Source organism: Phascolarctos cinereus, unplaced genomic scaffold, assembly GCF_003287225.1.
Source record: "Phascolarctos cinereus isolate Bilbo 61053 unplaced genomic scaffold, phaCin_HiC Scaffold_726;HRSCAF=1367, whole genome shotgun sequence".
NCBI classification, from domain to species: Eukaryota; Metazoa; Chordata; class Mammalia; order Diprotodontia; family Phascolarctidae; genus Phascolarctos; species Phascolarctos cinereus.
In genome coordinates this window covers 353,118,908-353,179,855 of record NW_027556098.1, presented here as the reverse complement: position 1 = coordinate 353,179,855, position 60,948 = coordinate 353,118,908, and the positions used below count along the sequence as shown (strand labels likewise).

The following is a 60,948-nucleotide window of genomic DNA, read 5'->3' as shown; positions in this document are numbered from 1 at the left end:
CTTCCAGGTTCCTATGCAATACTGATGTTTACAGAATTGGATCTTCCTTTCATACCCAGTTGATTTCACAGCTGAGCTTCCTTTCAGCTTTGGCCCAGCTGCTTCATTAGCACTGCAGCTACTTGTATTTGTCCTTCACTCTTCCTCAGTAGCATACTAAACACCTTTGACCTGAGCGGCTCATCTTCTGATATCATCTCTTTTATTATTTTACTATTTTTCCAAGGGTTTTTCTTGGCAAAGAAACTAGAATGCTATGCCATTTCCTTCTCCAGGGGATCACCTTTTGTCAGAACTCTCCCCTCTGACCTATCTATCTTAGGTAACATTGCAAGGAAAAGCTCATAGTTTCATTGAAATTCCCTTTACTACAGAAATGCAGTGCTCTGGTCGGGGTGGAGGTGGGTGGGTGGGTCTTCACACAGAATTAGTGCCTTTCTATTATTTGTCACCTATTCCTGGAATGTGCTGTCTTCTCACTTTGGTTTATTAGAATTTCTGGTTTCCTTCAAGGATCAATTCAATTGTCACCTTCCTCACAAAGTCTGATTTTCCCCAGCTATTAGTGCATTCCATCCCCCCAAAATCTCATTTTCATTCTGAATATATTATGTGTGTGTACTGGTGTATGTACATGCTGTCCACCTTATTAGAATGTAAGCTCATTGAGGGCAGGGATTGTTCTCACTTCTATCTTTCCAGTGACAGTATAGGTACCTAATGTTCACTGGTTGATTGTTCAGTCAGTGAGAAATCAGTGGCCTGACATTCTTGTAACTGACCAATGGCCTGACATCATAATTAAGTACATAGAGGATATGTTGAAGTGTAACCCACATAAATTCTGGGAATTCCAATGTGCTTAATGTATCCAAAGCTCATGAAATTGAGGAGAATGTTCATCAAAATGAGCAATAAATATGTGATGGGTCCAAAATGTGTGTTTCTGAGGAGCATGCAGATCCATAGGTAAAAGTTGTCTACTAGTTAGGACTTCAGGGCTTTTTTTGGTAATTTTTCAATGGGAACATATTATTAAAATTATAATGAAGGTCAATGGGCAAAATTCATATAGAAATATTTATTTTATGAATAACAGAGAACTGGCCAATGAAAACCCAATCATAGGAGCATGTGGATGATTGCTAAGCCCACTTCTGGAATTTGTAATATATATACAAAAATCACACACATATTACATTCCTAGTGCTTAGAACAGTGCCTGGCAAATAAGAGGTGCTTAACAAGTACTTTTTGAATTAAGTCGATATGTTCATTGATGCATCAATTACCACAAGTGTAGTCTACTTGTATTAATTTATATGAGCATTTTTCTGCTCCAGAAAGGTCACTCAGATATATCTACCACAATCTTGTCTCCGTTAGGAAAAAAGTCCACCTGAGGTTCAATGACTGTTGCATTCTTCAGAGAAAACTTTAAGTTCTTCCGTTCTTATTTCCTTTGTAATGGTCTCTGGTTTAAGCCCTTGGCCCTTTCATCACAGGAAACAATTTGTGTATGTGTGTTAAGGAGTTAGAAGCCCTTGAGAAAAGGGATGCCCCAAATGACTCTGCTTCCTAAGATTCTCAAGAGTGGCGAATTCAGGTTCATAAATGGCTTTGTATAACCCTATCCACCAGCCAGAGCCTAAGGAGCTGATGCAAAGCTAGATAGTCACTGTAGTTGACCAGGACAACATTTTTGTGAGTGTGTATGTGTGTGTATGTGTGATGGGGAAACTTCCTTGCCTAGGACTGTGGGAGACTGAGGATGGGACTTGGGCTATAATAGTGAGAGTTCACCTACTTATTACAGAGAATGATTTCTTCTTCACTAATATGATTCATGTGGCCCCACACATTTCACAGAGGCTGATAATAATGTCATCAGTAGATGGTATTATTATTGTTGTTGCTGCTGTTATGGTTTCTTTCTAGAACTGGTTACATGGTTAACCAGTGTATAGTCATGTCTCTTTGCAAGCATTGTATATGCAGTGCTTGATGGACTAAATGGCTTCGAATAGAGGAAAGACTTTCTGTTCTGATTGGGAGAGGGAATTAAAATGGAGATGCCAATGGGTATCAGGAAGGCAAAGACAAATGACAAAAAAAATCTTAGCCCTTGCCCATATGCCTGAAGGATTTGCTTTGGAGAGATTTGGCTCTCTGTACAGAAGTTAGACATTTCCCTGAAGCATCACCCAATTCATCTCTGATAAAAAAGTGTAGGTTAGTATGTGGGCACACTGAGGTAGTTATTTCTCAGTTTAATGAATGGATAGAAGATGAAGTCATCTACATGACCCCATGTACAACCTTTTGAGGAAAGGTGAAGAGTGGGATGAAAAGACTTTTAGACTTCAAACAAGAGCATGATTTAATGGAAAAGGCCCTGGAATTTAAATCCTGACTTTTTTTAGTAACTTGGAAGTCACTTAGCCTCTCTGCATTTCATCTTTTGCATAATGGAGGTAATGATTCCTGACCTGCTTCCCCCATAGACTGTTATAGAGGCCAGGTGGGATAATGTATGAGAAGGCACTTAAAATATTTTAAATTATTTTTTTTTAATTATTGGGCATTTGTTTTCTTTCCCTCCCACAGATCCTCTCCCTGGAAAAAAAAAAAAAGAAGCCTTTCAACAAATATTCACAGACAGGCAAAACAAATATCCATATTGTCAATGTCTAAAAATGTGTCTCACTTTGTAAATTTAGTTTATAACCTCTCTCTGTCAGGAGGAGAGTAGCACTCTTACTCATCAGTCCTCAGCAATTGTGTTTGATCATTGCATTGATCAGAATTCTTATGTCTTTCAAAATTGTTCATTTTACAGTGTTCCTACCATTGTATGAATTGTTCTCTTGGCTCTCCTCATTTTCCAGTAGGTTCATACCAGTATTTTCAGCTTTTTCTGAAACTGTGAGAAAGTATTTTTATGAATTTCTATACACATTATTATTATTGTGGTGGTTGTTATCTTCTTACATTTTGATTATCATTGTTCTTACTATTATACAAAGGAAGAGCTTTAAAATGAATCAAGGCACTCTCAAAAAAATCTAGGAATTAGAACTTGAGAAGAACAAGGCTAAGAAATTTAAAGCAGTTGGCGAAGCTGAAAAAGGTAGTCCTGACTTGAAAAGACATATATTTGTAGATATGTCCCATTTGTTATGTAAAATGATTGAGGAACTATCATGTCATCAAGTCTCAAGATGGGGCATCCACAAAGAGAAGAAGCCACTCAAAGTTTTCCTTTCTAAGTAGGATCCTGGAAGGCCAGACTCTGTGGTGTATAATGAAGTGACTAATGTCCCAGTAATTGAATTGGGCATCCTTACAGACAGGGACCTTGCCTTGGGTGTCCATAGCAACTAGAACAGCAGGGAATTGCTCTCTGTCTCAAAGGGAGAGGATTGTGTTATGAAGTAAGCATCGCCCAAGTAATAGCGATGTTATCGTTACAAATGGGACCAGCTGGTAAGAAAACCTTTGAAATGTACAAAAGTTACCATCATTTTAATATTGAGGTGAAGCATCTACAAAGACATTGAATCATTCTGCATATCCTTGTCTAAAGGATGCTTGGAGTACCATCCCAGTAATGGATATACTGCATCAGGCAACACTGAGGCACTGGAACCTGGGCAGAAATAGGTAAGGAAAGTGGCAATTCCTAGTCTTTCCCTAGCTAACCTTTACCTGGTCCTCAAAGTGAGTCGATCTTCAACCCACATGATTGGCTTATGGCTAATGACCAGTCTCACTTTGGCTTCTCCCCCTATGTACGCTGGGTCTCCTCCATTAGTCTTTGGTGTACCCAGGTCTCTCTTAAGGGCTCTCGTGGATCAAGGGTTGTGTGGGCAGTTCTCTATGTGTAATCCCATCCTTTGCTTGAAAGTGGAAGAGGGGTAATGTAACTATGCTGCTCCTTAGGGTCTGAAATTATCCTACTCCATAAGATCCCAGCATTATAGAATTGGAGGTAGAAGAAACCATAGAGACCATCAAATCTGACCCTCCTCATTTTATAGAAGAACTTGATAGTGAAAGACAATAAATAACTCCTCCAGAGTCATACAACTAGTAAGTGTCTGAGAAAAGATCCAAAGTCAGGCCTTTGTGATCCTAAGCCCAGCACTATCCACTGTCTTACCTGCCTTTAAAGAAAGACTGAAAAGGCCTGGTGGGGTTGGGACTGGGAAGAGCAAATCATCCTTACACTTCTCACTCTCAACATAGATTACCTTGACTTCAGACACTGGAGATCAGTCTCTTTTGGGGAGAACAATTGGCATGCACCCATCATGTGAGGGCATGTGGGAGAAAGGGCCTCTTGACCAAACTTATTTGACTGCCACCCTCCTGAGTCTGTCCCACTCAGGATCTTAGAGACAGCATCTCAGAACCAGAGAGGGATAAGGTTGTGGCAGAATCCCTAGGAAGAATGAGAGTAGTGGATGTTGGAGGTGGAAATGTCTTCATCTTGTTGTGTAATAATTTGCTACCTGGCTCCCTTAGTCTTTTCTCCTGCCATGGAGTTAGATAATCTTCCCTTTACTCTCATCCTCTTCTGGTTGTTCTAATCCCAACATGAAAACTCACTTATTGTCTTATCCTTGATATGTGTAATGTTCTCCTTTTCCTTCCTCTTAGAAAGAGCTGGTTTCATACCTGTTGCTATGCTGTGATTCTAGGAAGTACTGGGAAAAGTAGAGTGGTGATAGGATACTTTATTCCTTCTTGCTTCTTCTAATCAAGGACTGTTACATAAAATTCCATCCTTGAAGCAACTTCCCTCAAGATCAGGTATTCTTAAACATTTTCTGTGTCATGGATGCCTTGGGCAGTCTGATGAAATCTGTGTATCCCATCTCAGAATAATATTTTTAAATGAATGAAGGAAATGCTAACTTTTAGTCAGAGCTGAACAAAAACCAATATGTGATTCCCTCCCCTGCCCCATTCAAGTTCACAGACCCATTGAAAACCCTGTTCCAGCTCATCCCTTATAAAAGTCTACATCATTTATATAAGACATGCTTGGTACATCACCAGTCCTTGATTCCTTAATCAGCACGAAGAATCTGAGAGCAATTTGGATGAGGAGCAACAAAGTCTAGAGGGCACTGGACAATTAAGAGTGGGCATATGGGGGTTTATGGGGGAATGAGGAGGCTAGCAGCACCAATATTAACTCCACAACATTTCTGGGTCTGAACTCACTAGACTGTTTATCCAGATGACTCTTTTGTCCCTTTGATAGAATTAATTACCTGCTTAACACCAGTCTTCAAACAGGATATCATGGGAGAACTGGAATAGGTCTCAGATCCTCTAGAGAGGGTATGGGTGGATTGTATATTGTGTTGGGCAGGCCTCATAGTGCTCTTTATATGCCATGGTTTTTTTTTTTCCTGTCTATATTCATTAATTGCCTCTACTTTCTTTTCCTCAACCTTGTGTTAATCTGATTTCTGAACTTACCCTTCCACAAAGCAGAAACTGCTCTCAGCAGACTTACCAATAATCTCCTGTAGTAATTGCCAACTATAAAGACTATTTCTCAGTTCTTATCCTTCTTGATCTCTCTACAAGCATTTGACAAGATAGACCACTCTCTCCTGGATAGTCATTCCTCCCTGATTCATGATACTACTTTCTTTTGCTTCTTTTCTTATTTGTCTGACTATTTCTTCTCAAAACCTTTGCTGGATCACCACTTATATTCTGATTTTTGTCTTTGGATGCTCCAAACCTTTGACTTTCCTGGACCCTTTTCTGTCCTGTCCCTATACATTCTTACTCATTAGAGAGAGTATAAAAGGAGAGGAACAAAGAAAGAGTTATAGGAATCTCTGAAGAATCACAAAATCTAAGATGGGAAGGGTTCCACCCTTGTAATCTATACCTAAATAGGCAATCCCTCTGAAAAATCATTGTGGAGACCCTGCTTGAAGAGCCCTAGTGATAGAAAACTCACTTAAGGCAGTGCATTACTCTGTATGATAGCTCTAATTGTTACCAATTTTCCTTATGCTGAGCTGAAGAAAGGAAAGAAGAAATAGGATTTGTGTGCCTGTTTACACTCAAGGAGTAGCAACAAGAGAAGGGGAATAAGCATTTATATAACCCCTACTAAGTGCCAGACACTATGCTAAACATTTTACAGGTAGCATTTCATTTAATCCTCATGACAACCCTGTGAGGTAGGTATGTAATTATCTCCATTTTTCAGTTGAGGCAACTGAGGCAAACAGAGGTTGAGTGATTTGCCCCGGGTTACACTGCTAATAAAGTTTAAACTCAGATCTTCCTCACTCCAGGCCCAGTGCTCTATCTATTGCTTCTCTTAGCTGCCTAGGAAGCCAAAGACTGAATTAATTACCTTTCTCTTTCAGCCAGGTGCCAACCCACCCACCAGCCATGGCCTTATCAATCAACATCTCTTCAACCCAGGTGACTGAGTTTCTGATGATCTGCTTCCCAGGGATGCAGGACACACAGCACTGGCTGTCAATACCACTGACTCCCCTGCTAGTGTTGGCCCTGGGGGCCAATGTGGTGCTGTTGCTGGCTATCCAGAGAGAGACTTCTCTGCATGAGCTGATGTATTACCTGTTGGCCATCCTCTCCCTCTTGGATGTCATCCTCTGCCTAACTGTCATCCCTAAGGTAAGGCTCTTGATTTGTCAGCTATCACACATGTCACTATCTTACTGACATGCCTGGCTTTACCTGCTTAATCACTGTCATCCCCAAAGCCATTTGTCACCATAAATCTCAAGATCCTGCAATATTACCAAAATCTCGAAGGTCATTCAGTCACCATTCTCCCCAAAGTCATTTAGTTGTTCTCTTCCCTATGATTACTCATTCTTTCATGCCTAATCCATTACTGTAATTCTACCACTGATAGTGTCACCATTATCCCCAGGGTCAGTCAGTCAGGGTTATATCTAATCATTCACATGGTCATTACCAATCCCAAAGTCATCAACTCAACATCATTTCTAACTTCTTTACAGTATCTCCAAGTCCAGATACTTATTCAGTATGTAACCACTGTTATTTCTCAAAATAAGTTTCTTGACATGTTGTTTTTTATATCATCATAGTTTTCTCTGCTGTCCCTTCCCCTCTTCCTCACAGAGAGCCTTCCCATAGAAGAAATAGTACTTTTAAAAGGTGTAGGATAAAGAAAAAAGGAGGAAAAAATTAGATTCAATTAGATATTAGTTCTTGGATTTTTAAAGGTACTTTTTGGGCTCTTCGTATCTCAGATCAACGGTGTCAAACTCAAACAGAAGTGAGTGACCACTACATGTTATATAAGTGTCCCTACAGGCATATATTGCCTTAGAAAGCCACATATTATTTATGTTTATAATATTTTAATTATTTCATGAAATATTTCTTAATTACATTTTAATTTAGTTTGAGCTTTACTAAGGAATGTTACAAGTGGCTGTGTATTTGACACCTCTATCTTAGACCGTTCAGAGAGCTGACGTTGCTATATCTTTACTGCATAATTTATGTTTTGAAGAGGTCTGAAAGGTTGTGAAGATTAGAGAAAATGTCTAGTGCTCTATCTGGATGGCCATATGACCCAGAGTTCTCACCACTGCTTACACAGCCTAATTCTCCTTAAAGAACAGGACCAAAAACAAAGTTATTGTCCTAAGAAGCTGGAAGAATAAATCTTGAGACTCAAAGAATCAGAGAATTTGAGAGTTGGAAGGGACTTTAATGTTTATCTAGTTCATTGCATATGAAATATTGAAAAGATTTCAGTTTTTTAAATTTAATTTCAAAAATATTGAAAAATATTTTCCCTATTGCACATGAAAAAAATCTCCTTTATGACATGCTTGATAAATGGTCATTTTCTTTTTGATTGAACACCTACACTAATGTGGAATCTCTGACCCCCACCCCAAACCAATCCACTACATTTTGGTATAGCTCTAGTTGCCAGTATCTTTTCCCCCCACTACAAGTAGAAATTTGCCTCTTTTAAACTTTTATTTCTGCCCTCTATGGCCAAAGAAATGTCTTTCCCCCCAGGAATAGCCATTCCAATGTTTAAAGATATCTGTTGTACCTTTACCCTCCTTCCTTCCCCCCGCCCAGGGTCATTCCCTACTCTCAATTTACCCTTTTCTAAGAGAGCGGTAGAGAAGAGTAATATGAGCAAGCTGATGATATTATTACACTATTAACAATAATGTTAGGAAGATAGGGTAGTGTAGAGGGAAGAGCACTCTATCTGGAATCAGTACACCTGGGATCAGATCTTTACAGCCCCTTCACTGCAACATATAATCTCAAAGAGTTTCCTAGAACACTTAGAGGTTAGGACTTGCTATGTTCATACAGCTAATATGTGTCAGAGATGGGAACCTTGTCAGACTTTGAGGTCAGCTATATGTCCACTATCCCATGCTGCCTCTCATACTACCCTAACACTTCTCATAATGTCATTATGTCCTTGAGTAAGTCACCTAGCTTGCCAGTTTCTTCAGTGGTAAAATATTGGGGTTGGAGTTGGACTAGATAATCTTGAAAGTTTCTTGCAGCCTCCAATATTATGATACCATGAATATAGCTCAATCCAAGGTCACAAAGACTAGAAAGGTACAGGGCAATGGAGATGTTCAGATTTGGAAAGCTTCCCAGTACAGATAAATGTATAGTTGAGTTTTAAAAGAGGTGATGGTTATAGATAGGAAGAGGAAAGAAGGGAGGGAATAGTGGAGGGACAAAGACTAAATCCTGAGGGATGGGAATTAGCAAGTCAGATGAAAGGGAGAGAGAGAAGACTGGACTGGGTGGGGTTGAGGAGACATTTCAAGGGAAAAGGTGAAGTAAAATTAGAATGTATTGAAGTGCAATGTTGGTTTAATCTAATGGACAAGAGGGAGCTACTGTGGCTTTCTGACCTGTTGTTGGTGCCAAAATATAAGAACAGTACTTGAGGGTGATGATTCTGGCAGGTCCTGCTCATCTTCTGGTTCAACATGAAGCCCATTAGCTTCACAGGCTGCTTTCTACAGATGTTTGTCATGAATACCTTCCTGCCCATGGAGTCATCCACATTTCTGATCATGGCTTATGACCGCTACATTGCTATCTGTCATCCCCTGCACTACCCATCCGTCATTACTGAGCAGTTTGTGGTCAAGGCTGCCATATTCATTATCTTACGCAACCTACTGGCCACATTGCCCACTCCAATCTTGGCTGCCCAGTTGGACTACTGTGCAGGGAATGTAATAGAAAACTGCATCTGTGCCAACATCTCTGTGGCTCGACTCTCCTGTGGGGATATCTATCTTAACAAACTCTACCAGTTTGTGAGTGTCTGGTGCCTACTGGGTTCTGACTTAGTGCTCATTTTGCTTTCTTACTGCTTCATCTTGAGGGCTGTGCTGAGATTACAGTCTGGAGGAGCAGCCACAAAGGCTCTTAGTACCTGTGGTTCCCACCTGATCCTCATCCTCTTCTTCTATACACTTTTGCTGGTCTTCATCTTTACCAATAAAGCTGGCAAGAAGGTGCCTGCTGAAGTGCCCATCCTTCTCAATGTCCTGCACCACCTCATTCCACCACCTCAACCCTATTGTCTATGGAGTTCGCACTCAAGAAATCAAGCATGGCATCTTGAAATTGTTGAAGTACCGAAAGTGAAGTGCCAGGCTAAAGTTCATGCTTCTTAGGGCTCAGGGAGATCTTGGAATAGTTGGAGATAGTCTAATCTGCAGACTCTAATCCCCTATGCTCGTCTCACTGTGGCTCTTCCACCCCACTTCCACTCTGACTTTTATCATTATTGTCAAACTGACTCCTCACCTGTCCTGACCCCTTTCCATTCTCAGTTATCTACTCAACTAGTATTGATAATGACCATATGCATGGCCATATGCTAAGACCGCAATTCAAACCCGCACAAGTCCTGTGATAATTGTCTTTGTCTTACTGACTACTTTTATCCTGGGCATTTTGTGAAGAAGAGGTTTGTATTTAATTTAGATATGTGTAAATATTCATTGATATTGGGGAAACTGGCAGGCAGAAAACTAAAAGGAAGCTAAAGAGGTTGAAAGATAAGTTCAAACCAGTGCTTTCAGCTTCTACCTTCATTGAAATTCTTTGCTTTTCTGCTAGTGAAGAGTGGGTGTTGTCATTCTATTTCAACTTAGAGAATAAGTAATAAATGAGAGAAAGATTGGAAGACATGGAGGAAAATGGTTTGATGTTGATGTGGACTGGCAGCATATGCCAGAGTAGAGAGCACTTGTTTTGGAGTAAGATCACCTGGCTTCAAATGCTGTGTTACCACTTCCTTGGCGACCAGCAAATCTTAAGAAGAGAGTTCTAAACAGCAGCACAAAGACGAAAGGAGATTTTATGGCCTGAGGGATGCTGAGTGAGAAAGGTCTGGGAAGGACTATTTAGAGTCAAGAACTCTCCAATTAAGACACATACTGAGGCAGAAAAAAGCTGGATTCTGTAAGCACAGTTTGTACTGGTAATTTGCTAACCTGTAACATAATTTGTTCTGAAATTCCTTACACTATTGTAACATAGTTTCTTGCATATTCAAGTCTAGTACATTAAGCATTTCTCAAATACCTACTATGTGCAGGACACCTTTCTAGAAGCACAGGAATTCAGAAATAAATGGAAAAATACCCCCCCTCCCAGATTTTATTTTATATAATTGAGTATAAAGCCAATATTGATTTATGACAGGGGAATCCTCAATTCATAGGAGAAATAGGGGGCAAATACTGTGGCCTTCAGTTTGTAGTTCTGGAAGTAAAAAGCTCAAGGGTTTGGTAGTGGCTGAGAACCTCTTTGTTTTTCTTTAATTTCAGGAGTCAGATTTTAGGGAAACAATGCATTGTAGCTATCTTTTCATTTAAACAAAACAAACATGGGTTTTAAAGAATATACGTAACTTTCTCTCTCTTCCTCCTCTTATTCCCTTCATTTATTATAAGCAATTATAACATCCAGAATTATAAGCACATTTTAGGAGATGCTGTGAACACAGTGCCCCATATGCCAGGATATTCTCTTAATCTCTTATTCAGGAATATGTGGAACATTCCCCTGCAATTTCTGAAGCTTTCACAACATGAGGGATGGCAAGAATGCAATTCAATTCAATTTAGGTCAACAAAATTCAAGCACAGCACACCAGCGGAAGAAGTAGAGGATTAAATTTTCTTTCTAAGATCTCCCACAGGGCTGAATCAGAGGGACTGGAAAGTCTTTAGAAATCATAATCAGAACATTCTGGGGTCAAGGAGGTGGAAAGAAAAATGAGATGGTTGTGGAAGGATCCTATTTATTGGAACCTCTGAGAGCTCCCAAACCACTTAGATTACTACTTATCTAAAAGGGCTAAAAGAATGTTATTCTGCTGCTGAAATATCTTTTCATACATGCCAGGAGGTCTTCGTTTAGTCACATATCCTGAAATCCAGTTACAGCAATTAATGATGTCATTGGTCCTCTTTGAAAATGAAGGACAAACAACAGCATTATTTCTCCTTCACATACTCTTAGTCCTAGGTAAACCAGACTATAAGGCTTTCTTAACATTCAAAATTCTATCTCCTACCTCTGTTCATTCCCAATGGTTTAATTGACCTCTCTTCTCACTATCCCCTCTTAGCGTCCTAATTTTTCTTCAAGACTCACCTCAAGCATCATGAAACCTTCCCTTTTTTCTGCCACTTTACTCTATGCCACCTTTTTCTGTGTACATGTTGTAAAGGTTCTATGAGTGTGGGGATTCTTCCTTCCCCCTACCCCACATCCCTGAAGCTTAGCAAAATGCCTTGCAAACATTAGGAACTTAATAAATGGTTGTTGAATTAAATTCACCTTGTGATTTGGGTAGTGAATTATTATCTTTATTTAATAATAATAGCTAACATTTATACAATGCTTTAAAGTTTTCAAAGTACTTTATAGATATTATCTCATCTATCCTTACAACATCTCTGAGAGGTAGGTACTATTATCCTCATTGTATAAAGAGGAAACTGAAGCAGAAAAAGGTTAAGTGACTTGCCCAGGGTTACATAGCTAGTAAATGCCTAGGACAGGATTTGTCCCTAGGTCTTACTGACTCCAGGTCTGGAGTGCTATCCATTTGGCCATCTAACTTTTTATCTTATTTCATCTAATACTTCTAACAGTCCTCTGGAGAAGATGATAAGAGTATCAGTGTTGAAATGGAAATTATATTTTAAAGAAGATAAAGTGACAGTTAATAGGTGTTGGAAACAAGGACTAAAATTTAGGCTAAATAGCCTCTCCTTCAATTCCTGATGTAGCTTTCCTTTCCCTGACTTGGAGCAATGCTAGCTCAGGCAGCCTGTGTGATCATAGAAGCTCAGAATTGGAAGGTCAGTAACTGAATAGGAATTCCCTCTACCATACTGCCATGTGAGATAATATCTTCCCATTTTACAGATCATGATGTGGGGATTTAGGGAAAAACACAAAATTTAAGGGATAGAAAATGGTTCTGAGATGAAGTAGCCCAACACTCCTTTAACATATGAGGAAACTGAGGTATAGAGAGTGCAAGGATTTACTTATTATTACAGTGCCAAAGGGTAGTGTCAGAACTAAAATACAGGATTAGACTCCCAATGCAGTGTTTATTTGTTTGTTTTTGTACTACATCATATAGCTTTTCCTAAACTGAATAAATTGGTCTAGGTCACACAGATAATATGATCATAGATTTAATGCCACAAGGGAACCTAGAGGCCATCTCCTCCAATCCCCTTATTTTAATAATATGTATTTGTGGGAGTGTGCATCCCAGGTTCTAGAACTGATGTTACAAAACAGTGGTTCTTACCATACTTCTTCTTGAGTAAATAGTGTATCTAAAAGTAAATTGTGGCTGCTGCATGGACCTGATCTCAATATTGATTGGCATAGAAGCTTTAATCTGCTCCATTTTTTCTCACCTAGACTGGTTCTCTTTCCTTTAGGCAGTTTGGTGGCCCTCTCTTCCTAGAGGATTTGTATTGGTATTGATATTGGTATTATATTGGTGATAGACTTAGTGTGGACACCTGATTAACTTTAGCCCTACCTACAGCTCAGGACTCCTGAATTCAAGTGACCACCAGGTACTGACTGATTGTTTTTATAAAAAAAAATATATTATTTATTTATTTTTACCATTCCTTTTTTTTTTTTTCATTTTTGAGTTCCAAATTCTCTTCCTCCCTCCCAACCCTTCCTCCCCTGCATCCACTGAGAAGGCAAGCATTATGATAACAACTAGGCAAGCAGTATCATTACCAGTTAGACTGATTGTTAATAAGGAGGGCACAGGTTGGTGCTCAGGACCTAAAATACTAGAAATTGAGATCCTTGGAGCTAGAACCTTGAGAGAAGCAGTTACCCACATCCTCTTAGGATCCCGAACTGCTATTGTGAGGATGAAGTGGGAGCCACATGAAACTCAGGCCTTGGCTGCAGCTCCCTTAGCCTTAAGCCTCAGCACAGCTTGTAGAATGAAAGAGTAGGAGGGGAACATGAGGATGAGGCCAGACTCTAGCAGTGTCCATCCTCTTTGCAAATTGTAGAGGCAGTTGATTGTAACATTACAAGATAGTTTGGGTACAGATAACTTGGCCCAGATACAATTCTCAATGACATTGGAGTGGCAGTAGAGCAGCCTGAGAGGATGGGTATGGACACAGTGAGGAAGGCATTTTAGGCTCATATCAACATGGCAGCCTTGGCAACAAATTCATCTATAATAATGGATGGATATTGAAGGGGATGGCAAATGGCCACATATCTGTCACACACCATTATTAAGAAGGTACAAGACTCCATGGCCAAGTATTTCATAATATACATCTGGAGGAAATAGGCAGAGAAGCTGATAGGTCTGAGGTCAAACCAGAAGTTGAGTAGGTCCTTGGAGATGACAGTGAGGCAGAGCACGATGTCCAGCAAATAAAGCAGATTGAGTAGGTAGTAAACGGGCCCATTCAGAGCGGCCTCCAGACGATGATTAGGAAGGTGGCAATGGCCCCCGTGGCCAGGAGGAAAAGTAGTCTCAGGGGTAGGGACAGCCAGTGCTACCAGCTTGGAGATCTGACAAAACAGTTCAGGAGAAACTCAGAGGCCTCAGTTGTTGAGGAGCTATTGCTAGGCAATACCGTGGTGTGGGTTCTGAGGGTTCAGCTTTCCTTTGGATCTAAGCCTGGAAATAGGAACACACAACATTCTAATGGAATGAAGAACTCACTCAATGTCTCTCTTCCACTCTTCCCAAGGTTCTCACCAATTTTTTTCTTCTTTAGTATCAGGGGAAGATTTTCTTTTCTTTGTTGCTCAAGCTATCCTCTCCATCTCTACCTCATCTATAATGTTGCTCGCACAGTCATTCCATTTCTTACACATTATTTTTAAATATCTCCTGCTGTATAAATTCCTTAACTTTAACTACATTTGTTTCCTATCGAAGAAAAAAAAACAGAAAAACCTTTTCTCTTGTACCTTTTGCCCCCAAAATTTTAAGCCTTGTTCTCTCTCTTTCCCTTAATTTCCATTCTCAGGGCAAAGGAAGGTTTTGGGGAAGAAAAGGAGAGTTCAGTTTGGGACATATTAAATTTGAGGTGCTGGTAGGCTGTCTAATTAGAGATCTCCAACAAGAAGTTGTGAATATGGGAGGTGAGTCTCTGGGAGAGATTAGGGTGGACATAGAACTGAGAATAATCTCCATAAAGGTGATGGTTGATGCCATGAACTTGAATATGAGACCACCAATGGGGAGTAAAAAGAAAGGAGGACCAATAGGAAGGCATACCCATAATTAAGTGACAAAAAGAGAATGTGGTATGAGAACAGGGAAAAAGAATGGTTAGAAAAATAGTAGGACAACAATTTGAGGGTATTGTTCTGGAAGCTGAAAGGATAAAAGCATAATAAGAAAGAATAGTTTACATTGACAAGTGTAGAAGAATGTTCAAAAAAGAGGGTAGAAAAAAAGATTATTGGATGTGTTGATTAAGGAAAGCTTCCTTAACATATAAGAGAGCAATTTCATTAGTATAATGCAAACATCAGATATGCAGAAATTGAGGAATTAAGAAGCCTTTTAATGAAGGTGGAAGAATAGAGTGTAAAAGCTGTCTTGTAACAACATTAACTGAAAACTGGCCCTGTCACTTTCTGGCAAAGAGGGAGAAGTGGCAGCAGTGTCAGATTTTATATTCTTGGGCTCAAAGATCACTGCAGATGGCAACTGCCATGTCATTAAAAGACCTTTGTGCCATGGAAGGAAGGCTATGGCAAATTTGGACAGCATGCTAAAACACAGAGATATTCCTTGCTGACAAAAGTCTGTATAATCAGAGTTTTTCTTTCTGGTAATAGTGTATGTAATGCATGGCTATGAGCGTTAGATTGTAAGGAAAGCTGAGCACTATGGAATTTGATGCTTTTGAATTGTGGTGCTGGGGAAAACTTTTGAGAGTCCCATGAATATCAAGGAGATCAAATCAGTGAATAATTAAAGAAATTAATTCAGACTAATAATAGAAAGACAAATACTGAAGCTAAAGCTTAAATACTTTGGCCACATAATGAGAAGGCAGGACTCACCGAAAAGATCCTGATATTGGGAAAGATTGAAGGCAAAAGGTAAAGGGGTTAGCACAGGATGAGATGGATAAATAATGTCATGAAAGCAGCTCACATGAGCTTAGATTTTAGGAGTCATTTAAAAATAGAATGGCCTGGTGTGCTACGGTCCATGGGGTCACCACGAGTCAGACAGGACTGAAGGAATGAATAACAACAACAGTACCAGGTCTTCCTCTTCCTCTAAGTTCCACTGCTCCCCATCCCCACCCACCATATACATTGAAAGAAAAAGAAAAAAAAAGATTGTTGTAACAAATATGCATAGTCAAATCAAATTCCTGCATTGATCTTGTCCAAGAATGACATTCAAGATTGTGAGACTTATCATCTCTCAATAAAAGGTGGATCATACTTTTCATATGTACAATGCTTTTGTTATTGTGTACATTCTTCTGGTTCAACTCATTCAATTCCACAGCAATTCACTCACAGTTTTGATGATATTGTCCCTTTCATCATTTTATACAGCTCAACAATAATCCATGATATTAATATACCATAATTCCTTCAGCTATTCCCAAATAGCTGAACACCTCTTTTTTGTTTAAAAAAAATGAAAAACTACAAAAAGAGCTATTATAAATATTTTTGCACATATAAGTCCTTTTCCTCTTTCTTTGATATTTTTGGGGTATAGGCCAAGAAATATTATCATTGTATCAGTCATTGAAATTCTAAATTACTCAAAAGAATTTGATCTAATAATACCATTAATGGTGGGTACTGGAAAACTCAAGTGAGCTAAAAGTATTTATTGGTCATATTTCAAGGGCACAAAGAGGTGATGATATGTTATATGTAAGAAATTACTTACAAGAAGCATGGTAAAGGAAGTCATCAGAAAAATATATAACAAAAATGGTGGGCTGGTGATAGTTATGAGGAGAGATTACTAATTGAAAGGCCATGTTCTCTATTAATATGTATACAGTGTTAAAAGGTCTGGAAGACAGGCCCTAGTAAACTGTGTTGACCTCATGTCACGAATTTATACAAGAACATGGACAAGAGTTACAGGCCCTTATCATCTCACATTTGGACTATTTCAATAAGCTGTTGGTTGGTTTCCCTGCTTTGAGTCTGCCTACTCCAGGCAATACTCCATTCAGTTCTCAAAGTGATCTGACTAAAGACTAGATATGATTGTTACCTCCCACCTCCATTCAATAAACTCCTGGTCTCCCCATTACCTCCAAGGTAGAATATAAAGTCTTCTGTTTAGCTTTTAAGCCTTGCATGATCTCATCTCTTCCTGTCTTTCTAGTCTTCTTATTCCTTACATTCCCTTTCCTTCTATGTACTGTACTCTGCAATCCAGTGACACTCACCTCCTTACTATTCCTTGAAATAGAAACTCCATTTCCTCACTCTGGGCATTTTTAATTCCTATCCCCATGCCTGCAACTTTCTCCCACTATTCCACCTGTACTTTCTAACTTTCCTGGATTCTTTCAAGTGTCAGCAAAAATCTCACCTTTTGTAATCTCACTTTTCTGTAAGAAGCCTTTTGCTCTCTCCCTTAATGCCAATGCCTCCTTTTAATTGATTATGTACAATTTATCCTGTATATATCTTATTTTCATATTGTCTCCTCCCATTAGATAGTAAGCTCCTTGAGAGTGGGAACTATCTTTTACATTTCATTGTATCTTCAGAGTTCGTCACAGTGCCCAGTACCGAGTAGTGTGGCAGGAGAAAGATGAAATGACTGAGGAAACAAAGGTTCCAGCTTCTGAGCATATCACTTTATTAAATAATGCATGCCAATTACATAACAGATTGGAATCAGTAGCTTTCTTCAGTTTTGTCGCTGGACCCTAACTATAAGAGGAAAAAGATTTTTATATGTTAAAAACATTTAATCAAATAAGGCCAATTAATTAAAAGGAAACAATTAACCAGAATAGATTAAGTAATGTGATTTCTAATTGGAGGAAAGATTAGGGACTTTCCACATTAAAGACGGAGAATGAACAGGTGCAACTCCCTAAAATCAGAAAAATAGATGTCCCATTCCCAGCAAGTATCTGTGAACAATCATGGGAAAATAGAAACAATAATGGATTGATCAGTACAGGAACAGTTTTCAGATAAGACATATGGGTTCCTTGATGTGTACAATTGTGATAAAACTTCTTGTATCAGTCTTTGGATCTGATTGGGTTTTTGGTCAGCATAATCTAGATTTTTAGTTAAGGGTCTCTAAGCAGCAGGTAGAGGTGGTTCAGCTTTCCAGTCATGCAGGGCTAGGTTCAAATAATAAAATAAGGTTTTCTTCTAATTCCCATAATTGAATGAAGTTTTCTCATAATATGTAGATTGGACTAGAACTAGCATTGAATAGAAAGGGAACTAAGCTAGCTCCAGAATTAAGTCAAAAGATGGAGTCAGTGTGGGTCACTCAGTTCCCACAATCAACCACTTGCTCTTCTAATCCCTTCAACAGTCATTTAATAAATGCATGTTGATTGACACAATGGGATGGCAGGTATGGATTGCTTATTTTACATTATTGGAATGCTCATACTGATGAGATCCTAGATAAACTGGAGCGCTGTAATAAGGTAAAATGGCTTAATCATTAGAGTTATCTTAAAGTAGAATTGGCTACTTCAAGAAATAGCAGATTCCTCCTCACCAGAGATCTTCAAATGAAGGTTGGTTGGCCCCTTGTCAGGCATTTGGTTGAGAAGACTCTGTCAAATATAGATGGATACTGATGGATGCTATTTTCCCACCAATGTCTAACAATCTATGATTCTGTGATCCTACTGTAATTACTAAGTAGTTGAATTCTTTTTTTATTATATGTAACTCTAATGTGATTTGGAGCAGAATACATCTTCTCTATCTCATAATTTGTCAGGTTTTTTCCTGTCCTATCGAGTATACTCATACCTACCAAGCTAAGTAAATTTTACCAACATATGACCCTTTCAGTCTCCACCACAATTCATCCTACAGTAGACTGCTTGGGTTAGACCCTACATGCACCCTAGATGGACAAACGGGTTGAAGCATTTCTGATTTTCTTCTCAATTTTCCTCCACTTCAATATATTATGTTCCCCCTCCCCCAGTTAATCACTTCAGTGATTCCCTTATTTTTCCCAGAGTCATTTCTGTGCTCAAGCTGACAGTACTCATTAGGTATGGTCTCTTCTTTTCCCTTCATCTATTCAAATAATACCCAATTTTTAATTTGAGCTAAGTTGTCACCTCTTTCATGTGACCTTCTTCAATTACAACTCTTCATGACTGTTCTTTTTCTTCCTGAATTCTTCTTTTATTTCAATACAATACTACAAAGTATAGTTCTTAATCTTTCTCAAATTGTTTTATATGTCATTTTTTTCCCTCAAAGCCCTATCTGATTAATTGATGATGTATGATGGCCATCCATTCAGGGGTGGCAGTAACTATAGATTTCCAATAATTATTAATGAATGGGCATAATGATTAAATAAATATGGGGAGTATGCCCCACACCTATCCTGAAAATGCTTTCACAACCAATGTGCTTAACAAAATACATGGGATTGATAAAGACTTTCCTTGAAATGGGTAAGAAGTATATAATGTGTCAAAAATGTATGGCTGTAAGTCAATAAGTGTGTAAGTGTTTTACTATGTGTCAGGTACTCTGCTAAGGACTGTGTACGCTTATGATCAGTATGCAGGTCCAAATGGTTAGATTGCTCATTAAGTAGGACTATATTTTTCCCCTGTGGGCACATATTATGGAAATTATAATGTAAGTTGGGAAAATAAAATTCCTTTGAAAATATTTTACATATGAATACACACATTCAAAAATATGTCTATAACAAATAGTTCAAGCAACTTGTGTTCAATAGGAGTAACACTTTCCTACCCCAGGAGGATCACCCAATCATATGCATCACCAAATGGGTTTTCTCTAATGACAATGCTCACTCTTAGGACTAATTCAACAGAAGTTCTATGACTTTTGCGTGCCCCAGGAGAGACTCTAATTCTCTCAATTCTCCTTTTTCATGTGATAGGCCCTGAGGTCCCCTTACCATAGGAAATAGTATTTATGCATGGTCTCTATTATAAAGAAGAGTTCACTTGGGAAATGGTGCAGCCCAAATGTTTCAGAATGCTGGTATTGTCATAAGGAGTTCACCCTCATAAAATTGTTTGCATAGCCTTAGTTGTCCGCCTGTCTGGGTAGCTGTTTACTAAACTGGAGGGTTATAGTTTGAAAGCACAACAAGACCTCTGTAAGTATTCATGTTTGCTTGTCAAAGATTTTGGGAGATAGGAGATTGGGGATAGGTGCTGGGCTATACTAGTTCTCATTGATTTGCTTAATACAAACACAATCCCCATTCTTTGATGATGTCCAAGTGGACTCAAATATCACAGTGACTGAATGAAAAAAATAACTAGAAAGTATACCTGTAGAAGAGAAATCTAGAAGGAGATGTTAGAAATTTAAACTACCTCCTAACCCAGCCACTTGAGCTTGGAATAACAGCACTATTTTTTGCTTAGAAAGATTCAAATATGGAGAAATATTGATCTGGAACCATGGGATGACTGGGGGTCTGTCACACAATTAAATGACTCAGTAGGACATCCACAAATATATTCTTGTGTTTTTCTTTAGCCAGTAGGATCTCTGTAGGGATGGTCTCTGTGATATGTACTGAAATTATCATGGTCACAGAATAACAAAATTTGAGAATTGGAAAGGACCTCAGCAACCATCTAGCCGAACACACATGGAAAAGGAATCCCTACTATGACATACCTGACAAATTATGATGTAGCCTCTGCTTGAAAATCTCCAAAGAATAATAATTATATCCTTCTATTAGGATAGGACTTCCATACAGTGAGCTGTTTTTCATGTCCTTAGCCATTGAAACACCTAGGAATGGTGAAGGGAGAAGCTATGGTGTATAGTGAAGCGGTCACCATTCAGTTACTCCCTCTGCTCCCCTTACAAATGGGAGTAGTGATAAGAGAATCTGGTGGGCATGGTTGAAAGAGACAGGGTAATACATCTATCAAGGGCACTTTTCATACCCTTCACCAATGGGATGCTTTGGAGAGGGTGTGCCATGGTTATTAGTGAATTGACCACCATCCTGATAATGACCAGGCTGCATCATGCACCAATGATGCATTGAAATGTAGGCAGGGAAAGGTAAGGAAAGCAGGACCTCATGTCCAAACTTTTCTTTAACATCTGCTTTTATACAATTCATCCATCAGTTTTATCTTTGACCTGCTTAAGTAGTTCAAGGGATGTGACTGATGTCACCTCTTTTATTTCCATCTAAATTATAATTACATATTTTGAAATTATGAACTGAAACATCAACCAAATTATTATTTCAATATGCAAAGACTAGAAATAAGCATCATTTATAAAATTATGAACTTCAATTATTTTAATTACATATATTAAATTAAACATGATAGTAATAAAATTGCTTTGCTTATTCATATGTCCTTCAAAATTCATTCTGCTCTCTATTCTATATTTTTATGCTTTATTCATGTTCTTTCCTTTCTTTTTATTTCACTGATGTCACTACCTAACATCTCCCTCACCTACAGTAGAAGATATCCCTTAAATCAAATAAATACAGTCAAGCAAAACAAATCCGTAATTGACCGTGTCTGAAAACACATGTCAAGTTGAGTTAACAAGCATTTATTAAAGAATTGTTCTAAGTCTCGTACTGCTCATCTGGTGTATAACTTCTCTGTCAAAAGTTGGAAGGCATGTTTCATTGTTAGTTTTTTCAAGTCATAATTAGCTATTGATCAGAATTCTTAAATATTTCAAAGTTATTTAACTTTACATAATTGTATACAATAAATAGTTCTGGTTCTGCTCATTTTATTCTGCATGCAAGTTTTTCAGATTTTTAAAAACTTTGTTCTTTTAGCCATCTTTTATGGCACACAACTATTGATTTACATTTATGTCCCTTAATTTCATTGTCATTTCCTAGTTGATGAGTAATCTCTTTGCAGTTTTTTGTTATAACAAAAAGTTGTTATAAAAATATTTGTGCATATGGGTTTTTCTCTCTGTCATTGCTTCCTTTGGGGTATATAACTAAATATGGTATAGCTGGGTCAAAGTGATCCAACTTTAGTCAGTTTGGGGCTATAGTTCCAAAGTGCTTTCCAAAATGGTTTGATCAATTCCCAGCTCCATCAACAGTGAATTAGTATGCCTGTTCACCCAAAGGCCCTTAAGAAATTTGACATTTTTTCCCACTAATCTGTAAACGTCAATGAAATTTTGGATTTTTTTTACATTTGCTTTTGTCTTATTATCAGTGATTTGGAGCCTCTTTTCACAGCTTATTGATAACTTGAATTTCTTCTTTTGCAAGTTGTATGTTCATAACAATTCCCTGCTGTGATTCCAATAAATACCAACAAGTCAGGGATGGAAGGTGGAAAGGGCAGGAGCTGATACTTTTGTAGTCTTTTCTCCATATTCCCCATAAAAGCTATTATTTAAACCTTGATATACACTCTTTCTAACACATTCCCTATAAAAGGCCACCTACTTTCCAGACAATAGTTGGAGCAATCATAGTCCCTCACCCCCAGTGAGGTTATGAGAACATATGAGAACAGGTTTAAAGGGAGGGTAGAAAGGCACTGGAAACTTTTTTTTTGCTGTTACCAGTACCCTCACATTTTTTTCACTATGGGTTCATTAAGTCTTTCCCTTGAATTAGCATCAGGAAATAGTTTTAATTTAAAAAATTCACCAGCAGCTCAAAGATTTAAAAAAAAACACTTCATAAGGTGATGAGTCTCCCATGACTGAAGGCTTTCAAGGAGAGTCTACATGATGACTTAACAAGAGATGTAGATGCCTACTCATGTAGTTTGAAGTAGATGCCCTCTGAGATTTGATAGTTGTATAAAAAACAACTTTACTAAGCATTAGAGGTAACAGAAGAGTTTTAGAGCATTGCACAGCCTTGCATAGAGTGCTAAATGGTGCTAATCATTAAATGCTGATCCTCCTTTCCCCCAGTATCTGCTCCCTAGTTTAGCTCTGGAGTATTTGGCGACCATACCATCAATGGAGATGATTGTTCTATCTGGGATGCAAAAGCTGTAATTTTGTTCAGTAATGTTTACTGGGCCAGAAAGCAGGTAATGTACTAACCCAGACAACCAAAAAGTGGATACTTTGCGGTCTGGCCAGCTTGGCTGGGCAGAAGCTGAAAGAAGAGGAGGGAGGAAAAGACTAAGAAACACAGGATTTCAGAGTTGGAAAGGGACTCAGATGGCATTTAATCCAACTGTTATCTAATAATAATAAATAACAATTATATATGCTTTAAGGTTTATAAAACACTTTCCAAATATTATCTCATTCTGTTCTCATAACAATCCTGGGAGGTAGGTGTGTTAGTATCCCCCTTTTACAAATGAATAAACTAAGTTAAAAAGGTTAAAGGATTTGCCCAGGGTCACACAACTAATTAATGCTGGTGGCTGGATTTGAACTCAGGCATTCTTGATCCTGGGTTGAGTGCTGAATCCACTGCACCACCTAAGTATAAAGTTGGAAGCCCATTTATAGAATTCCTGACAGATGGATATCTAACCTCTCTGCTTGAAGAATTTTGGTGATGAAGAACTCACCATCTCCTAGTGTCTCCCATTTCATTGTAGGATAGCTTTCATTACTGGAAAAGTTTCCTTCCTGTTAAGCCAAAGAAAGAAAAAAAGAACCATGATTTAGGTGGTGTTCATATTAAAGGGGTGGCAATCTAAGGATGAATAATTCTCTTCTTTTTTAGTCAGGTCTTGAACTACCCACCAGCCATGGCACTGTCACCCAACTCCTCAACCCAGGTGACTGAGTTCTTGATGCTCTGTCTCCCTGGAATGCAGGATGTGCAGCACTGGCTGTCTGTACCGTTGACCCCACTGCTGATGCTGGCGTTGGGGGCCAATACGGTGCTATTGTTGGCTATCCATCAAGAGGCTTCTCTGCATGAACCAATGTACTACCTGCTGGTCATTCTGTCCCTGCTAGATATCATACTCTGCCTCACTGTCATCCCCAAGGTAAGATTCCTGTTAGAGAGCTACTCCAGAGGTTACTTACTACCTTTCAGAACCCACTGACACTGTCATCTTGAGATTCTTTTGTCACCATTAAGCCTAAGCCTGGTCATTTTATTCTGCCATTGTCTAGAGTTTTCAATCATCACCATCTCTGAGGTAACTCACTGTCCCTGTCACTCCCAAGGTCATATGGCTATAGTTGTTTCCAAAATCATGCAGTAAATTGAGCAAATCAACTTGATTTTCCATGAACATTGACTAGGCAATAACTCAGTTTATCACTACTACTCATGGACCCTAATAGTAGGCATATAGAAAGAGAAAGTAAAATCTTTGCCTTAAGAAACTGAAAATCCACATGGAGAAATCAGACAAAATTTTAAATTAAACATAAAACAAAAATCTCAATCCATAGCAATGAAAAATTATTATTATTATCATGTACTTATCTTTATTGTTATCTATAATATCAACAGCAAAAATCGTGGTGTGGTGAGCTAGGCCTGATTCAGTCTAATCCCTTGGTAGTTTAGGCCCAAAACTGAAATGATAAGAGGTAATCTTGAGGTTGTAGTTAAGATGTTTGGTGAGAGTTGAGGGCAATGTTACATCGATCTTGGTAGAGATTATGGAAATACTTTAAGCTTAGTGACTTGGGGTAGTTGCAGAATATAAGGAGAACAGTGTTTAAGGATGTGCTGTTCCTCCACCCCACCTCAGCTGCACAAAAAGAAGATCATATCCTTGATCTTGCCATCACCTACATATATGCCACCTTCATGTTCAAAAATTCCCAAATCCCCTTATCCAATCATAACCTATTGGCTTTCCATCTCTCCCTCTGCTTTTTCTTCCTGAATTCTACTCTTCATTTTCACCGTGATCTCCAATCCCTCACCTTGTAAATTTTCTCCTAAGCCATCTTGCCTACACTAGCCACTCTCTCCTCTTTTCCCCATCTTGACCCTTTGGTAAACCAATTCAACTCTATACTGTCTTTCCTTCTTGAATCTCTAGACCAGTTATCATGTTGCCTATTACTTTCCTGCCAAGCCTCATCTTGGATAATTCCTATGATTTCCCAGCTACCATGTATGCTGCTGAATGAAGATGGAGAAAATCAGGCAACCATTCTGACTGGATCCACTAGAAATTCTTGTTATATAATCTTAACTGGGCCTCACTGTTGCTAAACAATCCTTCCATACTTGCCTCATGAAGTCACTATTTCAAACCATTTTATCCCTCCTTAAAACTTTCATGGTTCCTACAGGAATATAAACAAAACACCTTTTATACAAAGTTAGATTCAAATAATTGAAGTAATATTTATTGTGCATGGCTAGGTATAGCTAATATAATAAAAATGGCAATTTTATTTAATCTATTTATGTAATACCATCTCAGTTAAATTATTAAAAATTATCTGAGTCAGAAAAAATAATAATAAGGTTTATTTGCAAGAGCAGAGGGTCAGGAACTTCAAGGAAACCAGGGGAAAAAGATGTGAAAGAATGAGATTCAGTAGTGTCAGACCTTAAACTATCTTATAAGGTGAGAGCAGTGTTGAAGTTTAAAACAGACAATTTTGATTATTTTAAATTAGATATTTCCTGTATAAATAAAACCTATGTAGCCAAGAGTAAAGGGAGTATAGAAAAATTTGGGAAAAGCTCTCATAGACAATCTCCCAGATAGAATGTGATCAGGTCAGAATATTACTTTAGAGTAGGAAATGATGAGCTGGCAGATTTAGAAAAATATGGAAAGACTTGGACTTATGAAAGAAGATGCTATCCACTTACAGAGAAACAGATGACAAATGGAAATAAGCATAACATGATCTTACATATATGCATTTGAGTGTATATGTGCATATATGAGTATATTTATGGATATCTATGTATATGTATGTATGAATGTATGTATGTGTGTGTATATATGTATGTATATGTATATGTGTATACATGTATATGTGTGTGTGTGTATGTCCATGCTTAATTGTAGCCTTTTTGGGGGGAGGGGAAAGGCTAAAAAAGTAAAGTAAAAACTGCACAGAAGAGGACAAAAGAAAATATACAAGGAAGCAAGGAAAAGATGGACAGTTTTGAAAATAATGTGTGATATTTATTACATAGGTTTTCTTGAAATGGAAATGTGTTGCTTTATATTAAATCCTGTCTTATGTTTTGCTGTGTACATGGCAATGTTTTTCTTTTCTTTTATTATTTTGCATTTAAATTTGAAATAAATTCAAATATAATAAAAAAAAAAAGTTCATGGTTCCTCCACTCCCCTTCAGCTTGACTAATATTTTACAAAAGAATGATTGAGGTTGTTCGCCATGAGCTCCATCTTCTGCCATCTTTCCCATCTCATATCACTTATATCCTTTCTGCCACTATCTCATCCCTCACCATTGTCTCATATGATGGGGTGGCCTTACTCCTTTCCAAGGCTAGCCTCTAGACCTGTTAAAGCAGTACTATTCCATCCCATTTCCTCTGACACATTGCCCCATCTGTCATTTTCTCTCTATCACTTATGTTCAATTTCTCCCTGTCTACTGGCTCCTTCACTACTGACTACAAACATGCCCATCTCTTCCTCATCCTCAAAAAACCCTCACTTCATCCTGCTATCTCTGCTAATTATCATCCTATATATCTTCTACCCTTCGTAGCTAAACTCTTTGGAAAGACCATCTACAACATGTGCCCTTACTTTCTCTCCTTTCATTCTCTTCTTAATCCTTATAATTTAGTTTCTGACCTTATCATTGCACTGAAACTGCTTTCTCCAAAGTTACCCATGATCACTTAGTTTCCAAATCCAATGGTCTTTTGTCAATCTAAATGTTATCCTATCTCTTTGCAGCCTTTGACAACTTTCATAAAAGTGTTTTCTCAAGTTTGGTTACCTTTGGACTCTTCTCAGAACAGAGCTTCTCAGGTCATTCTTTTGGAGTCATTAGATTTTTTTAGCCTTAGCTATTTCTGTTTCTGAAGTTCTCTGAATGAGGTGTGGCCTTCACTGTGGAACCTATTGTGCAAAGGTTGTGTAGGGTGACATCTTTAAAAGATTTATGAGAATCACCCCACCCTAAATGTTACCTGACACTGTTGATCACCCTCTCCTCCTTGATATTCTCTTATCTTTAGGTTTTCAGGATACCATTTTCTTCTGGTTCTCCTCCAACCTATCTGACTGCTTCTCAGTCTTCTTTGCTAGGTCCTCATTGAGATCTTGCCTTCTAAACTACAAGTGTCCCACAGGGTTCTGTCCTAGGCCCTCTTCTCCTGCTATACTACTTCATTTGGTGATTTTGTCAGCTCCTGTGGATTTAATTATCATCTCTATGCTGACAATTCTCAAATCTACCTATCCTGCCCCAGCCTCTCTGCTGGCTTCCAATATCATCTCCAACAGGCATTCTGACATCTAATGGCAGGATGTCCAATATATATCTTAGACTAAACATGTCCAAAATGGCACTCATTATCTTCCCCCCAAAGGGTAACACAATCATCCCAGTCCTTCAGGGTTGCAACCTAGGAACCATTCTCACCTCCTCACTATCTCTCATATCTAATCTCTTGCCAAGGCATGACCACTTCACCTTTGAAATATCTCTTAAATATAACCCCTTTTCTCCTCTGATGTTGCCCCTACTCTAGTGCAGGCCCTCATCACCTCATGCCTAGACTATTACAATAGCCTGCTTGTGGGTCTGCCCACCTCAAGTTTCTTCCCATTTCAATCCAACGTCCATTCAGTGACTAACATGATTTTCTGAAAGTGAAGGTCTAATCCTACCACCCTGACCATATTCAATAAACTCCCTATCATTTCCAGGATTAAATACAAAATTCTTTGCTTAGCATTCAAAGCACCTCCTACCTTTTCAGCCTTCTTATACCTTATTCCTTATTATTTACTCTGATTCAGTGACACCAGGCCTCCTTTCTTTTCTATGAACAAGACACTCAATCTCTCAGTTCCAGGCATTTTCTCTGATTTGAATGTTCTCTCTCCTCGACTCTGATTACTGGACTCCCTGAAGTCTTAATTAAAATCCCATCACTTACAAAAAGCCTTTTTCAATTCTCTCAATTTTAGCGTTCTAGTGCATTTCCTTTGTTAATTATTTCCCATTAATTCTATATAGGGCTTGTTCGTATACATTTATTTGCATATTGTCTCCTCCATTAGATTGTGAGCTCCTTGAGAGCGGGGACTGTCTTTTGCCTTCTTTTGTATCCTTAAAGCTTAACAGAATGCCTGTCATGTAAGTGCTTAACAAATGTTGATTGACTGATTGATTGCTTTTTGGCAGGTCCTACTTATCTTCTGGTTCAACATGAAGCCCATTAGCTTCACAGGCTGTTTCCTACAAATGTTCATGATGAATACCTTTCTACCCATGGAATCTTTTACCCTAGTTATCATGGCATATGACCGCTATGTTGCTGTTTGTCAACCTTTGCACTACCCATCCATCATCACTGAGCAGTTTGTGGTCAAAGCTGCCATATTTATAATCTTTAGAAATTTATTGGTTACACTGCCCACCCCAATCCTAGCTGCCCGGCTGGACTACTGCTCAGGGAATGTAATAGAAAATTGCATTTGTGCCAACATCTCTGTTGTTCTACTCTCTTGTGGGGATATTCATCTTAACAAACTCTACCAGTTTGTGAGCGTCTGGTGCCTGATGGGCTCTGACCTGGTGCTAACTTTCTTCTCTTACTGCTTCATCCTGAAGGCTGTACTGAAGTTACATTCTGTGGCAGCAGCCACAAAGGCCCTGAGCACTTGTGGCTCCCTCTTCATCCTTATCCTCTTCTTCTACACGTTGCTTGTGGTTCTGGTCATTGCTAATGTGGCTAGAAAGCAAATCCCTCTAGATGTCCCCATCCTTCTCAATGTTCTGCACCACCTCATTCCACCAGCCATCAACCCCATTGTCTATGGAGTTCGAACTCAGGAAATCAAGCATGGTATTTTGAAATTGCTGAAAGTTAAGAAGTGAAGAGCCAAGCTATATAATTCATATCCCTCAAGACTTAAGGAAACCTATGGATTGTTCTGAGCCATGGTCTAATCCTGGAACCTTTGAACCCTCATTCACTCTTTCTTTTTACCCCTAAACTCCATTTCTACCCATACCTTCTTTTTTACTCTCAAATCATTGATGATCAGTTACTCACTCAACCACTATGTGAATAGCCATATGCCAATACCCCACATCAAACTTCACAATTACTCTTTTAAAAATTGTTTCCCCCATTATCCATTGTTACATGGACATTCTGTGGACAGGAGGTCTGCGTAGTCAAGGTGTTCACAGATATTCATTGGTAATGGGAAGACTGTCAGTAAGGAAATGAATTTAATGGAAGTTGAACATTGGATGAAATATAAGGCCAAACTCATTGAGAAGAGAAGATTATTAAGAAAAAAAGAGAGAAATTGGAACAAGATTGGAAGAAACAGGGAAGCAATATATCATTAAAGAAATAATCATGTGACAGAAGTTTTAGATGTATATTCAAATTTAATTCCATTCAATAAATATTTTATTCATCATTTATGTACAGAAGCTATAAGTACTAGTCTACTTATTATTCCACATACATAATTAGTGCCTTTGCATTGGTTCTCCCCCATTCCTAGAATATGTGCTCTCCTCATTTTGCCTTATTAGAATACCTGCTTTCATTCAAGGGTTGGCTCAATAGTCTCTTTCCTCATGAAGCCTTTCCTGAATTACCCAGCTACTGTATTCCATCCTCAATCTCTTTTTCATTTTGAATATATTCTGTGTATACTGGTATATGTACATGCTATTTATCCTATCAGAAAGTAAGCTCAGTGAGGGCAAGGATGATTCTCACTTCTGTCTTCATAGTCCTAATACTTGGCAAAATGCCTGAGACAGGGTAGGCACCTAATGTTAATTGATTGGTTGTTCAGTCAGTGAGACATCAGTGGCCTGGCATTCTTGTAACTGACCAATGGCCTGATATCACAATTAAATACTTACAGGGTTATTGAAATGTGTTCTGGAAATTCTAGTGTACTTAGCATATGAAAAGCTCACGAAATTGGGGAGAACATTCATCAAAATGAGCAACAAACTTGTGATGGTTCCAAAGTGTTTGTGTTCATGAGGATTGTGTAGGCTCATGTGTAAAAGCTGTGTACTAGGTAAGACTACAGCTTTTTTTTTTTTTTGTAATTTTTCAGTTGGAATATATTGTTGAAGTTATATTGGAAGTCAACAGGAAAATAAAATTCCACATAGAAATAGTTGTCTCACATATAACAACAAACTGGCCAAGGAAAGCCTAGTCATAAGAGTACATGAATAATTGTTGAGCCAGCTTCTGGAATTTGTAATATGTGCACAAAATACACATGCTATCTTCCTAGAACCTAGCACAGTGCCTGGCACATAGTAGATCCTTAATAAGTGCTTATCAAATTGTGTTGATACGTTCAATAATCCTTGTCTATCTCTTCCTCAGGAGAAGAGTGGATACTGCCATATTCTTTCAGTCTATGGCTTTATCAGTATTTTTTTTAAATTTTTTTGAGAAGGTGAAAATCTTTGCCTGCAACCAGAAATGCAAACCTGCTCTACACTGCCTTCTAATTTGCTTCTTTAGCACTTGAGGGAACTGAAGCCTCTCATCACATTAGTGGAGTTCTTAGTTGCAGGTATCAGGCTCTTTAGAACAAAGAGCAAGGTCTTTCCAAGTAGTTAATGTTCTCAGACTTTGTTCTTTGCATTCTTCTTCCTGGTCCAGGAGTCCCCTTTGCCACAGACCTCACTTTAATTTATGGTGGGTATTATGTAAACCTTCCAATTTTAATCCTTGATGGCAAGACTGTAAGCTATAACCAGAATATTCTTGGGTCAAGAAGGTGAAAAGAAAGGGGAGATAGACTATTTGCTCTTTTTTTCTTCTTTCTCGTGGTTTCTCCCATTGGTTCTAATTCTTCTTTACAACATGATTAATGTGAAAATATGTCTAATATGAATATATATATACATATATATATATTGCCTATATTAGATTGCACACCATCATGAGGAGAGGGAAGGGAAGAGAGGGGGAGAAAATTTAGAACTCAAAATCTTATAAGAGTGAATGTTGAAAACTAAAAATAAATAAATAATTTCTGAAAAAATTCTTAAAAAAATAAAATAAAAAAGAAAGGGGATATAGAGGGGGAAGGACTCTGTTTATTGGAACCTCCAAAAGCTCCCAAACCACTTATATGGTTGGACTACTACCTTTCTAAAAGGGTTAAAAAATGTTACTTTGTCCCCCAAATATCTTCTCATGTGTGCTAGGAGGTCTCTACTTAGTCATATGTCCTGAAATCCAATTAAAGAAACCAATTATTTCCAAATATTTTGAAGAACAATCCTATCAGTTAAAAAAAAGCAAACCTAATTAATGGCTATGTCAGTGAAATATAAAACTCACCAGACCTTGATCAAATGGTAAAAGGCTTTAAGCAGGCATCTAGTGATGTTTTGTGTGTTGGTTAAAGACCAGTCTCATTCAGGTAGAGGCTCACCATCTGAAGGCTGGCCTCCAATTGAGAGTTGCTTTCTGGTGTTAGTAGTTTATGAAATTATCCTACTAATTTACATCAGTAAAGGGCAAACCCATACAGATTAAATCAGTCTTTTGAAGTACAATAGAATGACTATGGCTAAAACTTATTCTTATATCAATCTATTTAAAATGTAAAACATTTCAGCAAATACAGTCATTTAGGAACCTACTCAGTCTTTAAATGTTACAAATCCCTGCACTTTTGATCTCTGATTTTAATTTCTAAGCCTAAGTATACCTACTCATTTAGAATCTTTTTTGAAAGTCAAAAGCATTTCAGGAAACCTGCACAGGTGCCTCATCCGGTTTCAAAATTATAGACTTCTTTCCTTCACTTCATCCCTACTGCTCTGATAGTTGGAGCTAGGGGCTGATACAAAACACTCATTTTTACTAATTCATAGATATCTGATGAAAATGACTTTTATAAAAGACCATGACTTTTTTTGTCTACAATCAATTTTTAAAAAATTTAAAGACTACCTACTCTTTAAAAAATCAAAAATAAGGGCAACTAGGTGGCATGGTGGATAGAGCACTGGCCCTGAAGTCAGAAGTACCTGAGTTCAAATCTGACCTCAGACCAAACACTTGACACTTACTAGCTGTGTGACCGTGGGCAAGTCACTTAACCCCAATTGCTTAAAAAAAATATCAAATATACAAAAAAAAATAGGAAACTTATTTGCAGATGAAGATACGACATCCAAAATCTATGAGGAACTGAAATATATACTCACAAATAGTAACAAATTACCTTTACCCTCATATAGGAGAGGAGAGGAGAGGAGAGGAGAGGAGAGGAGAGGAGAGGAGAGGAGAGGAGAGGAGAGGAGAGGAGAGGAGAGGAGAGGAGAGGAGAGGAGAGGAGAGGAGAGGAGAGGAGAGGAAGGAGAGGAGAGGAGAGAGAGGAGAGAAGAGAAGAGAAGAGAAGAGAAGGAAGGAAGAAGAGAAGAGAAGGGAAGGAAGAGAAGGAAAGAGAAGAGAAGAGAAGAGAAGATATATACTCAAAATATACTGAATGGGCAGCATTTGTTTGCTAAGTTACTAATCATAACCACTCTCCACCCTACATCCTCCCATTACAGAAATCAAGAAACTAATCACAAATTGATTAACCCATTAGCATAAGTACATGGAGATCAGCAAAATGGGTGTTGCATCATCTCAAAGGCCAAATCCTTCATTTATGAGCCAGAATACATGCTTTTTTGGAAGTGGACCAGGCCCAGTGCCCAAACTCACTCCTATCCATTCTCTATTGAATGATATTCATATGCCCCAGTTCACCATATAAGGATGGGCTTCCCAGATTACCCCATTACATATGTGCATAGTTATGTATGTATATATGTATCTATATACACTTATGCATATATATTTGTATAACTTAATGAGCTACTATTACTAAAATTGTACATCACTAATCACATGCATATATATACACAATACTTGATAAATATATGCATATATACACCTACGTAATAAATATATGTATGCATACACAAATTAGTAATAGTTAAAGGACATTAACACATCAACAATTTAAAAGCTAGAAAGTACAACTGTTAACAACCTCAAAGATCACAGAAATGCAAGTGAACAAAATTTTCAGATACCACTAATGTTAATTAGAATATTAAAAAAGTAAAATATGAAACCCAGTGTAGGTGGAGTCTGTGGGAAAGTAGGTCCATTAATGTATGTTGGTGGGACTGTGGATTAGTCCAAAGATTTTGGATGACAATATGGCAGCGGTCAACATATCAATGACAAAACTGACTACATCTTTTGACCTTGTGAATTCACTGATAGTTATCCATTCCAAAAACATTAAACAAAATGGAAAAAAAAAGTCTATATAAAATAATTTATGTAAATACGACAATTCTCCAAATATTTTGTAAAAATACTTTTGCAAAATATTAACCGTACAAATCTATTACAAAGAGATTTTCAGTGGCAAAACAATTAGAGACAACCTAATTGAAAAATGGATAAAAATTATGTTTTTAAGTAACGGAATATTATGCTGCCCCTGAAACAATAAATATGAAACATAGAAGCAGAAATAAAAGACCTACATGACATGAAACATTGTAAAATCAGCAAAACTAGAACTGATCACAATTACGAGAATGAAGGAGAAGTAGAAAAACGAAGAGGAGGTGATATAGGAGGTGGAGGGCCCAAAGTGTACAGAACATTCATTTCTGCTTCATAAACCCTTCTTCAGTAACTTCAGAATGCCCTGCTTGATCTCCTGGGTCCGGACTCCATAGACAATGGGATTGAGAGCTGCAGGGATGACATGGTGCAGGACATTGAGCAGGATGGGCACATCAGGAGACACCATCTTCTTGGCCACATGAGTGAGAACAAAGACCAGCAGGATGGTGCTGAAGAAGAGGATGAGGATGAAGTGGGAGCCACATGTACTCATGGCCTTGGCTGCAGCCCCCTTAGCCTTAAGCTTCAGCACAGCTCGAAGAATGAAGGAGTAGGAGAGGAAAATGAGGATGAGGTCAGAACCTAGCAGTGTCCATCCCCCTGCAAACTGGTAGAGGCGATTGATTGTAACATCATTACAAGAGAGTTTGGACACTGACAAGTTGGCACAGATACAATTCTCAATGACATTGTACTGACAGTAGTGTAGCCGAGCAGACAGAATAGGGATGGGCACAGTGGCAAGAGCATTCCGGGCCACTATGAAGATGGCAGCCTTGGCAACAAATTCATCAGTGATAATGGATGGGTAGTGCAGTGGGTGGCAGATGGCAACATATCTATCATATGCCATTATCAAGAAGGTACAAGACTCCATGGCCAGGAAGCAGTTCATGATATACATCTGGAGGAAGCAGGCAGAGAAGCTTATGGGTCTGAGGTCAAACCAGAAGATGAGCAGGACCTTGGGGATGACAGTGAGGCAAAGCACAATGTCCAGCAAGGAGAGGAGGCTGAGCAGGTAGTACATGGGCTCGTGCAGAGAGGCCTCCAGTCGGATGGTGATTAGGAGGGTGGCATTGGCTCCCATGGCCAGGAGGAAAAGAAGGCTCAAAGGTAGGGAGAGCCAGCGCTGCCAGATTGGAGATCTGACAAAACAGTTCAGGAGAAATTCAGAGACTTCAGTTGTTGAGGAACTATTGTTGGACAACATCATGGTTTGGGTTCTGAGGGTTCAGCTTTGCCTTGGATCTTAGCATCTGAGCTTGGAAATAGGAACACACAACATTCTAGTAGAATGGAGAACTCACTCAACTCCTCTCCTCCTTTCCTCCTAGTGTTCTCACTATTTTTCCTTCTCCAATAACAGAGGAAAATTTGATTTTCTTCATTGCTCAAGCTATCCTCTCCATCTCTACCTTTGGAGTATTCCACTCCAAAATTCATCCATAACCTTGTTTGAATAATCATCCCAATTGTTACACAAGATATTTATTATCTCCCACTGTATAAGTTCCTTAACTTTAACTACAGTTATGTTTCCTATCCTAAAAAAAATAGCAAAAACCTTTTTTCTTGTCCCTATAAATTTTAATTCTTGTTCTCCCTCTTTCCCTTAATTTTTGTTCCTAGGGAGAAGGAAGATTTTGGGGAAAAGAAGAAGAGCTCAGTTTGGGGCATATTAAATTTGAGGTGCTGGTAGGCTATCTAATTGGAGATTTCCAACAAGTTGTAAATGTGAGAGGTGAGTTTCTGGGAGAGATTTAGGGTGGACATAGAATTGAGAATTATTTCCATAAAGATAATGGTTGATGCCATGAACTTGAATATGAGATCACCAATGGAGAGTAAACAGAAAGAAAAGAGGACTAATAGTAGGGTGCACCCATATTTACATGAAGAAGGATAATGTGTTATAAGGAAAGAAACATAAGAGTGGTCAGAAAATAGCAGGATAAAATGAGAGACATTGTTCTGGAAGCTGAAAAGAAAAAAGTATAATAAGAAAGGATAGTCCACATTGGCATGTGTAGAAGAGTGTTCAAAGAAGAGGATAGGAAAATAGATAGGATGTGGTAATTAAGGAGGACATCCTTGTCATATAAGAGAGCAATTTCAGTACTGGAATGCAGACAACAAATATGCAGAAAGTGAAGAATTAAGAAGCCTCTTGATGAAGGTGAGAGAGGAGAATGTAAAAGCTGGCTTGAAGCTTCACATTTAAAAAACTAAGATCGTGGCAACTGGCCCCACCATTTCCTAGCAAACAGAGGTAGAAGAAATGTAAGAAATTTCAGATTTTATATTCTTGAGATCAAAGATCATTGCACAACTACAGCCACAAAATTAAAAGACCCCTTTTCCTTGGAAGGAAAGCTACGGAAAATCAGGACAGCGTACTAAAAAGCAGAGACATAACCTTGGCAACAAAGATCTACAGAGTCAAAACTATGTTTTTTGTGTAGTAATGTATGGCTGTGAGAGTTGGATTATAAGGAAAGCTGAGCATCACAGAATCAACACTTTCAAACTGTGGTGCTAGAGAAGACTTTTGACAGCCCCTTGGACAGGAAGAATATTGAATCAGTCAATACTTAATGAAATTAATTCAGAATATTCATTGGAAGGACAAAAACTGAAGCTGAAGCTTAAATACTTTGGTCACATAATGAGAAGACAGGATTCATTGAAAAAGACACTGCTGATAGATTGAAGACAAAAGGAAAAGCAGACGGTAGAGGATGAGATGAACAGATAGTATCATGAAAACAACAGACATGAGCTTGAACAGATTTTAGGAGAAAGTGGAAGGTAGAAGGACCTCATGCGCTATGGTCCATGGGGTCACCAAAAATTGGACGTGACTGAATAACTGAACAACAACAACAAACGTATAGATACAACATATTGCACAGGTGGTAAGGAAATAAAGGCAGCAAGTGGAGAGTACTCTTATTACAAATGTTTTAGTAAGTGTTGAGGAGACAAAAGAAAATCTTCAGTAGGAAGTAGAGACAGATTTTTTTTTAAAAAGGTACAATGCATAGACTGATTAGAAGGAAACAGTACATGGTGAAAGAAGTTGAGAATGCATGAGAAAAGGTGGTGGATGAAACAAAGTTATAGAAAGTGGAGTAAGGGAAGGGATGGGATTTCATGGATGAGTTTATTAGTTAGCCTTCTGAAGGAAATGGCCTCCTCATCCTTTTCAGGGAGGATGGGTGAGGACATTGAAGAGTTTAGGAGAAAATTCATAGCAGATGACCTCCATCTCACTAAGTAGGATCAAAGGCCATCATATGTGAGTGGATATTGGAAAGACCTGAAAGTTTGAAGCTGGAAAAAGGCATTTTGAAACACTTATTCTGCAGATATGATAGAGTCAATAACATAAGTACAAGGATTACTTTGCAGCATTGAGGGCCCTGTTGATATTAGATAAATAACATATATTTGTAATGGATTAAATTAGTATCATTTCAAAGTCAGCGAGGTGGCACAATGGACAGAGTGTTGGATTTGGAGTCAGGAAGACTTCACTTCAAATTCTGCTTCAGATACTTATTGCTTCGGGTCACTAACATGAACCTTATTTTCTTTCCCAAGAAACCCATCCTTGTTCAGATCTTCCCTGTTCCTGCTAAGGATAGCACTATCCTTTTTTGACATCTCAAAATGAATATCTTGTTAACATTTCAAACTCAAAAAGTCAAAAACAGAACTCGTTATCTTTCTCTGGAAACCATCCCAAACTTCTCACTCTCACTCATCCTACATATCCAATCTGTTGTCACATTTCATTATTTCTAACTTCACAAGATCTCTTTTATATGTTCTTTTCTCTCCACTCACAAAGTCACCACCCCAGTACAAGTCTTTATCACCTCAAAAATGGGCAATAATGCAATAACTTTCTCATTGTTCTCCCTGCCACATCTCTTTCCCAATTCCAATTCATTCTTTACTTAGCTGCCATAGCCATTTTCCTAAAGTGCAGGTCTGATCATGTCACTTCTCAACTTAAAAAACTCTAGTGATTCCTTATTACTACCTCTCTGGATCAAATATAAAATTGTTTGGAAACTAAAGCTTTTTACCATTCCCCTCCATCCCTTTCCAGTCTTCTTAAACTTTATTCCTGTTCATGTACTCTACAATCCAGTTACACAGGACTATTTGCTATTTCCCACAGGACTGGTTTGCATTTTCAATGCCTTTACACTGGCTATCCCCCATACCTGTAATGTACTCCCTCCTCTGCTCTGCAAAATTCAGCTCAATTGCTACCTTTTAAATAAGCCTTTTACTTATGCCTCCCTTCCAGTTGCTAATTTCTCCACTCCTCTCAAGTATTTTGTCTTAATTTTTGTATGTAAATGAACTTCTACAAAATTACTACTCCAATGCCTCAACATGTCACCGAAGTGTGACCCTCAGTTCCAAAGGCTAATACTTCAGAAGAGCACGAGCTCTGAGACATTCTACCATTCTGAAAAGGTGGCTAAGTGGTACAGTAGACAGAGTACTGGGCCCAGAGTAAAATCCATCCTGAAATACTTATGTGACCCTAGGCAAGTACTTCACCTCTGTCTGCTTCAGTTTCCTTAACTGTAAAATAAGGATAATAGCACCTACCTCCAAGTGCTGTTGTGCAGATCAGATGAGATAGCATGAATAAAGTGCCTGGTACATGGTAGGCACTTAATAAATGCTAGTTGACTGATTCTAATGAGGAAGTAGCAATGAATCAGATTTAACTTGAGGGTCAAAACAGATAGCATTAGAAAGAAGATATAGGATTCTTGGAAGTCATGGAGGGGCAGCAGTAGGCTAGGCATGGGGATGGAGGGATGGAGAACAGCTAAGTGAACAAAAAGATCTCTTGAAGAGACATGGCCCATGGTCAAGATACAGCTAAACCTTCTGACCTATGACAACTCAAGAAATAGAGTTCTCATGTCTGGACAAAAGGAACTCCAGTTTTCCCTAAGATAACCAGCCCAAGGGTGTGTGGCTTTTGCTATTGATTACACAGAAGAGGTTTGGAGATAGAGAGGGAATAATTAATAATAATAATAACAATTATGATGATGATGATGATGATGATACAGTGGAATAAGAAGCTAAATCCCTAACACCAGGGCCATAGAGAAGAGCCATAGACAAAAAAGAGAACCCACCACTCTGACTCTAGCAGAATGCGTCAGTGTCCCTTAGAATTAGCCCTGGTCTGAACACCAAGACAACTGGAGTTGAAAGGATGAAGAATGCTCAGGGAAATAGAGTAAAAAAGTTGGAGACTCTGGGTCACCCCCACAATCTATTGCCAAAGTGTAAGAAGATATCAAAACACTACTCTCCTGCTTCTTTTCTTCCTCCTCCCACTTTCCTATCACTGGAATTAGAGTCAGAAGATCTGAGTTTGAATATACCATTCCTCTCTTTCATTTAGTTGTATAACCTTGAGCAAATCATTTAATATTTCTGGGCTCCAATTTCTTCATTTATTTTTTTTTAACATGCTACCTACTTCATAGGGTTATTGTGAGCAAGTTACTTTGTAAATAATAAAAGATAGAAATACAAAAAATAAAGTATAAAGATAGAAAAATAACTGCTATTATTATTATTTATTGTTATTTTTTTCCTCTGCACCTTCCCTTTCTATTCCTCTTCATTCTTGGTTTGGGAATCAGAGAAGCAATGGACAAGACAGAACTGGTGCTTAGTGGCCTCTTGTTCCTAGGCTCTATAGAAGGAGGGTTTGTCAGGATTCTCTCTACTTCTTTGGTTCCCTGGGATCAGGAGGCCTCAGCCCCTTAATGCCTAGCTGGTATTATCCTGGGTTATCAAATCACAAAGTCTCAGAACTGAAGGAACACTTAATATCATCCAGTTAAACTGCTCTTGCCTTCGCTCTCCAAATGGGAAACTCTACTATACCATCTGTTGCTGTTTAGCCATTCAGTCATGTCTGACTCTACATGACCCCATGGACAAATTTCATAGTTTCCTTGACAAAGATACTAGAGTGGTTTGCTATTTCTTCTCTAGTGTGTCCCCATTTTTACAGATAAAGACTAAGGCTAATAGGGGTTAAATGACTTCCCCAGGGACAAACAACTAGTAAATGTCTGAGGCTGGATTTGAGCTCAGATCTCCTGACTCTAGGCCAAGTAGTCTACCCACTGTACCACCTAGTTGCTCTACTATGCCATTACTAAGAGGTAATTAGCTTTTGTGTGACTCTATGGGAACTCAAATATCCAGTGTTGTACAATGTCATTGGAAAGGTCTTGCTCATATTGTGTGAAAATTTGTTTCCTTGTAATTTGCTGGTAGATACCATCTTTGACTTCATTTGCTCTCAATATTATTTATACATAATAGGGATATGGGGTAGCAGAGTTGAGTTTAACTCTTAGATCCCAAAGGCCTAGGTTAGGTGTCTCAGCTCTGGAACTTAAAAATTTCATGGTCTTTGACAAGTCATTTAACTTCTCTGGGTAACAATTTTCTTCTTTGTAAAATGTGGGAAAGAACATTTACACTACTTACCTTATAAGGTTCTTATTGGGAAGTGCTTTGAAGTCCTTAAATATAGGAATGGGAGCTATATTGTAATTAAAGGGATTTTATGTTAGAAGAGAAAACAGAGCCAAGGTTCTAAATTAAATGAGTCCCTTAAAAACCGTCACAAATCTTCACTAGTCTTGCTGCAAACTTAGGACTCTTTTCTCCCTGGGAGAGTGGTAATGGCTATTCTGCCTGGTCTTTTTTATGTTCCTCTCAGTCCTTTGAAACTAGAAACCTATCCTGAGGATGTTCCCTGTACTTTGATTGGTTATGCAGGCTTCAAATGGCTTTATTTCCATTGTGCAATTTATGCAGCTTAGGCTGGAACCTAAGGGACAGAGTCCCATGGGCATCCTCCCAACCTGATCCCTAGGGCAGAACTGGAGGGACATAGAATTGCTTAGGTCTTAGGAGTCTAAATCTGAATAAGGAAGAATTCCAAGATATTTTACTGGCACAGATCAGAAAAAAAGTCCTTGGCTCTCAGATTAATCTGATCTATTGGAGTGAACATACACACTTTGTTTGTCAGGGACAGGGTGGGCCTTATCTGTTATGCCTAAACATATCCACATAGGCTCCAGAACACACAAACATGGCCCCCACACATGAGTCAATGATTAGGCTCAGTTCAGTTTTTGCACCTCTTCTGTGCATGACCACTGAATCATTCCTGGTTATGCTTAGTGGGTCTTGAGCAGGAGTGTGCCGGAGCCATCTCAAACTTTCCTTTGCAATATCTGATATCTTAAATTTTCAGTGTGAACACCTACACCTGAGAAATTGACAGATGCTACTAACCAGGGCTTAATTAAATTTTTGTTGATTGTCCAGACTTAAGAAAGTGATGGAGAAAATGTTAATAATGAATGTTAAACTTAAAAATGTGATGAGTGTAATATTTTTTCTCCCTGGAGAGAGCTGGTTGTTAAGCCACTAACAGAACAACTCTGGTCTTGAGTCTCCCACATCTATTCAAGGAAAACTGAGGAAAGGAGAGAGGAATCTTGTGTTGGTTTCTCAGTATCTGAGACCTTTCAAACTCTTCAGAACAACCGATTTCTTTCTGTACTTTATCGCTGATGTTGGGGCTTTGCCTACAAATGCGTGGTGAATATCAGGCTCTCACACACTCATTAAGTGGGACCTGGGCTCCCCACATTCTGGGAGAGTCTGTGAAAGCCTCTTATATTTTGTTAGTGGAGACCAGACCCCTCTAAACCCATGCTCAATGGGGACAGAATCCACAGCATAGGCAGGTTTGTGTGTGTGTGTGTGTGTGTGTGTGTGTTTCTTCCTTACCTGCAGGCAGGCAGCTACTTGTGAGAGAGCTGCCTTCACCAAACCAGTTCCCCAAATCAATTACTCTGTAACTTAGAGTTTTAGGGAATTGCTTTTGTTATCCACATTCAGAGAAAGAATTATGGAGTCTGAATGCGTATCAAATCCTACATTTTCTCTTTTTTTCCCCTTTCTCCTGGTTTTCCCCTTTTGTTCTTATTCGTCTTTCACAACATGACTAATGTGGAAATATGTTTAATATGATTGTACATGTATAGCCTATATCAGATTGCAAGCCATCTTGGGAAGGGGGGAAGGGAGGAAGGGAGAAAATTTAGAACTCAAAATCATAAAACTGAATGTTGAAAACGATAAATAAATTAATTTTAAAAAAAGAAAATTGCCCCATGTATTCAGAGGTTAAGGGTCATGCCCAGGGTCATACATCCAGTGCTTATCAGATGTGGGTCTTGAAACTAAGACTTCCATAGTTCCTAGGGTCAATTCTCTACCCACTCTACTATGCTTCCTCTCTGAAATTAAATAAACATAGTGAAAGGAGGCCCCCAAGTATATCTGTTCTACTCGACTGTATCAGGCTCTTATCTCTTTCCTAATCCTGTGCCTACTTGAGATATAATCCTAGTGATGGTTTAGTCCTGCTCCCTGCTCTCTTCTCCATACAACTTAGTTCCATTGCATAAAGGTTTGCACTATCCTCATCCAGGGGAGTGCTAGGACTAGTTTGAACCACCTGGAGAGCCAACTGTTAGATTTTAAGTGTGAATATTTATGTTTCAGAAATTGGCAAATGCTACAAATCAGGGCTTGATTTATTGGTTTGTTAATTTTTCTAGAGTTAAGTGAGGGAGAAAATATATGTATGTATACCATGGAATATACTTTAAGCTTTAAATGGTGTTGTTCACATGGAGCTGGTTGTTAAATATTTACCAGCACACTCCTGCTTCCATTCTTATATTACCACCACTGCCCATTCCCATTTAAATTCAGAAAACACTTTTTTGGTGAGGCAGTTGTGGTTAGGTGACTTGCCTAGGGTTACGCAGCTAATAAGTGTCAAGTGTCTGATCTGAGACTAGATTTGAGCTCAGGTACTCTTGAGCTGCTACTCTATCCACTGTGCTACCTAGCTGCCCCCAGAAAACACTTTTTAAGGGCCTACTATATGCAAAGCTATAAGTTCAGCAGCTACACAGACAAACAGGATTCTAATAGAGTAGATAATGCAGTGTTGCCCTCATGGAGCTTATAATCAGGTGAGGAATAAATTTTGTTGTTCCATTGTATCTGATTCTTTGTGACCCCATTTGGGGTTTTCCTGGTCAAGATACTGGAATGGTTTACCATCTCCTTCTCTAGCTCATTTTATAGGTGAGGAAACTGAGGCAAACAGAGTTAAATGACTTGTCCTAGGTCACACAGTTAGTAAGTTTCTGAAGCCAGATTTGAACTCATGAACATGAGCTTTCCTGATTCCAAATCCAGTGCTCTATAGTGATTCTGGGATTTCATTTAAGGGAGATCTCAATGACGCAGATTCAAACTCATTGCCACGCCTTCTCCTCCTGGGGAACTATTGTCGTTATCCTACTATAAAGACTCACAGAGGTCCACCTGCTGTTTTAGGGACCTCCAGCCCATATTTCTTGCTTAGCATTGCATGAAAAATAATAATTATAGTAATTGCTTCCATTTATATAGTTCATACTATGTGCCTGGCACTGTGAAGCACTTTACAATTATCCTTTTTGATCCTCTCTGCAACATTAGGAGGTAGATATTATTATCCCATTTTACAGATGGGGAAACTGGGGCAAACTGAGGTTAAATAATTTTCCCATGGTCTTAAAGGTAGGGTAAGGCCATATCTGAACTCAGCAGGCCTGGCGTTCTATCCGTCTTACCCTATGCAACCAGCAGAACACCAATGAAACACTCAGGATATTTATCCACTATCCCTCATTCTCAACTCTCCTCAATCTTTTCCTATCATACACTTCTTTGATATCTTTTAGCCCACTTTATGCACACATTTCCCACTTGGTTATATCCATTGCGAGACTGAATGAACACTGGAATGGGGGGGGGTAGCGCGGAGATTCCCTGGTGGCTCTGAAGTCAGAGGACCCGGGTGCACATTTCACCTCTGAGACATACTACCTGTGTAAAACGGGGCAAATCACTTAGCCTTCCTGGGCCATTGTTTTCTCTTCACTAAAATGTTGGTGCCAGACTAGTTGACCTCTGAGGTTCCTTTCAGTTCTAGGTCTGTGGTGCTATGCTTTATGTATTCTGCTACCTTTGCAACCTTCAAACAATCACTATATTTCCCTGACACCGTGTTTCCTCACCAGAAAAATTAGGGGGTTGGACTAAGAACTTTGAACTTTAAAACTATTATCCTATGTTAATTAATGTACATAATGATAACTCTCAAGCTATTTGCTAAAATGTCATTCCTACTCTTTCTTGAACCACCCAATCTCTCTAGTCCTCATTTTCATTATCTATAGTATTGGCATTCAAGAGATCAAGTATGCAATTTTAATTTTAAAAAAAAATATTTTATTTTCATTAATTGTGTTTGTTTTTACACCACCTTATTTCCTAATATATACTTCCTTCTCCCTCTATACAGTGGATCATCCTTAGTAACAACAATTCAAAAAAAGAAACATGCAACAACATAATTGTGTTTGAGAGCACATGTGATATTTCCCTTCCATAATCTGCCAAGTGCCACATAACATCTCTTCTTTTGGGTCAAATTTGTTCATTATAATTTTGCAGCTTTCAATTTTAATTGCTTTTCTATTGTTATTTCTATTTACATTGATATAATCGATAAGTATATCCCTTTTATTTGTTTTTTCTCATTTCATTTTATATCAGCTCATAGATATCTTCCCATGCTTCTTCATATTCACCAAATTTATCAATTATTATGTACTATTACATTCATATAACACAATTCATTTAGTCACTTCACAAATGATGGGCATCTAATTTTTTCCAGCCCTTTGCTACTAAAAAAAGTACTGCTATGAATATTTTGGAGTGTATAGGTCTTTTTTTTCTGTCATTTATCTCTCTGAGATATGTGTTTAGCAGTAGAAATCTCAGGGTCAAAGGGTATTGTGAAATTGATTATTATATATCAATAATAAAAGTAACAAAAATCATATGATTAGATTAATAGATGCAGAAAAAGCTTTTGACAAAGTACAACAGTCATTTCTATTAAAAACATTTGAAAGTATAGGTATAAGTGGATTTTTTTGTTAAATTGATAAAAAGCCTTTACCTAAAAACATAAGCAAGTGTTATTTGTAATGGGAATAAGCTAGAAAACTTCTCAGTAGGATCAGGTATGAAACAAGGGTGCCCACTGCCACCAATATTATTCAAAAAGGCATTGGAAATCCTAACAATAACAATAAGAGAAGAAAAAGAAATGGAAGGAATCAGAATAGGAAATGAGGTAATAAAACTATCACTTTTTGTAGTTGATATACTTGGAAAATTCCAAAGACTCGACTAAAACAGTTAAAGCGATTAATAATTTCAGCAAAGTAGCAGGATACAAAGTAAATCTATATAAATCACCAGCATTCCAATATATCATAAACAAAATCGTATAAGAAAATATAGTAAGAGATACCCCATTTAAAATAACTCTAGACAGTATAAAATATCTTTAAGTACACTTGCCAAAACAAACCCAGGAATTATATAAACAAAAATACAAAAAAACCTTTTTATATAAATAAAATCAGATTTAAATAACTAGAGAAATATTAATTGTTCATGGGTAGTCAGGGACAGTATAACAAAAATGACAGTTTTACCTAAACTAATTAATGTATTCAATGCCATCTCAGTTAAATTACCAAAACTTATTTTACTGAGTCAGAAAAAATAATAACAAAATTCATTTGGAAGAACAAAAGTTCAAGAATATTAAAGGAACTAGCAAAAAAAATATAAAGGAAGAAAGTTTAGCAATACTAGATCTTAAACTATATTATAAGACAGTAATTATAAAACTATCTGGCATTGGCTAAGAAATAGAAAAGTATATAAGTGGAACAGAGTAAATATACAATTTACAGCAGCAAATGACTACAGTACCCTTGTGTTTGACAAACATAAAAACTTAAGTTTTTGGGATAAGAATTCATTATTTGGTAAAAATTGTTGGGAAAGCTGGAAAGGAGCCTAGCAGAAATTAGGCATAGATCAATATCTTACACCATTTACCAAGATAAGGTCAAAATGAATACGCAGTCTAGAAATAAAGAGAGATATTACAAAAACATTTGAAGAACATGAAACATATTAACCTATCAGACTTCTGGATAGGCAAACAATTTATGAATAAGCAAGAGATAAAGAGCATTGTGAGGTATAAAATGTGTAATTTCAATTACGTTAAATTAAAAATGGTTTGCACAAATAAAACCAATGTAGACAAGATCAGAAGGAAAGCAAAAAAATTGGGAAAAAATTTATAGACAATTTCTCAGATAAAAATTTTATATCTCAAACATATAAAGAACTTTGTCACTTCCATAAGAACACAAGTCATTCCCTAATTGATAAATGGTGAAAGGATATGAACAAGCAGTTTTCCAATGGAGAAATCAAAACAATTTATAGTCATATGAATGAAAGCTCTAAATCATTATTGATTAAAGAAATGCAACTAAAATAACCTTGAGATATCATTTTACACCTGTTGATTTGGCTAAAATGATTGAAGAGGAAAGAAACAAATGTTGCAGGGAAAAATTGGAATATTAATTCACTTTTGGTGGAACTGTGAACTGATCTAACCATCTTGGAAAGCCATCTGAGAGTATACTCAAAGAGTTATTAAACTGCCAATACCCTTTGGACCAGCAATACCGCTACTAGGTCTGTTTCCAAATGTGATTAGGGAAAAAGGAAAAGAGCCTAAATGTTCTGAAATATTTACAGTAGCTCTCTTTGTGTTGGCAAAGAACTGGAAGTTGTGGGGATGCCTATCAATTGGGAAACAGATGAACAAGTTGTAGTATATCATAGTGATAGAATACTACTGTGCTATAAGAAAAAATGAGTTCAATGATCAGAAAAATATGGAAAGACTTGCATAAAATAATGAAGAATGAAATGAGCAGAATCAAGAGAACATTGTATACAGCAACAGTAATATTATCTTAAGCATATTGAGTGACTAAGTCATTTTGACTATTATTAAAACTCAAATTAACTACAAATAATCTTTGAAGGAAGACACTATCTGCATTCAGAGAAAGAATTGACAAATAGAAGTATATATAGAATAATATATATGTATACATACATATTTATGTCTAATGATAACCATCTCTAGGGTGAGTGGGAGAGAAGAAAAGAAGAAGAAAAGGAAGTTACATGATAACTTTATCAAGTATTTAAGAGAAATAGCAAGTTTTACATAATAGATGTGCAGTTACCTTTTTTTCCTACTCAGCTATGCTTTGTAAATGCCTATTTTATTTCTTAAGTTCAGAATAAAATAAATAAAAGAAATTGGTTAGTGATTGATTATAGTTAGGAGTTTTATTAATCACAGCAATGACTATTGTAACCAATTTCTAAATGCTTAGGTTTAGAGCAATTTTGTATAGGCCTTGGTAATATGATATTTGAAAGGAGACTATGCATGTCGTTTTGATTGAACCTGCCTCTTGAAGAAGATAAAGAGGATAAATAGAGGATGATTCAACCTGGTCATGGGATGTTTTTCTGTAGTTTAGGGGACTATGGGGTTGGGGATTTTCCAAGGATGTTGACTCTGTGTCCCTGTTACCATGGGCTCTAGAATATTCCTTTTGCTAGTCAGCATAATTATGGACTGATTATCATTTTAGTTTAGTAGGTATTACATTATATTATATTATGTAATGAACTTGTAATATAATGTAATGAATTGATTGCATGGATGGATCTTTGATTGCTATGGGATAACAGACCTCTATTATTGATAGTTGTTAGCCTTACCAATAACTAGATTATGCTTGGACTTTCGTGCCTCAGTTTTCCTTAATCACAGGCATACCATTTTGATGTCAGTAAAAGTGGTACTATTTATACTGACTCCCACTATGCTTATGGGTTCTGTTGTGCGATTAGAAAGCTGTGGTTGCAGAGAGGATTTTTTCATCATCGGCAAATACCATTGCTAATTTCAAACTCATTAAAGATCTTCTTTCATCCATTCATCTACCCAAGGCCTTAGTTATCATCCACTGTTCTGCATGCTCTAAAGTACTGACATTGTTTCTTGTGGCAATAATAGAGCAAACAAAGCTTCAAAATTTGCTGCTTTGAAAGGACCATCTCAAAAAAGAAAAATAAAAAAGAAAGGACCATCTCTTCTATTTTCTTTCACAACTGAACAAAGGCATTCTCTTCACTCTCATGATTCTGAAGTGGAAAAATGAAAAGTCTGGAGCCAGGGTGGTGGAGTAAGAAGTAAGTTGCTCTCAATGTCCCTTATTAACCTCTGAAAGCCCAGAAAATATTGCCCCAGGAAAAACCCTGAAACAACTGAACCAGCAGAAAGATGGGGTGCAACCGTCCTATAGCCCAGGAAGCTTGAGGGATTAACAGGAAGGGCCTCTCTTGCTCTGGGGGAAGGGGAGCAGTATAGAATGGGAGGCATCCCAGTAAGCTAGCAGAAAGCCCCACCTCAGCATACCGGGGGGAGATTCTGAACCCACCAGGACTTCTGAGTGTCTCAGTACAGGCAGGGGAATCAGTGAAATCAGCTTGGAAAACCATCACGTGCCATGGTGTTCTCTGGCAGCCAAGTCTCCTGGTGCCTCAGCAAAACTCTGAGAAGCACAACTCCAAGAGGGAAAGCCCGAGATGGAGAAACATCCTGCAACAGTGAAACATCCATCTTCAAGGAGCTGAAGAAAGCAAAAGGCCTGGGTGAGCAGGCAACCTCCAGGGGCCAGACTACCCACTCCACCCCTAGAGCTACAGTGTTGCTGATTCCAGCCTAACACTAGGTAAGCTGCCAGAACCCTACAACCTCCAACTGCCAGCATCTGAGGCCCCAGCACACAAAGCCAGTGACCAGACCCTGGGCTCCAAACACACAAAGCTTGTGTCAGTGCCCCATGCTCCCCAGCAGGAGAGTTCAATTTTTTTAAAGACCAGGAAATAAGCAAACACCATGAGCAAACAGAAATGTACCATAGATTCCTATTATGGGGATAATGAAGATCAAGGCAGAAATTCTGAAGAGGACAACATTGTCGACAAACCCACATCTGAAACCTCAAAAGGGAATATGAACTGGTCTGAAACCCAAAAATCCCTCTTGGATGAACTCAAGAAGGATTTTAAAAGTTAAATAAGAGAGATAGAAGAAAAATTGGGAAAAGAAATGAGAGGCATGCAAGAGAGAGTCAATAGCTTGAAAAAGGGAGGACAAAAATTAACTGTAGAAAACAAGTCCTTAAAAAATACAATTGGCCAACTGGAAAAAAGTACATTGAAGAAAACAAGTCCTCCAAAAAAAATACAATTGACCAACTGGAAAAAAGTACACTGAAGAAAATAACTCCTTAAAAAGCAGAATTGGACAAACAGAAAAGGAGGCACAAAAACTCACTGAGGAGAACTCCTTAAAAAGTGAAATGGGCCAAATGGAGAAGGAGGTACAAAATCTAATAGAAGAAAACAATTTGTTAAAAATTAGAATTGGGTAAATGGAAGCTAATGAGTCTGTGAGAGAGCAAAAATCAGTCAAACAGAAAGAAAAGAATGAAAAAATAGATGAAAACATAAAACATCTGACCTGGAAAATAGATCAGGAGAGACAATTTTAAAATTATTGGTCTAACTGAAAACCACATTGCAAAAAGAGCCTAGACAGCATCTTTCAGGAAATCATCAAGGAAAACTGCCCTGAGGTCCTAGAACCAGATAGAAAAATAGTCATACAAAGAATCCACTGATCACCTTCTGAAAGAGATCCCAAATTGGAAATGCCTAGGAATATAGTAGTCAAATTCCAAAATTACCAGGTCAAAGAGAAAATACTGCAAGCAGCCAGAAAGAAACAATTTCAATATCATGGAACCACGGTCAGGATTATGCAAGACCTTGCAGCTTCTACATTAAAAGGTTGTAAGGTGTGAAACACGATATTCAGTAAGGCAAAGGATCTTGGATTACAACCAAGGATCAACTATTCAGTGAAAATGAGCATAATCTTTCAGGGGAGGATATAAACATTCAACGAAATAGGGGACTTCCAAACCTTCCTGATTAAAAAGACCAGAGCTCAACAGAAAATTTGATCTTCAAATACAAGACTCAAGAGAGACACAAAAAGGTAAACAGGACAGAAAAATATGATAATATGTTATTAATAAAGGCAAACTGTTTACATCCCTACAAGGGAAGATGACACTTGTAAGTCTTGAGAACTGTATTGTTATTACACCATTTTAGAGGGGTATACATAGAGGGGATGGGTATAAGCTGACTTTCATGTAATGAAAAAAAAATTCTAATTAAATGGGTTAAATGGATCTAAGTAAGTGGATTAATCTGATCTAATTAATGTACTGGGAGGAAAAAAAAGGAGGAGACAGACAAGGGTAAATTATGTTACAAGAAAAAGCACAAAAACCTATTACAGCAGAGGGAAAGAAGGGAGGGAGATGAATCTTACTCTCATCAGATTTGGCTCAAGGAGAACATAACATAATCAGTTAGGTATAGAAATCTAACTTACCCTATAGGCAGTAGGAGGGAAAAGGAGAAAGAAAAAGAAGAGGGATAATAGAAGGGAGACTGGACTGAGGGAGGTGGTGGTCAAAAGCAAAACACTAGTGAGGAGGGAAAGGGAGAAAGGAGAAAGAAAAGCATAAATGGGGGAAATAGGATGTAAAGAAAGACACAGACAGTAATCACAACTGTGAATGTAGATGGGATGAACTCTCCCATAAAATGGAAGGAGATAGCAGAATGGATTAAAAAACATAATCCTACAATATGTTGTTTACAGGAAACACATTTGAAACAGGGGGACACACACAGGGTAAAGGTAAAAGTCTGGAGTAGAATATATTATGCTTCAACTGAAGTAAAAAAAAAAGCAGGGGTAGCAATCCTGATTTCAGAAAAAGCAAAAGCAAAAATAGATCTTATTAAAAGAGATAAGGAAGGAAACTACATCCTGCTAAAAGGCACCATAGACAATGAAGTAATATCATTACTAAACATATATGCACCAAGTGGTATAACATCCCAAATTCTTAAAGAAGTTCAAGAAGTTACAGGAAGAAATAGACAGCAAAACTATACTAGTGGGGACCTCAACCTCCCCCTCACTGAACTAGAGAAATCTAACCACAAAATAAACAAGAAAGAATTTAAGGAGTTACATAGAATTTAAAAAAGTTAGATATGGTAGACCTCTGGAGAAAATTGAATGGGGATAGAATGAAATATACTTTTTTCTCAGCAGTACATAGCACATACACAAAAATTGACCATGTACTAGGTCATAAAAACCTCACAATCCAATGTGGAAAGACAAAAATATTAAATGCATCTTTTTCAGATCATGATGCAATAAAAAAATTATATGTAATAAAGGGTCATGGAAAGATAGACTAAAAATTAATTGGACATTAAATAATTCTAATCCTAAAGAATGAATGGATCAAATGACAAATCATAGAAACCATCAATAACTTCATTCAAGAGAGAGACAATAAGGAGACAACATACAAAAACTTGTGGGAGCAGCAAAAGCAATTCTTAGGGGAAGTTTTATATCTCTAAATGCTTACATGAATAAAATAGAAAAAGTGGAGTGCAGTGAATTGAGCATGCAACTAAAAAAATAGAAAAAGAACAAATTAAAAATCCTTAATTAAATACCAAATTAGAAATACTGAAAACCAAAGGAGAGATTAATAAAATCGAAATTAAGAAAACTATTGAACTAATAAATAGAAGTAAGAGCTGGTTTTATGAAAAAAAACAATAAAATAGATAAACCTTTGGTCAATTTAATTTAAAAAGAAAAGAAAGGAAAAAACCAAATTACCAGTATCAAAAATGAAAAAGGTGAACCCATCACTAATGAAGAGGAAATTGAAACAATAATTATGAACTATTTAGCCCAATAAATTTCACAATCTTAGTGAAATAGATGAATATTTACAAAAATATAAATTGCCCAGATTAACAGAAGAGGGAGTAAAATGCTTAAATAATCCCATCTCAGAAAAAGAAATTGAACAAGCCATTGATGAACTCCCCAGAAAAAATCTCCAGGGCCAGATGGATTTACAAGTGAATTCTATCAAACCTTTAAAGAACAATTAATTCCAATATAGATTATTTTGGAAAATAGGCGAAGAAGGAGTCTTAACCAAATTCTCTTTATGATACAAATATGGTGCTGATACCTAAACTGGGAAGAGTCAAAACAGAGAAAGAAAATTATAGACCAATTTCCCTAATGAATATAGATGCAAAAATTTTAAATAAAATATTAGCAAATATACTACGACCAGATAGGATTTATATCAGGAATGCACAGCTGGTTCAATATTAAGAAAACTATCAGCATAATTGATCATATCAACACCAAAGCCAACAGACACCACATGATCATCTCAACAGATGCAAAAAATAAAGCTTTTGAAAGAAATACAACACCCATTCCTATTAAAAACACCAAAGAGCATAGGAATAACTTGAGTTTTCCTTAAAATAATAAGTAGCATCTACCTAAAACCTTCGGCAAGCATTATATGTAATGGGGATAAAGCAGAAGCATTTCTAATGAGATCGAGGGTGGAAAATGGATGTCCATTATCACCACTGTTGTTCAATATCATACTGGAAATGTCAGCTTTAGCAATAAGAGAAGAAAAAGAAATCGAAAGTATTTAAATAAGCAAAGAAGAAACAAAGTTATCACTCTTTGCAGAGGACATGATGATATACTTAGAGAATCTTAGAGAATCAAATAAAAAACTACTTGAAATAATAAACAACTTTAGCAAAGTTGCAGGCTATAAAATAAACCCACATAAATCATTGACATTTCTATATGTTATTAATAAAGCCCAACAGCAAGAGATAGAAAGAGAAATTCCATTTAAAGTTATTGTAGACATTATAAATTATTTAGGAGTCTGCCTACTCAAACAAGCCCAGTATGATATGAACACAATTACAAAACACTTTTCACGCAAATAAAGTCAGATCTAAATAACTGGAAAAATATCAGTTGCTCATGGGTAGGCCAAGCTAATACAATAAAAATTACAATTCTGCCTAAGCTAATTTACTTATTCAATGCTATAGCAATCAAACTACCCAAACTTATTTTATAAAGCTATAAAAAATAATAAGATTAATTTGGAATAACAAAAGGTCCAGAATATCAAAGGAGCTAATGAAAAGAAATGCAGGGGAAGGTGGCCTAGCAATTCCAGATCTTAAATTGTATTATAAAGCAGGAATTATCAAAACTGCTTGGTACTGGCTAAGAAATAGAGTGGTGGATCAGTGGAATAGGTTAAATATGCAAGACACAGTAGTCAATGACAATAGGAATCTACTATTTGATAAACTGAAAGATTCCAGCTTCTGGGATAAGAACTCACTATTTGACAAAACTTCTGGGAAAACTGGAAAAGAATATGGCAGAAACTAGGAATAGACCAAAATCTCACAGCATATACCAAAATAAAGTCAAAATGGGTTCATGATTTAGATATAAAGGCTGATACTATAGGCAAACTGGGATAGCAAGGAATAGTTTACCTGTCTGATTTATGGAGAACAGAAGAATTTATGACCAAACTGGAGATAGAGAACATTGCAAAATGGATAATTTTGATTACATTAAATTGAAAAGTTTTTGCACAAAAAAAGTCAATGCAACTAAGATTAGAAGGAAGGTAGAAAATTGGAAAAGAATTTTTACAACCAGTCTCTCTGATAAGGGTCTCATTTCTAAAATAAATAGAGAATTAAGTCAAATTTATAAGAATACAAGTCATTCCCCTATTGATAAATGGTCAAAGGATATCAACAGGCAGTTCTCAGATGAAGAAATTAAAGCCATCTATAGTCATATGAAAAGATGCTCTAAATCATTATTTAGAAAAATGCAAATCAAAACATCTCTGAGGTACCAGATCACACCTATCAGATTGACCAACATGACAAAACAGGAATGTGATAAATGTTGGAGAAGATGTGAGAAAATTGGAACACTAATGCATGTTGGTGGAGTTGTGAAATGATCCGACCATTTTGGAGAGCAATTTGGAACTATGCCCCAAGGGCTATAAAAATATGCATACCCTTTGACCCTGCAATAGGACTTTTAGGGCTGTATCCCAAAGAGAGCATAAAAATGAGAAAAGGACCCACATGTATAAAAATATTTATAGCAGCTCCTTCTGTGGTGGCAAAGAATTGGAAATTGAGGGGATGCCCATCAACTGGAGAATGACTGAACAAGTTGTGGTATATGAACGTAATGGAATGTTGTGCTATAAGAAGTAATGAGCATGTGGACTTCAGAAAAACCTGGAAAGACAAGTGTGGACTAATGCTGAGTGAAGTGAGCAGAACCAGGAGAACATTGTACACAGTTACAGCCATGTTGTGCAATGACTGATGTTGATAGACTTAGCCTTTCTCAGCAATGCGAGGATCTAAGACATCTCCAAAAGACTTATAATGGGAAATGCTATCCCAATCTAAAGAAAGAACTATGGAGTTTGAATGCAGATTGAAGCAGGCTATTTGCTATTTTTTTCTTCTGTTTTGTTTGTTACCTCTTTCTTGTGGTTCCTTCTACTGGTTCTAATTCTTCCCTACAACATGACTAATATGAAAATATGTTTAATAAGAATGTATATGGATAGCTATAGCAGATTGTGTACCATCTTGGGGAGGGAAAGGGAGAAAAAATTAAAACTCAGAACCATATGGAAGTGATTGCTGTTAAATTAAAATAGATTTTAAAAAATGGAAAAGGCCATGTAAGGTCTCTGTGGTCTGGGTGACTAAAAATTTAAACTACTCCTTCTCGGAATTTCTATCACCAGGTATATCTTTTTTATATAAAAGAGGCCATTATGGCACACAGGGAATTGTAGACACCATATAAAGGGGATGGGTTGCTCCAGGTGTCACTTCTGTTGCATCCTAAATTTATGCAGCATGCCCTACCTGTCTATCTCTTAACCAACACTCTTTTAGAAATATGGCTTTTGTGTTCACCCCTTATTTTATGTTCCTTTTGAACATTTACAGATTGACTTTATTAACATGCCTAAAGCAGGTCATTATTGAGTTTGTCTTGTAATTGTTGATCAATTTATTTGCTGAATGGAGGCATTTCCTGGATTTAAGGCCACAGCTGCCTCTGTAGCAAGATGTTTCTTAAAAACATAATACCTAGATATGGTCCCTCTGCTCAGATAGTTCCTGGCCCTAGCTTTCATTTTGCAGGTTCTGTTCTCTCTCAATTATTCCACTTTAGGGATTTCTCCTTAATTTCTAACACCTAATCATCCCCAGAGCTCTGGTCAAGTTGAATGCATGAATAAAGTCTTGAAATCCCTGATTGGTAAACTGTGTTCCAAAACCCATCTTAAGTGACTGATGTCCTTCCCCTTGCCTTGTTCTATCTGTGAAATAGACCAAGGGGTATCTACTTATATGTTTTACATATATCTACTTATGAAATGCTTTTTGGACATCCTCCTATAAAAGTAAAACGTTTTCCCCTAGTGTACACATCGTTGTTTGGAGAAGATACTTCTCTTCCATCATGGCAGATGTCTCTCCTTAAGTCTTTTGTCCCTGATGCTTTTTCTACCCTCTCGACAGAGTGTGTTAATGCTGCCACTCCTTATGGAGATCAATCCACCTTAGTAAATATTACTGTTACAGCTCTGATGAATTTAACCTCTGCAGCTCTGATAAATCTGACCACTGAATCCCCAAGAAGTCAGTATCCTTCATTACCTATAAATAAAAGTTTTTATTTATCATTTTGTCTGTTTCTAACAAATCAGAAGGAATGCCCTTCTCATACATGGGTTCTGATACTACCATTTGTAGTTGTTATTGTGCTAACTTTGATTGGAATCTATTATTGGTTATATGGAATGGAATTGGATATGTGTACGAAACAAGGATTCTAGACCCTGCCAGTCTAATTCTAAAAGTGCCAATTCTAAAAAAAAATTTGGAAATTGGATTGTAAATGAGACCCCTAATTCTGAACTCTCCTTAGAAAGAGGAACTAAAGGTCTTTCTCTAAAATTGAAGAAATGCACTTAGACAAAGAGAAGGATGAATGTTTTCTTGAAATGACTGAAGTAAAATGGCAATCTAGTTCATCCTCTGAATCTAGTTCATTAGAAGAGCACACAACTGAAGCTGGACTACATAAGCAAATCATTTGGCATTCTAACTCTTGTTAGGTTTGATTTGTTAGATACTTGATTTAGTCTTGGCAATGTTACTTCTAATTGTTTCCTCATTGGTGCATCAGAATGATAATGCAATAGTTAGGCTTCACAGTAAGGTGGGATACAGCCTGTAGAAGGCTGGAATCATCAGGTCCCATGGCTGCTGGTTTTATCATTAGCTTTATCATAATAAGCCTGTTTCATGGATACCTATCCTGGTTAAGGTTAATGATACCATGCTTCCAATTGAGTCTTCAGGAGGTAATACTTCATTTCATGTGCCTTTTGCACCTTTTATTTTTGCCACCTGTGAAATCATGAATAGCATATTGAATTCAACTTGGAGTTTGGCTGTCCCTTCACCTCAAATGCATGTGAAATATTATTTTCTCAGTTTTGCCCAAATCAGGGAAGCAGCATCTCCTAATACTTCCATTAAGGAAAGTATTTCTTTGCTCCTACTTAGGTCACCTTTACCTACTTTTAACATCTGTATAAACAAGACTAAGACTTTTATTACTGGAGTAGTGAATATGGGTGATGTTGCTTAATGTAATCTTACACTGCCATTCTTTGATACCTCATTTGTTGGTTCCAAGGTTAATCACATAAGTTGTAATCTCTGTTCTGTCACAGCCACCTGAAAACTGTTCCCAGAACATTCTTGGGGCTTAATTTCACCAAGGCAAGTTTTTGTCTATAATTGGTCTGCCTATTCCACTCTTCCTCCTAGATGGCATGGAATTTGTGATGTTGCCTATCTAGCATCTCCTGTTTCAGTTTACAATCACTCTATTTATAGAAAGAAAGTCTGTCAGGATTTTGGGAGCATGGCGGCATTCCTAAAGTAAAAGATCAGATGACATTACATATCCGAACCTTATAAAGGATTCTTCCTATAGAGAGATTTTTCTGATACACGTTTCCATTTATTGGAGTTGTCCTCACCATTAGACAATTAGAAATCTTTTAGCAAAAATTGAGAAATTAGCTTGAGACGCAGCATATACTATTTCTCTGACTCTAGTGCTATTTCTTCCTTACAAGTGTAGATGAATTCCTTGGCTGCAGCAGTATTGCAAAACTGCTTAGTATTAAATATCCTCAGTGCAGCTCCTAGAAGGGATCGTGCTATGATCAATCAAACTTGTACTTACATAAACAAATCAGGAAATATTGCAAATGTCCATAAACTCTAGTGGATATCCAGTAGATATACAGCTTATCACTAATGAAATCCATGTTATCTTGAAGTGAGCGTTCCTGGTGGGATCCCTCTTCTTAGTTTTCCTGGGTTTCTTCTTGGTTCCAGTGGGGAGGTATTCTCTTGACTTTGGTAAAAAGGGGATCTGTGGTTTTAATTATCCTGATTGTTGTCCCTTGCTGTATATTAACTGCTGCACTGGTTTATATTCCAACTTCGGGTTAAAATTGATTTGAGTGAATTAATGATCAGCTTTGTTTGGATGCTGTAATCTTATTGTTCTTTTGAATGTCTTCATTGCTGTGGATGTTTTGGTCTACAAATCTGTATTTTTACTTGAAACCTCCTGCCCACCCACAGAAACTCCCTCAAAGGCTATAATTTTGTCAACAATTTTATCTCATCTTCAGTGGCTGTCTCTAACTTGAATGAAGCCTGGTCACTGAGAAGACTCCCTTGCTCCAGCACCTTTTTTTCCACTGATGAACTGCTATTGCTAAATATGTGGGGCTGTGGCTATGGGCTATTGTTATGGGGTCATTGCTTGTATGAGTTGTGAAATCTTCTTTAAAAGAATGGCATGTAATGGGAATCCTCCTCCTCCTACTTATAAATATCAGAATGATTGTCAAATCACTTTACTTACTAGAAGATGTTCAGCTTATTGACTATGAAGATGTCATTAGTTAGGTATGTCCCCTATGAAATGTAGTAGGTTGAGAAGGTACTTTAAGGCTCTAAGTGAGTCCACTGTTATATTCAAGGTTGTCTTCAGAGGTAAAGATTTGACAAAGGCTCTGTGTGAGTTCTATCACTCCTATCAGGCCCAAACTAATGCACTGGGATACTTACTTAAGTAGGCTTTGGATCAAATGAAAGAATTTGATAATTTCATTAGTGGGCCATGAGATGATTATTAATCAATTATACTATATTCTTATTACATACTTTTATAGATAAGCTAATCATTAGGTAATGTAGAAGATTGTGCTCATTTTCTCCCTTGCTTTTATGTGCCAACACATTTTCATTTATGTGATCTTTCTGATGGGAACTGCTCCCGTCAGACGTTCTCAATACATCAACTTTATCTGTGATCCATAAAAGGCAGGCCTTTCAAGTATCAAAGAGGAGAATTTGTGAAATTGATTGTTTATTGGTTAGTAAAGAATTTTATTAATCACAGCAATAACTATTATAAGCAATTTCTAAAGGCTTAGATTTATAATTATTTTTTATGGGCCTTGGTAATATGATACTCGAGACTATGCATATCACTTTGAGTGAGCCTGCCTCTTGAACAAGATAAAGATGATGAATGGAAGATGATTCAACCTGGTCATGGGATGTTTTTTCTTAGCACTGGGTTTCTATCATACAAGAGAGTGTGGAGTTAGGGACTTTCCAAGGATGTTGACTAACTGTGTCCCTGTTACCATAGGCCTTTTTGCTAGTCAGCATAATTATGGACCAATCACCATTTTAGTTTAGTTGGCACTGGTTGACATTTTGAAATGAATTCATACAAGCAGACTATAGAAAAGGATGCTTTGATTGTATGGATGGATCTTTGATCACTGTGGGATCGTTGACTTCTTTTATTGGTAAGTGTTAGCCTTGCCAAGACATAGATAATACTTTATCTTGACAGTATGAGCAGTTTGCTTTTCCCTTGGCATAATAATGATTTGTTTCCAGTAAGGATTGGATAAATGCCCAATTCAAACTATAGTGCATTAATGTGCCTATGGTTCCAGAATCCTCCAACATTCATTATTCCCTTCTTCTGTCCTTGTCAATTTGTTATATCCGAGGTGGAACTTATGAGTTATTTTGACTTGTATTTTTCTTATTATTAGTAATTTGGAGCATTCTTTTAAGTTTGTTGATATCTTGCGATTCTTCTTTCGAGAAGTGCTGTTTATATCCTTTCACCATTTGTCTATTGGGGTATGGATTTTGGTTGGTTATACATTTGTTTAGAGAGATTGCCACTATGAATTCAAGTTTTTCTCTTGTGCTAAGTATTTCTGCTGTGCATGCCACAAAATCTGTTATTTGCTCCCATACAACTTTTCTCAAGCTTCTGATTTCTTTCTTGAATTATTTGGAAACAACCTTCTGCGGTTCCATGATCTCTTGGAAATACACCAGGTTTTTCTTTGTATCAAGTGTTGGTTAAATTGTCTTTCAATATCTATTTAGAGTTATGTATTATCACCAGCTAGGTGGTGCAGTGAATAGAGTGCCTGACCCTGGAGTCAGGCAGACTCATCTTTGTTAGTTCCAATCTGGTCTCAGACACTTACCAGCTATGTGACTCTGGGTGAGTCACTTAACCTTGTTTGCCTCAGTTCCTCATATGCAAAATGAGCTAGAGAAGGAAATGTCAAACTACTCTAGTATTTTTGCCAAGACAATCCCAAATGGAGTCATGAAGAGTCACATAGAACTGAAGCAACAGGACAATAACAAAAGTGTCTTGTTACTCATCATCCCTTCTAATTTTATTGATTTATTGCCTTGTTGTCTTTTTTCTCCCTCCTTAGAAACTTACTGTTTGTTCCTGTCTTTATTTCTCCACTCCTTCTTTCCTGACCAGTAGTGTCTCTTTCTGTGTTTTGGTCTCTGTCTCTATCCTACCTTCTCTTAGTGTCTTTGTCATTGCTCTTGTCCTTTAAAAAATATATTTTTTTCAGTGAGCAAAATTCCTTCTTTCCCACCCCTTCCACACTGAAGAAAGAAAAAAAATTCCTGTTACAAACCATGTATAAACAAGCAAAACAAATTTCTGCATTGGATATGTCAAAAAAAAATTCTCACTCTGCCCTCTGAGTTCTTCACCTTTCTATAAGGAGGTAGGACAGAATGTTCATTAGTCCCCTGGAATCATGGTCAGTCAATAAAGTGATCAGAACCCTGAGTCTTTCAAAGTTGTTTGTCTTTACAATATTGTTGTCATTATGTAAATTGTCCTCCTGTTTCTGCTTATTTCACTCTGCAGCAGTTCATACAAGACTTCTCAGTTTTCCCTGAAACCTCACCTTCATCATTTCTTACAGCAGAACAGTATTCCATCACCTTTATATACTATAACTTTCCTGACCCTTCCCTAATCGCTGAACACCCCTTCAGAATCCAATTCTTTACCACCACAAAAAAAAGAGCTGCTATAAATATTTTTGTACGTATTTAGATAGAGTTTCCTCTGATTAGTACCAATCCCTCCTTAATCTAGCCTTTCTATTATTTCCCAATCTCTCTTCTTCCCTTTTCCTATTTCTTTTTTTAGTGAAATTTATTTCTGTATCCAACTCTGTGTGCATGTTTATGTATGTATATTTGTGTGTGTGTGTGTGTGTGTGTGTGTGTGTGTGTGTATTTTCCCCAGTGGTTGCTATAAAATTGTCTTTTCTATCAATTCACAGCATAATTACTTTTTAAAAGGAGCATGGCTTTATATATGAAAACAACTTTAGAAATGATTTTTAAAATCACACATGGGAAAACATTTGCAGTAAATACATCAGACAATGCCTAGCATCCAAGACCTATAAGGAATCAAAACACATCTACAAGATTAATAATACAGACTGTACAACAGAACAATGGTCAAAGAGCATGAATAGACAATTTACAAAGGAGGAAATACAAACTGCTAAAAATCGTCTGAAAAAAATGCTTCTGCAAAATGAAGAGACTGGACTAGTTGGCCTCTGAGGAACTTGTAACTCTAAATCTATGATCCTAGGAGACTACATTCAAATTTCTTAATGATGATATACATACAAATCAGGACAATATTCAGATACTGCTTATACTCTCTAGAATATTTTTAAAAAGTAAAAATTTATGAGAACCAATGTTGTCAGGGTTATGGGGAAACAAGCACTCTGATACACTGTTGGTGGAATTGCAGAGAGATGTTAATATTATAGAGAATAATATCACAATGCAAAATAAGAGTT

General features: G+C 37.5%; 2 protein-coding genes and 2 pseudogenes across 2 annotated transcripts; 2 read left to right on the top strand and 2 right to left on the bottom strand.

Annotated features, from left to right (window-relative positions):
- The first annotated feature begins 6,432 nt into the window (after positions 1-6,432).
- On the top strand, positions 6,433-9,699 carry LOC110200569 (olfactory receptor 56A4-like; annotated as a pseudogene).
- A 1,056-nt stretch (positions 9,700-10,755) lies between these two features.
- Positions 10,756-17,107, bottom strand: LOC110200538 (olfactory receptor 56A3-like; annotated as a pseudogene).
- Positions 17,108-23,555: 6,448 nt separating this feature from the next.
- On the top strand, positions 23,556-28,833 carry LOC110200570 (olfactory receptor 56A4-like). The gene is made up of 2 exons (XM_020975931.1): positions 23,556-23,801; positions 28,138-28,833. The coding sequence occupies exons 1-2, from the start codon at positions 23,556-23,558 to the stop codon at positions 28,831-28,833; spliced, it is 942 nt and encodes a 313-aa protein (XP_020831590.1).
- A 4,820-nt stretch (positions 28,834-33,653) lies between these two features.
- On the bottom strand, positions 33,654-34,601 carry LOC110200572 (olfactory receptor 56A3). The gene has a single exon (XM_020975934.1). The coding sequence runs from the start codon at positions 34,599-34,601 to the stop codon at positions 33,654-33,656; it is 948 nt and encodes a 315-aa protein (XP_020831593.1).
- Positions 34,602-60,948: the final 26,347 nt, after the last annotated feature.

Excerpts from the sequence above, each read along its gene's own strand:
- LOC110200570 (XM_020975931.1), top strand. The coding sequence starts at position 23,556 with ATGGCACTGTCACCCAACTCCTCAACCCAGGTGACTGAGTTCTTGATG. Across the intron at positions 23,802-28,137 it reads GCCTCACTGTCATCCCCAAG|GTCCTACTTATCTTCTGGTT; the intron begins GTAAGATTCCTG and ends GCTTTTTGGCAG.
- LOC110200572 (XM_020975934.1), bottom strand. The coding sequence starts at position 34,601 with ATGATGTTGTCCAACAATAGTTCCTCAACAACTGAAGTCTCTGAATTT.